General features: G+C 49.8%; 1 protein-coding gene across 8 annotated transcripts; it reads left to right on the top strand.

Moving 5' to 3' along the window:
- Positions 1-19,521: 19,521 nt before the first annotated feature.
- Positions 19,522-66,058, top strand: Crhr2 (corticotropin releasing hormone receptor 2). 8 transcript variants are annotated; one of them, XM_063240232.1, is made up of 13 exons: positions 19,524-19,765; positions 28,148-28,241; positions 35,097-35,222; positions 47,187-47,272; positions 47,974-48,083; positions 48,401-48,518; positions 50,181-50,334; positions 50,789-50,849; positions 52,208-52,280; positions 59,365-59,450; positions 59,631-59,762; positions 60,202-60,243; positions 61,370-66,058. In XM_063240232.1, exons 1-13 carry the CDS (start codon positions 19,682-19,684, stop codon positions 61,782-61,784), a joined length of 1,581 nt encoding a protein of 526 aa, XP_063096302.1. In that variant the 5' UTR covers positions 19,524-19,681; the 3' UTR covers positions 61,785-66,058. The 8 variants fall into 8 exon arrangements, with proteins under 8 accessions (XP_023420043.2, XP_023420042.2, XP_063096302.1 ...); XM_023564280.2 differs by having other exon boundaries at positions 47,977-48,083; positions 59,627-59,762; positions 61,370-61,660; XM_013150491.3 differs by having other exon boundaries at positions 19,525-19,765; positions 59,627-59,762; positions 61,370-61,660.
- Positions 66,059-70,985: the final 4,927 nt, after the last annotated feature.

Genomic DNA, 70,985 nt, shown 5'->3' with positions numbered 1-70,985 from the left:
TATGCATTTGTTATTGGTTCATTGTCTAGGGCTTGGATTGGGGGTGTGAGTGCTACACTGGCCTAGGGGTGGAGCCAGCATGTAATGTAAAGGCAGGAAGAAGGCGTGTCTCACTCTTTTTGCCTGTTTCTTCCTTGCTGTTGGCAGCCACCATGATCTGTGACCCAGCCATGCCACCCTGCCTTGGAGCCAACTGAGTATGGACTGAAACATCCAAAAAATGTAAGAAAACCTTTTCTTTCCCACTTTGTGCATCAGATATTTTGTCTCAGCAACGAGTAAAAAGTAACTAATACACAAGGGATGGGGCCAAGTGGGAGGTCCTTAGGTGACTGGGGACTTCCTAAAAGAGACTGAGGGACCTCAGCTTCTTCTCCACTCTTTTACTTCACAATCATAAGATAAGAAGTTTTGCTATACCACATGCTCCATTAGTGAACAAGGAGAGGAGACAGAAGCCTAAGGCAAATGATGGCATCCGCAAGAGGCAAGGGGGTAAAGCCGGGGGTTATTGGTTTTCCATTCCAACCTTTCTTTGACTGCAGTGTCTGACCTGAGGCTCTCTTCCTATGATAAATTTTCACTTACCTTTGGGAGAATTTTCAATGTGTGGTAAACTGTTTCCAGCCTTCATGTTCTTTCGCCAAGGATTGTTGCTATCCTCTAAGAAGAAGTGATATCTATTCTCCTTACTCTGGCACAATAACTAGCTTAGCCGAGGCCATGAGGCACAAGTAAATTCTGGGGCTTATGGTCCAGGTGTTAAAACCTAGCAGCTTCTATTTTTGCATCTCAGGAAAGTCAGCTGCCATGTAAAAAGTGTTACTTCCCTGAAATTGTCATACTATGAGGAAGCCTGAACTAAGCATCTGAGAGAGACCACAGAGATATCCATTCAGGGCTCAGTTGCTCCAACCATCCAAGCCCAGTTTTAGACTCATGAATGAACAAAGTTATTGAATGTTCCAGTTTCAGAGACAAATCCTGGAGCTGTCTCTGTGAGCCCCCCCCCACCAGATTTCAGGAATCTGAGTAAATAAGTAATTGTCATTGCTATCACCTCTGTCTTAGAGTAGTTTGCTATGCAGTCAGTGACTAAAACAAAATGCATCCAAAAGAGCTATAATCTTCCTTATGCTTATATACTGGGATCCTGAGTTCAGGCACTAATAGTCAAGATGGTGAAGGACAATAGCCCAGGATGAGATTTCACAACATGAAGTGCCTAGCCTTGGTTCTAATTATGATTCTAGCATTCCGTGCCTCAGAAATGCCTTCCTCACCTACACCCCAGTAGGTAGGTGAACATACCTTTTACCAGCTCCGTGCTGAAACCTCACAGAACAGCCTGTCCAGAGCCACACTACTCTTCTCTTTTGTCAGTAGCCTTGCAAAGCACCTAATTCATTCAACAAGTCTTCCTCTTCAAATATCCAGAAACTGTATGAAAATATACCAACTTCATGAGGAATCAAACAAATGCAAATTAGAATAAGAATCAGATTCACTATCCTGCTTGTGAGATTGGCAAAATGAAGACTGATGATCACTGCTATAGACATGGATAGAACAAGGTACCAGGAAGCAAGTGACTGGGAGGGCAGAGTAATAGTAGCTATGAATATATAAAAGTGTGTGACCTCTGATTCAGTAATACTGCTTCTAAGTTTATACCTCCAGAGAAATCCTGGCATAGGTTATATGAAGAAGTAAACAAAGCTCTGGGAATATATCACAACCCACCAACAAATGGCAGTGTTTCCTGTTGTAGCTTGGCATAACTGATACCATCTTGTGCCCTGTATTTAACTTGTGCCCTATATTGACCTAGAAGAGTGAAATATTGTACTCAGGGTACAAGTCCTCTGGCAAAAACAGAATGAGCTGCACCTATAAGAGAAAAACTTAACCTGCCCCACAAAGAAGCAGGATGTAGGTGTCAACCAAAATTAATGTAAGATTCTGGTTAAATTGTTTCCAACAGGATGTCTTGCTTTGCAGTTTTGTATTTTAAATGCCCTGTAACCCTCCAGTTTGGGGCTACTCAGTTTTGACTCTGAAACAGGGTTTTCTACCCAAGAGGTTGCTGTGCTCAGCTAATAAAATCCCAAAAAGTATCTGCTTGGACTCCTATATTGATTACGAGCCCATTTCATTTCCCTGCCCTGATGTGCAAGGCAGCTGATAACATAAGTGGTGTTTTACACTGAACTTATGCCATGACACAGATGGCCTGAGCAGATGACACATACACCTGACATGGTACACAGCTGACACAGAAAGCTAAGATGTGCTGTTAAGTGGAAAGAACATTAATACAGTATGATATTACCAAAAAATGGAAACACAAACATTCTAATGCCAATGTAAATTTTAAAGTGTGGAAATGAACTCAAGAACATGATTTTTAAAACAGGAAGATGGATGGTATAAAGAGGACTGTTGGGAGCCGCGTCTGTGATAGCTCGCCTTGCGCGGCGGACGTGCGGCCTGTGGTAAAGAGCAAAGCCTGAGGTAGATTACCCCTCCCATCGAATATGTTAGTTTCCTGCTTACCGCGTAAACAACCCACTCAACAATATAGTCTGCCTGGCAACTGATGATGTTAGCCAATCAGCTTGCCTTGCTTACTTTAACATGATTGGACACTGTACCCGTATATATACCGGTGCCACCCCTGGGTGGAAGAAGAAGCCAGGTAGAAGCCCAGAAGTAAAAGCCCAAAAGGAGCCGCGGAGAGCGGACCGGTAGAGGCTTTGGGGCAGACTGAAGCACAAAAGGAGCCGCGGGGAGCGGACCAGAGGAGGCTTCAGCTGGGAGAACCCAGGGCAGGCTGTACGGAGAAGAAAAATAAAAAGAAAAGGTTGTCCACTACCAGACTTTGTCGTGTGTCCTTCCTGCCGGCCGGGAGCGGACATCGACATTTGGTGGCCCGCCCGGGGACTGATCACCCCCGAGACGTGGAAGTGGACAACGCTCCAGTACAGAGCTGCGAGACAGGTGAGTTGGGGATAAGCCTGGGCTCTGGGTGGCGCGCACCTACAGGGCTTTTAGACTCCCCTCAGGCTCACGCGTAAGTGGCGGATTCCTTGGGCCTCACGCGGTGAGTAACATATTAAAAGATGGGAAACATGTTAGGTAGCAACACTAAGAGCGAGGGTGGTTGTGGAGAAAGCTCTCAAGAGCTTACAAAAGTACGCAGGGTATCTGAGCAGGCCCAGTCAGGGAGCTCCCGAGAGGGATCCGTCAAGGGGAACAAGGATGCTAAGGAGGAGGACGGGGCTCTAGCCTCGGAGTCGTCTGACTCCGAGGACGAGGGAAAGTTGAATGGCAAGGAGGCCAAAGAGACCAGCTGTCAGGAGCCTAAGTCGCGCAATAAGGAGTCGCAGGGTTCTTTTCCAGCGTTGCCCCGCGAATTGCGCTCTGCTCAACCTGGTCTGCGGAGGAGTAGAGAGCTCCTGAGCGCTCCCCGGCGCGAGAGGGAGGCGAAGCCTTCCGCCCCACCTTGGGGGCCGTTTCCGGAGGCGATTCCTCGCCACGAGGCGGCCGCCTGGGAGCTCTCTCCCCTTTCGCCAGAACAGGAAGTGATGCACGGGCCCCCATTTTCCGCCCAATCACGGCCGCTGTCTTATGCTCCGCCGCCGGCGGGTCGGTATTTTTACAGGCGGCTTTGGCAGGGGGGACGCTTGTCTCATGAGGTACATCCACCTGGGATAGATAGTGGCCCCTACGGGATATTTCCTGTACAAGTAGCTATGGGCCAGGGACGCAATGTATGGGAGCCTTTTGAGATAAAGCAGATTAGAGAACTTAAAAATGCAGTTACAACCTTTGGGCCGACTGCGCCTTACACCATTGCCATGCTGGAGAACCTGTCTTCTGGGCCCCTCACCCCCGCGGACTGGATTCAGCTGGCAAAGGCGTGTCTGCCCTCGGGCAGTTACCTGGATTGGCGAGCCTGGTACGCAGAGTTCTCTGCCGAGCAGGCTGAGAAAAACGCCGGTCGAGGAAATGAGGGGCTGGGGATTTAGCTCAGCGGCATAAGCGCCTGCCTTGCAAGCAGGCCGTCGTGAGTTCGATCCCTGGTACCGATAAAAACGAAAAAGACAAAAAAAAAAAAAAAAAAAAAAAAACGAAAAAGATAAAAATAAAAAATAAAAAATAAAAAACAAAAAGGGGGAGTAAGCCAAGGCCTGCCTCCAAAGGCGCGGTTATCTATGGCATGACAATGGATGGGCCCGGATCCGGTAGTCAGCTGGAACCGAGGCGCGGTTTGTGTTTTCCCACAGGAATCGGGACGAGAACCACTGTGGATACCGGAGAGACTGACACGGGCAACAAAGCCCTCGACTGAAGATCAGACCTGCCCTACTGGAGATCCATCACAGACCAACCAATAAGATGAATAGAAATAGCGGTAGCCCGAAATGGACAAGAAGATCCTCAGGCATATGCATGGCTTGCTCAATTGGCCCACGACCGAGTCTAGATATGGCGGGCATCCCTCATTCTCCTCCATAAGATGACAATACACAGCAGGGTAGGTGAGTCAATGACGGGTAAGAGCGTGCCTCCCCAGCACGACTCGACCTAAGCCAGGCCCTACCCCATCCTGCACGTAAGCCGCTGGACTGTTAGATGCTGCCCAGGTCTAAATTTCTCTCCGAGGGGATTTCTTTACGGAGAGGAAATGAGTGCAAGCTTGTGTGCATCCAGGTTCCGTCCAGTTTGTGCCTGGCCCTAGAAAAAGGACGAGGGCCTCAGGGCCTTGGCAGACCATGGCATGGCCAACCAGGGTCTAAGCCAAGGACCTACGGTGGGCCTACACATAGGGCATAAGCCTCTGCACCCAGTCCAGGAAGGGCTACGATGCGCACATTCATAAAAAATAAAATAGGGGGAGATGTTGGGAGCCGCGTCTGTGATAGCTCGCCTTGCGCGGCGGACGTGCGGCCTGTGGTAAAGAGCAAAGCCTGAGGTAGATTACCCCTCCCATCGAATATGTTAGTTTCCTGCTTACCGCGTAAACAACCCGCTCAACAATATAGTCTGCCTGGCAACTGATGATGTTAGCCAATCAGCTTGCCTTGCTTACTTTAACATGATTGGACACTGTACCCGTATATATACCGGTGCCACCCCTGGGCGGAAGAAGAAGCCAGGTAGAAGCCCAGAAGTAAAAGCCCAAAAGGAGCCGCGGAGAGCGGACCGGTAGAGGCTTTGGGGCAGACTGAAGCACAAAAGGAGCCGCGGGGAGCGGACCAGAGGAGGCTTCAGCTGGGAGAACCCAGGGCAGGCTGTACGGAGAAGAAAAATAAAAAGAAAAGGTTGTCCACTACCAGACTTTGTCGTGTGTCCTTCCTGCCGGCCGGGAGCGGACATCGACAGAGGACAAAGGGAGACGTTTGTCTGATTTTTTGAAAGATAGGATCTTGCTAAATTTCTCAAATCCATGATCTCCTGCTTCAGCCTCCTGAGAAGCTGGAATTACAGATGCATTCCCAGCTAATTTAAAAATTTTGATAATGGCAGTGTGTTTATGTATCTCTTAAGGTATTAAAAAGAATTCATAAAATAAGTATCAGTAGCTCCCAAGCTAATGGATGCAGCCGAAAGACTATAAGCTGGGTGAGAACAGAGGTTGCCCTGTAAGGCTCAGACTCAGGGGTTACATGTGGGAGCACAGGAGTGGACAAGTGACCGGAGACTGGAATGGTCAAGGAAGGCAGCCTGCAAGCCTGGTGGGACCTGGATACCTGAAGAAGAGGAGCTTCCCAGGCACAACTGGGTGCCCAGCCATGGAGGAGCTGCATAGGGAGCTCATTATGAGAGAGAGAGAGGCAGCTCTAGTGAGATAAGAGGAAGTTCCTTTCTTTCTTTTCTCTCTCTCTCTCTTTCTCTCTCTCTCTTGAGATAGGTCTCACTATGCAGTTTGGGCTGGCCTTGAGCTCACTTTGTACTCAAGGCTGGCCTCGAACTCACAATGATCCTCCTGCCTCAGCCTCCTGAGTGCTGGGATTACAGGCACACACTACCACATCTAGTTAACAGCAGGGTTCTTCAGGCTGAAGTTCAAGTGGTAAGTCTGTAGAGGGAGAGGTCAGGTGCAGGGGCAATCTGCACAGGTGGAGGGCGTGCCTGTGCTTCAGGGCAGGTGCGGGCATTCCCTGGATCCGTGCATACTGGGCTGTACCAAGAGAGGAAATAAAACCTGCTCTTGATGAATTTTTTCTAAGGTAATAGTTCTCAAACTTGAGCTGCATCAAAATGATTTTGGGGACTTTTAAAAACACTGATTACAACATCCGAGCCTCAGAGTTTCTAGTCCAGTGAATCTGCACTGGCCCAAGTGTTAGCCTGCTCACAAATTCCCAGGCAGTAGCCATGTTCCTGAGCTAGCACCCGGTAGCTTCCAGCCCTGGTTGCTCATTAGAATCACCAGGAGATCAGAGGCCCTTTGGTACCCAGGCTGCATCTTTGACCATCAGTTACATCAGACTCTCTGGAAAAAAGACCCATACAGAAGAGCTTCTCAGACTTCATCTAAGGTAAAGGACCTGTCAACTGTACATCATCATTTCAGAGAAATACATACAAGTAGATTTCTAGAAAATGAACTGAACCATAAAGACCTACACAATATATTTTTCAACTTTTCTTATTAGAGTCAGCAACCATTAAACAACCATTACTTGCCATAAAACTTTTCTAAAAGCTTATTCCTAATTTCTCTGGGCTTAAGCATCAACAGCCAGACAGAAATCGTGACGAGAACTTCAATCTGTGTTTAACTGATCACACAGCCCAGAGGCCTAATTATTAAACTGATGGCTGCTGCTCCTCCCTAACAGAAATCCAGGAGTCTCCGTGCCACAGTGCAAGTGTGAATCATAACCGACTTTCCCCAAGACAGTCTGTTGATTCCATGACCTTCAAACCAATCAGTAGATCACAGCCACACAGAGAGAAACCAACCAGGGGAAGGAACATAGTTCCTACCTAGTGGGAATTCAGCCCTCACTCTTCACCTCTCTGGGCCTCAGTTTCCACATCTAAGATGAAGGAAATTAAATGTTCTCTAAAGTCACTTGCAAAACTCTCCCTTTTATATTTTCATTTGATGATTATTTGTAGACTTGCATCACTAGAAAACATCTGTCAAAAACATATATATATGTATGTATATATATGGTCTGGGTTATCAGGAGCAGAGTAGCCAGGGTAGCCTCCTCCTTCCCTAACAACTTTCCAGTTACTTTCCCACTTAAAGGCTGTCACTGCAGTAGTCAGTCACTGAATGCATTGGTGGGCCAGGTACCAGCCTACCCAGGGGACCTGCATTAATGCCTCAGATCCTCAGAGCAGCCAACCAGTTTGACACAGAATAGCCCTATTTAGGACAGTTTTTAATTTTGTGACTTTACACTGATGCAAAAGCAACATGCATTCAGTAGACAGCATACTTTGTACTGTGAATGTGGATCCTTTCCTAGGCTAGTGAGATGCAATACTATGCTCTCTTGAATCTCTTGGTAGTGACAAGAACCATGGCCCCCAGTCAGCCAGGGGATCATGAGGGAAATAACTCACACTCTCCAGTGCATTGTGTTGCTGAGCTGCGATGCACAGCAAGCCAGGTGATTTAATGCATTTTTGAGTTATGTATGATATTTTCAACTTGGAATGGGCTTGTGAAGATGTAACCACATTATAAGTGGAGAAGCAACTGTGCTGCCATGGCTACTATCGTCAGCTCCACTCTGCAAAGCAAATTGTGACCCAGAGAGCCGAAGTCATCTGCCTACCCCCCACAACAACAATGCAATAGACAGAATTCTCATCACGCAATATGGCTTCAATCAGTTTCTGTTGAGTTCCTACTATGTTTGTATGATATAAGACAGTACACAGAATCAATATTTGAAAACATCTGTCATAGTATTTATGCCATGTGCAGAACCAATTTCCCTTTCTTCCTAAGAAGACAGGGGAAATGCAGAACCATTTTAATCTCCTTTGTCAATATTCATTATAGCTGCCAAAACAAACTTAGCAGAATGTGCAGGCAGATTCAGTTCTCCACTAAAAACCATCTATCATCCCCCAAATCAATGGTCCATCTCTCAGTTTGAGAGACTTTCTTAAGGAAAGAAAAGGCTAAATCCTTTTGCATTCCATAATATGGTGATGGGGTTTTCACATTATTGTGAGACATGCTTCCCTCCAAACTTACTACAATGCCCACATATCTGACTTGGACTTGGGGGTGGGGGGCATAGAAGAAGCTTTTGAGTGAAATTCCGGTTCTTACCGGAGCAGCCAGAGGTCAGGCGGTTGATGGGGAGGTGGGCTGAGATCACCCGGGGCTGGGTGGGAAGAGAACTGATATTCTCATTTCACAGTGAGCCCTGGGAATGTAGGAGTGGTGTTTCTAAGGGCCTGCAGATCTTGGTGGCTCTTCCTATGAAAGGACAGCATACCTTGGCAGGTAAAAGCACAGAGACTCCTCCATCTCCAGGTCCACCACCGATGAACTCTGCAGCCTGGGTTCACTACCTAATCTCTCTATGCATCAGTGTCTTCACCCTAAAACACACTCAATAATAAAGTTTTGTAAGGATTATATAAGTTCATTCAGTATAATCATATTAATATTCAGGAAAACTTGGTTCCAGGACATTGTGGATACCAAAATCTACAGATGGACAAGTGTCTTATACAAAATTAGATAGTATTTATATATAATTCATGCACATCCTAACATATATTACAAATCATATTTAATGCTATGTAAATAGTGCTTATACTATATTGTTTAGGGAATAAAAACAAGAAAATGTCTACGTATGTTCAGTGTAGAAGCAATTTTTTAAAATGTTTTTGGCCTGAGGTTAGTTGGATCCACAGATTCAGGATCTATGGACAGGTTGCCTGTTGTATGCCTAAAGGGTTTAGAATCACCCCTAGCAAGTACCAGGGCTACATATGCATTAACTGTTGTTACTACAATTTCAAGGCACTCACAAAGTTCAAAATTTCAAAATGCAGAAGTCAAGGGCATAGTAAGAGACTTAATTACCCCGCTGAATAATGGTTTCTTTTAAGAAAAGTGTGGTGAGGGCTTTCACAGGGAACAGAGGAGTGAGTAAAACATTCCTTCCCTTCACCCCCAGAACGCATTTGTATCCCTTCTTCAGGTCCCCTGGGAATCTTTGCTCACTGTTCTAGCCCTCATGACCTCTTCAGCATGCTCACAGCCCCAGGAACAGGGTCTGAATCTTCTTCCAGCCCATCTCATCCATCTTCTCTCTGCCTGTTCTGCCACTTATAATCTCCCCAAGCTGGCCCCATACTCTGAGATGACCTCTGGCTGCAGCTCATCTGCCAAGTAGTCTGCAAGGGCTCAGCTTCCTCTGACACGAGCCAGAACTCTGCAGAAGCGGATCTCCCCAGAGCCCTCTCCCATCAGCCACTGAGGCTCATATGAGGTGAAGCTAGATATCCCAGGCTTGAATCCCAGGCTCAGAATCAACTTCCTCACTTCCCCTGCATCCCTCAGCCACCAAGTTCCCCACTACAGACTGGAGGGTATGAGGGGTACAGTGAGATGGGGGATCACCCAAACTGGGACTCTTCCTGGTATCCCAGCTTACATGCCCAGTCTGACCCCTCCAACTTGGAGCCTGAGAGAAAACCCTTTTCCCCTGAGCAAGCCTTAGCTAGTCATCCTCCCCGCCACACACTAAAGGCCAACTCATATCTTTCACTTGTTCGTATCAGCTCGAGCCATCAGTGCTACATGCACGATGGTCCCATCAGGCAGCTGGTCCCACTGGTGACACAAGTGCTACAGTCATGCATGGGACAGTCATGCATGTGCCATGTTTTAAGTTGCCCAAAAATGAGACATGTGAATTACAGCCCTGTCCTGAACATGTCAAATAAGATTTTTCTTAAAATGACTTAAAAAGTATTTCATGTTCTTGTGAAAATTTGGGAAACTACTGAAAAGTGCAAAGAAAAAAACAAGAAGTCATTGGCACTTCCATGATCCATAGTTAATCACATGTACCAACGTGCTTCTGTTTTGTCATGGTAGATGAATTAGAGGTGTGGGCTTTAACTCTGCCCAGGGGAAGGAATTGGCCATTCTATTCCTGTTCCCACCTAGTTGCACCATGTGTATTTGTGTGAGCTAAGAAACTTCCAGGGTAAACACAAACCAAGCCATATTTAGGGTTCAGACACACAGTCCTATAAGATAAACTAGCATGGTCAGTGGTATGTGTCATTTTGGCAAAGCTATGGTGCCTTGTTGTTTGGCCAAACATCTGTCAAGATGATACTATCACATATTCTTAAAATATAATTAGCATTTAAGTCAGTAGTCTTTGAGTAAAGCAGAGAAACTTTCACCCTCTATATGTGGATGGACCTTGTCCAAACAGTTGAAGGCTTCAAGAGGAAAGAGAGTTTTCTGAAAGAAGAAAGCATTCACCTACAAGATTTGGGAGCCCTGCCTGTATTTCCATCTTGCATACCCTGCCCTGCAGATTTCACGCTCAAGACTGCAACATGAGCTCTGACCTGTGTCTCCAGTATGCTTCGTGGATGTAGGATTTGCCAGCTCCCATAATGATATGAGCCAGTTTCCTAAACCAAACCCTTCCACACACATACCCTCCTGGTTCTGTTTCTTTGTAGAACCCTAATTCTAATCTTGCTAGAGCCAAGATCAGGCATGGCAGGGCCAGGCACAGCCAGTGAGAAACCAAGCATGCTGGTCAAGGAGGGAGGATGGTCTCACAGCAGAGCTGCACTCCTGCTGTGTGGCAGGGGCTGAGGAATCTCCAGAGACCTGTGCAGGCCATAGCAAAGAGACACGCACAGGATAAAGAAGCCAGGATTCTGATGGAAGGCGACCATGAGAACAGGAACTCCTAGAGCTCGTAAGAGCCCAGGGAGGTCACGACCCTCCCAAGGGAAGTGGGATAGCATGCTCACAGACATTTGTGTTCCATCCCAAAAGACAGCTGTCACCACAGGCTAATAGATATGGATGAGGGAGGCAGAGGAGACACAGTAGGGACACAGTATTCTCTTTTGCATGGGCCACAGCATGGTGGCTGGAAGGCTGAGCAGATAGTGGGCACAGTGTCCTGCTTCTGACCTTCTTTGAGCTCTGAGCTGTCCCTTTTTCTACCCTAATTCTCGTCTCAGCCCATTGATAACTGCACATGTTAGGAAGCTGAAGTGGTGAGTCAGGAGATGAAAGCTATAGTCCTTACAGCATCCAAATTCCTTGTTTTGTAATTTTCAGGGCTCTTTCTTGTTATAGAAGCCACTGAGCACCATGGAGAAGATCAAAGTGAGAGCAAGTGGATTCTACCCACTGTCTGGCCAGTGGAGCAAATTAGAGCCTCCACAATCTGTGGCCACAACGATGATCAGAGTGTCTGCCTAAGAGACCATCCACCTAGCCTAGAACAGAGGTCAGAGGAAACTGGGGAAGGAGGCCAGACCCCTGAAAATACAAACTTCTGCAGCCCTGTCCATGACCCAAGAGTGATGAGAGACAGTCGGCATGGAGGTGACCCTTTGCTCCATGTGACAGACTAGAAGCTCAAGGTCCTAAGGTGAAGCCTTGTTTTCCCAGGGGCCCCAGGTGAAGAGCAATGCAGTGGGATTGGAACTCTCCTTCCCACTCCATGTTCAGCCCTCGAAAGCCGGGCAGAGGACAAGCTTCCCAGCTGCCATCATCACCGGCTCCCTAACTCAGTCCTAGCGGCCACTGGGAAACTACGCCAAAGACAATGAGCCTTCCTAGTGTGTTTTGTCCTGCTATAACAGAAAACCATAGACTGATTTAAAATGTCAGAGACAGTTCTTGCAGTAGTGGAGGTTAGGAAGTCCAAAGGCAGCAGGCTTTTGTTTGTCAGAAGGCTTCCTGCTGTGCGATAACATGCAGACGGCACATGTGGGCTCTCCTTATAAAACTAATTCCACACCCACCCTCATGACATCTTCTACTTCCAGTTATTCCCATCAGCATCTGGATTTGATACATGAACTTGGAAGGACTGATGGCTGAAGATACAGCTCAGTAGTAGGACACTTACCTAGCACATGTGAGGCCCTGGGTTTGATCCCCAGTACTAAGTAGGAAAATCAATTAATGAAACTTCGGGAGACACATTCAAACCACATCATGGTATCTGGTTTCCCTTGGTTTGTTTCTTTGTCCTTCCATGGTCCAAAGCAAGAGCAGCTGTTTGGACTTGGGTGGTTCCTTTAGAAAAGGCCACCTTCCTACCTTGCCAATCTGCTACCACCTGCTCATGGTCTTGTCCTATGTGCAGACCGGAGTGCCCCAAGTTGCCCACCCCTTGGGCCTCACTTTTGCCCATAAAGGCTGAGCTGAAGCCCCACCAGTCACACAGGTTCTTGCCTTTTACTGATCTGTTCCCTTAGGGTCCTGCTCTCTGGGAACCCCCAAGCTCGAGACCCAACAAGTCACCCCAGAGCAGGGGCATGCCAGACCACAGAGGAGGAAGGGTCCTCAGCTCAGCTCTCTGTAGGCAGGCTCTGAGGGCAGCTGTCCTGCAAACAGCTCTGGGCAGGCTCTGCGCCTCCCTGGGCCTTGATTCTCTGCTTGTACAATGGGAACATGAACTGAGTTACAGCTGAGGGCTGAGGGCCTGAGGGTCAGCTCCTGGTCTCTGGGGTGCAGGATCAAGACCAAAACACAGAGCTCCACTCCTTCCTCTGGACAGCCTCCTGACTGGCTGTTTTGCCTATGCACTCATAGCTGAACACTTGTTTTGTTTTGTTTTGTTTTGTTTTGTTTTGTTTTGTTTTGTTTTGTTTTGTTGCAGTACTGAGGACTGAACCTAGATCTTCACATTGACCTACAACCCCAGCTTTTTTATTTGCATTTGAAACAGTGTCTCAAATGAAAATAAAGTTGCTCAAGTGGGGCTCAAACTTGAAATCCTGCCTCAGCCTTTCAAGTACTGGGATTACCAGTATGAGCCAGCTCCCTGCCAAGTCTTTCCTCACTCTGCTGTTCCATAGTACCAGACTGACTAGATCCTCCCGTGACCATGGCTGCCACACCCACCCCACGCACTCCACAGCCTGAGCTCTGCCTTGCTCCGTCTCTCCGAGTGGCTCCTGTTATGGGCTGAATGTGTGTGTCTCCAAGTTTGACATACAAAAATCCAGGACCCCTACGTCATAGCACTTAGAGGTGGACCCTTCAGAGCACAGGTGGGCCATGAAGATGGAGCTCCTTTGATGGGATTTGCACCCTCGTAAGAAAAGGCTGGGAGACTTGTCCATCTTGTGAGGATGCATGGGGGAAACAGTCATCTACAAACCAGAAGGTGGGTCCCTGGATCTCCCAGAACCTCTGTCTTACACTTCCCAGTTGTCATAACTATGGGACATGCCTGTGGCATCCTGTTACCTTCGCCCCTCCCTATCATCCCTGATGGACTCCACCCTGCAAGCTGTCTTCAGGGTTATGGACCTGGGTGTTCTCCCACTTCTCCTACCCCAGGGTCCCTCTTCACCCTCACCTGCTCCTCCACTTTCCCCTGCTTCACCTGAACTCTGTTCAGTTTCCTGCCCTGCCCTCCCCAACGCCATGCCTGAATAGGATGTTGGTGATGACATGCTCACTGTACCTTGTGACCTTTGCCTGTTTACCTGTCTCCCCACATCACTGAGATCATGCTGTGTCTTCTTTTCTGAACCCTGTGCTTGCTAGTGGCTCAGTAAATAAAATACTAGGAAACCAAAGACTATTCTACCTTCTAGCATGGTGTTTTTTAGGGTTCAGGAGAGACAGACATGAAAGCACTCGGAGCCTGCCCATTGAGCAAGGGGTTCCTCCAATCCTTCTGCTTCTGACCATGCTACATCTCTTGCCTTGAGACCCTATTTATTCAATCACAACAACTATGTTCTAAGAATCTACTCTGTTATGCTACACGTGGTCAGGTGTCTGGTGAGGTCTTGCACATAAAAGATTCTTAACGTTTACTGACTTTTGTTTTGTTTGTTTACTGACTTTGAACTGAACAAAACAAAATAAAGCTACACACCAAATAAAATATTTCAGTCAAGGATGGATTACAGAGATGATGGTGGTCTGTGATACTGTGTCTGTCAACAAAGTTGTAGCCAGCTTGGTTTGTATAAGGACACTCTGATGTTCACATAACCATTTCACCTCATGATGCATTTCTCAGAATGGGTCCTCATTGTTAAGGGGCATGTGGCTGTAATGGTAGAGATGCTCCATCACATTTCTTGGCAGTGATTGTCCCCAGAGGTCTTTGCTGCATCTTTATGGTGGGCCTCCATGGGAGGTGCTCACAATTGACTTTACAGATGGGGAACACAAGGGGAGAAAGAAAAGGGACCAAAGCGTGAGTCACAGGGCCCACCAGGACTGCCAAGCAGGGGAAGTAGAAGATCTCAAAAAGAACAGACCCCAGAGGCCACCTCTCCCTGGGGCCAGCAGTGGCCTGTCCTGCCCCACCCTTCTGCCCAGCCCAGCCCAAGACACCTGCTCTGTGGAGGATCCTGCAGATAGGACAGGGAGACAGCTGTGAAACCACAGATATGACAACTGGCGCCAGACCTGAGGGCTACTGGGCACTGGAGCCTGAGCTATTCCGGAAAGTACAAACCCCACAGCTGTTCTCAGGCATGCAGTTCCCTGGTCCTCTGTGAGCAGGTAAAAGCTCCGCCAGCATTGACTTAATCTTTATCAGTCAAACACGATGACTTGTTTTTCTTTAGAGGCAGTGACAACAGAATACTACCATAAGTCATGCCTGGACCTAGCCTCTCTGAATCAGGAGCTGGGAGGGAAAAAAAATAAAAAGAGAGGCATGGATCAAAGTAATATTCCATGGAAGTTATAAAAAATAAAAAGTGAGTAAAATCAATGCCCCTTCTTTCCACAATGCTATAGAATTGTGTTCCAAAATTGCAATGGCAAATGCAGAGTCTGCAGTCCAAGGCTAAATTGGTATGACCACAGCTAAAATAAGGTTTCATTTACCTGGGGACATCACCTGACTGCAGGCCAAGAGTGGGAAAAAGTGCCTCCAGCTGCATGACTCAGGCACTTGGGGTATAGCCTCAGCCCCAGGTCAGGGTTAATATGGGGTCTCTGAGGGCAAGGATTATGGCTCAGGCAGGCCTTGTTCTTCCCAAGACTTCTCTCTGGAGTGTAAGGACCATCATATCTCTTGCCCGAGCTGCTGTACCAACCCTGTCTGCCTTCTAAACTCCATGCGCCACCTCCACCCCAAGACCACTCTGCTGCTCCAATCTACTTACTAGAAAATCAACTTTCCCAGGTCCTTCCTCTGCTAGAGACACATACAACATAAATATTCTTATACCCTCTTTAAAGTCATCCTTTCCTTTCACAGTCACAGGCAAAAACCCAACCACACATCTTCCACTAAATTTACAAAGTCTGGGCTTTCCCTAGCAGTGCTGCCTTTTAAATATGGGAATGGAGTCTCTTACATTTCCAGGCCATCTTTTACTTTGAATTCTACAACTGCTCATTTGCTGATCCTTGCTGTGTAGGTCAAATTTCTTTGGTAATGAACAACAGAAACGTACTTCACATTTGCCCCCTACAGAAAGGAAGATTTGATGGAAAATTAGGTCTAGAAGTACCAGGGGAGGGCTTTGATTGGGTGATTTCAGATCAGCTGTCCATTCCTGTACCAACCAACTATGGTCAGTGGGGTGAGCCCCACCCATTTATTCAATGCAGTCAATTGCATCTGTCAATCCCTTGCAGCCAACCACCAGTCAAATCAGATGACTGGGATGGAGTATACACTCCAGAGGAGGCAGAATTAGTTTTTAAGAGGCAGAATAATCCTAGATATTACATGACTGGCTCCCTCCAATGAACCAAGTATATAATATGTACATGATGTGTCCATAATATTAAAATAGCAATACAGAGATTCATTGAGTTCACTGTTCTGCCGGCTGGGAAGCCCCAAGAGCATGATGCTAGCATCTGGTAAGGACTTTCTTGCTACATGGTAGATGACATCACATAATGAGACAGAGCAAGTGTGCCAAAGAGAGAGCTTGCTCTTATAACAAAGCCATCCCCAAAACACCCCACCCATCCATGAAGGGATTAATTCATTTCTTCATAACCCAATCACTTCCCAAGACCCCTCCTTCACTCTCACCTTGTTGAACTCAAATGTCTAAACATTCAGTGCTGCTGCATTAGGTACCAAATTTCCAACACAAAGCATTTTTTACAGAATGATAGTTTTAAAAAAAAAAGTAAAAGAGGTACATCACTGGGCAGAGGAAGGAGGGCTTCTCGGGACAATATTGGCTAGGGACAAAAGTGTCTACCCCAGTGTCCCACTGCCTGCTGCTGCCAACCTCTCCTCACACATGGATAGCACAGCACCATGGTAGTACCCCAAACCCTGCTAATCAAGGCTTTTTCAGAAGAGGGAGACTAACAAACCTAAGTACAGCTCCATTGCTCACATGCATCCATCATTCCACATTACAAGGAAGCTCTTCTGCCCATCCCACCTTGCACTTGAACTACACTTACACTCTGTCAACTCGTTTCTAAAGCCAGGCCCAGACCCCCTAGCCCTTCTCCATCTCAGAGTGCCAAGCTCAGCCTAGTTCTTTCCAGTGCTTGACTTACACTAAGCAAGTTGGGAAAGTCCAGAGGAAGCTCAAAGGCTCCCAGGTGTTTGTTTTTATTGTTATTTATTTTTTTGTGAACACACTCCATATAGAGGAGCAGACCAGACCCTCCAAGCATGTCTGTACTCCTCAGGATGGAGTCCTCAGAGGTGAGATGAGGATTCTTCTAGAATGCTGTGTGTGACATCCTCCCAAGGGAATCTCATAAGAACCAAGAAAAGCAGGACAGACAACAGAAAGATCCAAGCAAAGTGCTAGCTTCACTGATCCCTCAGGGAGTTGAGTTGCAATTACACCACAGCTGTCCCATCTCCAGACACATAAGCACCCATCAGTGGGATGCCCTTGGGGATTTGGGAGAAGAAAAATTCCTGGGTACTTTGAGGTCTCCTCTAGGCAGAAAGTAAACCTAGTGTCTGGAAGGTGATTTTCCAAAGAAGGTTCCAAGAAGGGAGAGGGGTTCTTTTTGAGAAGATAAGGAAAGTCATGGGAAAAACACAGCTGAGAACTGTCTAGTACTCCTAAAATTCATATGTGGAGCCCTAACTCCAGTGTGAGGGTATGTGGGGGCGGGACATTAGATGTCTTGCCTTAGGTCATAAGAATAGAGCCCCAGTTGAGAAGAGACCAGGGTGCTCTCTGTCATGTGAGGACACAGTTGCTATCTGCAGACCAAAAGGGCCTTCATCAGTACCCAAACACATGAGTAGCCTGATGTCGGGTTCCCCAGCCTCCAGAACACTGAGACAAAGTCCTCCTACAAATATACCTCCTTCCAGGCTGGGCCCTACAGCCTCTATTCCAGCCAGGCCCAAGCCAAGCCATCTGTGCCTGCCCTGCTCCTTGTCACTGCCCACCTGACTCCTCCATGTACCTCTTCTCCATCAGTCTAAGTGTTCCATGGTACCCCAGGCAGTCATCTGCTTTATATGCTGAGCTCCCAGAACTTAAGCTATGACTCAGCTCCTATTATAGTAATCCACATTCCTGGGTTCCCATTCCCATCTTGCCCTGCAGGCTGTGAAGCTAGCCTTGAGAGTACAGCTTTGCTCAGTGTCCACAGTTAGGCATCCCATAGAGATGGCCACCGTGTGCCTCACAGAACTGGGCCACCTCATATCAGCCCATTGGCTTTTTTCAAGCCTGCCTACCTGTCCCAGGCCTGCTGAGCCCTGTACCTCTTACAAGAGCCCTCTCTGACAGAATACAACTGGCAGGACCAGTAAAGCCATTTCCTAGCCCAGATTTTCTACCTCATCACCTTCAGTTGAACAGGGAGATCTGGTCAGCCTCTCCCCAGCTTAGTTCTGCAGGGCCTCTGCCATCCTGTCTGTACCTTTCAGGAAAAGCACCTCACCACTTAATCACATTCCTCAAATGCTTTCCTCTCAGATCCTAACAACCCAGCTGCAGCTTAAGTTTTAAAACCCCATGCACCAGCCCCCATGTCAAGATTGGGTCTGAAGTTGGTTTGTGGCTCTAGAAGGCTCACATCTGTCCCCACCTGAGAGCACTTCTGCTCACAACCTTGGCCCTGTCCCAGTCTGTGGAACTGAAATCACTGAGCGGACCCGGGCATAGCTATATTTTCAGTCACTGCATGGGCTTTCTTTGTATTTGCTTTTTAGTGTTTTATTATGAGATACAGAAATAGGTAAAGAAAAATTGGAACATGATTCCAAATCACATCGATATACCTCCTGCCCACATTGACCAATGACTTACATTTAGTTCCACTGGATTTATTGTCCTATGTATCTGTCTCTCTGTGTGTATTTCTAAACCATTGGAAAGAATGAGACACAGTACCTCTTTAACCCTAAATGTGTATTTCCTGAAAACAACAAGAACACAGTGTTGCCCAAATCAGGAAGCGTGGCATTGATGTGGTATGATGTTGTGATGATTAATTAATGAATGGTCAACTCGAGTCGGAACACCCAGGTGAACTGAGTGAGCATGGTTCTGGGTGTGGAAGACCTACTTTAGGAGGATTGTTGTTAGAACAGGAAAAGGAGAAGAGGCAGTGAGGATTTTATGCAGACTTTCCTCACTTGTTCTGCTTGTTTTCTTTGGCTGAGCTCTGATTTTTGCCTTTGCCAAGGTTGTGCCAGGCATGAAGCACTGGTCTTCGCCTTCACCTTGATGATTGTTTCCTGATTCTCCACAGGGATTCCTCAGCTTCCAGCCCTGGTCTTTCTGCCTTCACAGACTCCCTAGCCTCCAGCACCAGCCCTTGGGCTTTCCAGCACAGATCCTTCAGTCTTCCCTCTCAAATTCCTCTGCCTCCTGATACAAACGTGCACCCTGCATGCGACATTGCCATGGGATCCAGGCCTCAGCCGGATTCTCTGGATCTCTGGCACTCAGACAGATCTCTTGCACTCTTCTACGTTTGACTCTGTGAGCAACTATTGTAAGCTACTTTTGTAAATTTCTGTGTAATTTCTGTGTAAATTACTTGTGTAATTTCTGTGTGTAAATTTCTGCATTAATCTGTTCTCTTACAAATACTAATACAGAAGGCATCTCCAGAATCACCTATACCAAGCCCCCCCAGATCATTGGATTCTGCCTGCCTGTAGCACAGGGAAGGACATTAGCAGCCCCACCATGTCCTCAGGCAGGGACCCCCCCACCTCACCTCAGGAGCTGCAGCCCACAGAAAAGACATAACCCCTGATCTGCAGGCTGGAGGGCAGTTTGACACCCTGAGTGCCAGGATGGAAGCCATTGCCCAGCACTGGTTATAAATAACCTGAAGAGGGCGGGCTATGGGCGGTGTCACCACTGCCCAGGCCTAGGCAGTGGAGATTGTCCTGGGAGCCCAGGACTTCACCTCAGCCTCCCCTCCTGGGCTGGTGGAGAGGAAAAAGCCTCAGGAAGGAGCTGGCAGAGGCGGGGCTGCTGCTCTGGGCATGGGCTCTGGTCCCTTGCTCCTAACTGTGACATGGGGAATCCCCAGGCCCACCCAGGCCTCCTTCATGTCCCACAGCTTCTCCTGTGTCTGCTCTGTCTTCTTCCATTGTTCCAAGTAAGTGTGGGGAGATGGGTCAGTGCACTAGGGATGTAGGGTAGCTGGGGGTCTGTGATGGGTGACAGGGGTGGAGAGAGGTCTCAGACAGGTGGCTGTGTTGCCCTTGGATCCCTCCCCAAGCTGATGCTGGGGTGCAGCTCTCATGCCTGGGTAAGGGGGAAGGTGGAGGGCAGGGAAAATCTGTTACCAGCTAGGAGGGGGAAGAGAGACCTCGGGGGATAAACCTATGGTCCTAGGGTGACACCCTAGTGTCCAGGACGTGTCCTTGCTCAAGACTAGAAGTTGTCTACTCCTCACTTTGTCTCTCCATCCCTCACAAGTTCCCTCACCTCCCCTGAAGTTCCCCTTCTCCACCCCCAGATCTGACCAGCAGACCAGCAGAGAGCTAGCTGTCCTCTATCCACTGCCAGGGTCCCCGCCCCTCCTGTGACATGCCACTTCCCCTCTACCAAGTGAGCCATGGGGCAGATAAGCAGGAAAGAATCCATTTCTCTGAGGGGTCCCCAAGAATCTGGACTCCCTCACCTGTACTCCACAGTCAGGGGCTACCTACACAACTAGGCGAAGGGATTGAGGGATGCGAGAAAGAAGGAGTCAAAGAGGTGGGAGAGAGGTAGGAGGAGTGATTCCCAGAATCTACCTCCAGCCTCTCCTGTTGTAGAGATGGGAAAGCTGAGGCTCTGAGAAGATCACTAACATAGGCCACACTTACTCTGATGAACAACTGACCCAGGAGCATAGAGGGGCCAGGAGTCATACAAATACAGGGGACAGAGCCAGGCTAGAAATCAGGAGACCAGCTTCGAGGACCATGTCCTAGGCCCCAGGGTCCCTAGATGGGCAAGGAGGAGTAATCTGTTCAAAGTCACTCAATACACAAGTAATGCTCATTCACTGACAGGTAAAGCAGCTTTGCTGACAGAACTCATTCAGATGCTTCCTGTGTCACTAACATGTGACCTTGGACTGCTCTGTTTTTCCAAGCCTCTCAGTTTCTTCCTTGATAAAATGAAGGTGTTACTGGTGCTTCCTGAGTAGGGTTGTCATGGGAAATAGTTGATATGATCCAAGTAAGTCAAACTCAGCAAACACTGGCTGTAGTGTTGTGCCAGCATGAAGATGCCAGGGGTATTGCCCTCCTGGTGGCCTCTCAGGGCTGGGAGGTTGGTACCATGCTGATCTTTACCGGATCCTTTGAACAAATGGCAGTGCAGACATCTCCAGGGGTGGTGGAGGTTGTAGAGTAGGCTCCTGGTCCACCTTCCACCCCCAGGCACGCTGGACTTTCCGCCTCTCTCTCTCTCTCTCTCTCTCTCTCTCTCTCTCTCTCTCTCACACACACACACACACACACACACACACACACACACATTCTAGCAAGGATCCTTCCACAAGACCTAGGGACTAGGGTAGGGGTTAACTTCTGCCCTCCCGCCCTGACCCAGGCTGGTTGGATTAGAGATCTAGTTGCTACTCCAGAGACCAGTGTGAAAAGGAAAGGTAGAAAAATGTTCAATATTCCCTGGGTTCTGGGGACATCAGAACTGGAGACCTCTGAGGCTCTGTTTCCCTCAGAGTCAGCACAGTCCTGCATGAACTCTCCTGATGACCCCAGGCTGAGACAGAAACTAGTACCTTGCCCAAAGATACCCAGCCCTTACCCAGCTGGAGAGGAACTTTCTGGCCTCTAAGCCCAGCCTTCCTCGCCCTGGGTCTTCATGGTAATTTCTGCAACCTTGGCCAACTAGTCTGAGATTTCTGCTCCCTGGGAAATGAAAACATGAGACGATGAGTTTGCAGTGGGAAGGAAGAAAGCTGGGGGGACCTGGCTTCCAGCCCTCTCCCTATTCAGCCACATTTAAATGAGGACTAGGTATGCATGGTGAGGATCAGGTGGTGGGGACTCACCCATGACTCCTGCGCTCCAGAGTTTGTGGCCCGGAAAGAGATCTGACAGGATGAATGGCAAAGAAACTGCACATGTTTACAATGTTTGGAGACTGGATCTAAGAAAAAGTGCCTTGACAGGAAGCAGGGGAGTCTGGTGGCAGGTGGCAGGTGGCAGCAAGCAGGGGATGAGATGGGACCACCCAAGACAGATCTAATCTGGATGACACTGGAAAAGTTTCAGCTGGTGGTCACCCTGACCCAATCCACACCTCCAAAGCCTGCAGGAGTCCACCAAAGTTTGACCCCTCTGAGGCCTTTAGGGAGCTGCAGGGGAGACCACACTTGCAGTTGTCCTGTGTGCCAGATGTTATGCTAAGAGCCTCACTTATTCACTGGAGAGGTGATTTACAGACAGAAAATGGAGGTTCAGAGGCTAAGCACTGCAGGTGAAATGGCCCAAAATCCAAAACTTCTTTTTGGATTTTGGAGTTTGTTAGCAGAGATGCTCAGCCAGTAAACTCTAGGCAAACATTCCAAAATCTATTAAAACTCTGTAACCTGAGACGCTTTTGGTCCCAAGCATTTCAGAGAAGGAATGGTTGGTGTGTATGTCCAAAGCCCTGGAGTCTGACCTATTAAGCACTTTGTGAGTCTCTCTGCAAAGACCCCAGGTGCTCACCAGCCTTCTTCATTGATCCAGCCCCCTCACTCTGGGACAGGGAGACTCTGCAACAGGGTCAGGACAGCACATCTGCAAACCCTGCCCATCTCCTGGCTCCTGATGGGACCATCTGCCCAGAGAAAACTCAGCAAAGAGAGATGAGGACAGGGAAGTCCTGGGACATCTCTGCCCACCCCCAAGTGCCTGGACCCTCCTGAACCTCCACAGCCCTCTTCACACCACACCCTTCCCTCCATTGCATGCACAGATCTGTAGAGCTGGGGCTCAGAGCCCATCAGCCAGAAGCCAATTCATCTAATGATTTTTCCCCAAAATTCAGCTCCCTTCTGAGTGCTTTCTAACCTAATCAGCTAATTTAGTTTTTGCCATTTTGTGAGGGTTTAAGTATTAAAAAGAAAAAAACCCTCAATTTGTCTAGGGACATCGCTCACTTAATTCAGTATTCCTCGGAAGTCTCAAATGTGCAGAGCTTTGTGAATGAAGCTGCCCCCTCTTTGTGGTCATTTTCTACTTTATCTAATTGTAAACATTTTAAGGCCCCTCAGACATTTTAGCTAAAGTCACTTTATTCAAAATTCCGATTTTTATACTGTCATTTTAAATCTGCAGGGATGAGGGAAGGCAGGTTATTCAATCTGCTTATTTTGTTTATCTTTGCTGGTCAGCTACCAGGGCACACAGTGGCTTAGCACTGGTCTAGACACTGACATACATCACCTATGCAAACCAAGGAGGAACAGTCATCCCTAGCCCCATTTTTCAGATAAGGAGACTGGAATAAGGTCCTGTGCCCAAGTTTACAGGATCGGTAAAGGGCAGGGTCAGGATTCTAAAAAAAATCCTCTTCCTTTAATAAAAAGGTAATTTTAATATGAGGCTATTTTTAGAACATTCAGACAGATGCCAAAACAAGTCAGAAGAAGGTGGCTGTTAGGCAAACTGGCATTAGGCAAGTCGGTGAGTAAGGAGGTGATTTTAGACAGAGGGACTTGTTCTAGGGTCTCATGGACCAACCTACCCTCCCTGCCCCCATCCCCTAGATGTCTCTACAGCTAAGTAAGGGGTGGGGGCAGAGCACAGAAAGGGGTTCCGGCTCTCTGGATAGAGAGGAGACAGGAGCAGGCATGCTGGAAACTTTCTCAGGGGCCATGGAGCCTGGCTTGGGACTGGAAGGAGGAGGGGACTGAAGGAAGTTAGACCTGCAGGGCCGTGGCCCGGAGCTGGGAAGGCTGCTGAAAGCCGCTAGGGCTTTCGTCTTCACTCAGTGTAATCTAATCAGGTAAATTAGGACTGAGTGTCCAAAGTCTCCCCTTCCAGGAAGCCAGCCCAGATGCTCTAGAAAATAACTGCCTATTTCTTCATGTGACTTCAGGTCTCTCACACTCTCCTTGGTTGCTGAGGGGAAGACTCTGCCTCTGTGCTTTTCCCCCTCCATGTGGCCCTCCCCATCCCTTCCTCCTTCCTCTCTCCTTTCCCCTCTCCTCTGCTCTTCCGTTCTGCACCTGCCCCCCAGTACTCTCCTGGAGCTTGGTTCATTCCATGGAAACCAGTGAATGGGAGCAGCAAGCCCTGGGCAGGAGCCCTCCCTCCCCCAGATCCTTCCCTGACCTTGGGCAGCACAGGGAGGAGGTATTCAGTCCCCACCCATCACTGGCAGCAAGGCCCACGACCTGTGGTCCAGTAAATCTCTCCAGCTGAGACTAAATTTAGATGGAAGCTTGTTGCCAGGCCTTGGAGGGAGCAGGAGGCTCGGGTCAGACTCCCTGGCTCCTATGATGTAGCACCTTAGAGGCCTGTGTGGCCTCTGGGACACAGGTTCCGTCTGGACAGGGACCAAGATGGAAGAAGAGCAGTTGGAGACTGGGCTCTGTCCTGCTGCCTCCTCCCAGCCAGGGCCTCCCTGCCCTCATATAAGGTAAAGATATCCCATTCCAAGCTCATGGTGACTAGGGCCAAGACCCAGGCCCTCACTCAAACTCACCTTGAAATGAAAACTTGGGAGACAAGAAAACCTGAAGAACAGGCAAAACTTCCAGCACTGGGGCTCCCAGTGGAGGCGAGAAGCATCTCCACCTGGCTGAGGGGACCGTGGTCTCATTTATCTAGTCGGTCAGTTGGTCTCTAGCAATCACTTGTTGAAGAGGGACCTCAGCTCACCCTGCCACACCATGGAGTAGGTTTGTCAACACTTGTCACAGAAAAGAATTTCGGGACCCACCAGTGAGAGGCACAGGCAGATCTACTAGGCAGTTGGAATAAGAGAAAACACAGATGGGACTTCAACTAGAGCATTTAAAGGGAGCACAGTTCTGATGAAGCAGATCAGAGGGGCCCATTGACAAAAGAATGGGACTGGCTCTTAGTGTACCTTTGGTGCAGCTGGGGGCAAACTCCCCACTGAGTCAGGAGTACAGCCTCTCATTTTACAGGAGTTCCCCCTTGTGTGAGCTATGGATCTGTAGCCATTCTTGCCTTTATAGATAACCTGGGACTCCCTCCTGTTATAGCACACCTGATCCTCGTAGGGGTAGAGAAAGGTGCATGTCACACATTTTTAGAAAGGGAGGGTAGAGGAAAAGGATGCATCCATCTCAGTGGGTAACAGGACATCCATTAAGGCCTGAAAATCCATGCCTTGTCTTCTACACGGGCACCTATTCTATTTTACTGCAACCCCTCTTTGGGTCCAAAAATGGGCTAGAACAGTGCACAGAGTTTTGGGAAATATTTATGATTATGTTTACTGGTCTTTTATAAAAGATATGACAAAGGACACAGGTGACAAGATGCACAGAGCAAAGTATGGGAAAGCCACAACTGCCATACCTCCTCTGGATGCCACCATCCCTGCACCTTCATGTGGTTCCCCATCTGTGAACTTCCAAATCCCATCTTTTAGGAATTTCAGAGAGGCTCCACTATATGGACATGATGGATAACTCTCTCTAGTACTGTCCCTTCCCCAGGGGCAAGGACTGAACATTCCAAGCTTGTAATCAGTTTGATCTCTCAGTGACATCCCCATCCAGGAGCTCACCAAGAGTTGCCTCATTATGAGAAAGATGCTCAGCAAATTACGAAGGTTTCAGAAGCCCTGTGTCAGGAAATGGAGACTCAAGTCAATATACACCTTCTTATATCCTAATAGCACAATGGGGTTACAGACTGAATGTCTCATCTTGCAGTCCAGCTGGCTGGATCTGACCCCTGTAACCTAGCTATCTGCCTGTGAGCTCCCTACCCCCACTCCACTCTCACCCCTGCTCCTCTATGGCTGGAGAAGGGCTCCTTGCTATTGTGGCTTCATAAGCAACACAGCTACTCATTTGGAGTGCTGGTCCTGTGTTAGTCAGCTTTCCATCACTGTGATAAAATACCTGACACTGACACAAAACTTTTGAGGAAAAAATATTTATTTTGGCTCATGGTTTCAGAGGTTTCAATCCATTGCCTATAGTGAAGCAGAAACATCACCACGGAAACATGTGGTAGAGAAAACTGAGAGGCAGGAGAGACAAAAAGGAGCCCAGTGACTTCTTCAACTACACACCCACAGTGACTCAACTTCCTCCACTAGACCTCCACCTCCTAAAGTTTCCACACACCCCCAGTAGCAGCGTAAGGGGAGAACAAAGCTTTTGACATGTGGACCCTTGGGGGACATTTAGCCAAACCGTAGCAGACTGCTCCAACCACTTCCCCTCCCCACCCAGGACCAGCTCTTCCAGTCTGTATGAGATCAGATCATACCTACCTGACTGTATGAATATGAATTCTGCCTTGGCCTCTTACCTGCTATGCGGCCTTGAGAGGTGATTTCAGTCTTCTGAGCCTCAGCTAACTCATCTGTAAACTGGAGTTATTAATAGTAACTTCCCAGGCTGCAGTGAGGAATAAATGAACTATTTCATGTAAAGCACTTGAAGCCAGGTATCCCACATAATAACCCTTGATTCCACATAACAGAGGCGTCTCCTTCCTGCTCACTGTTCCCTTAACAGTACCCAAAGCCAGATACGCTGTCTCCACATAGGCCTTGTGCCCTCTTGGCTCCAGCCTCTGCTCACCTAGCTCTGCCTTGGGGTGACTCTCTCCACCTTACCACCATCCCATTCATGGACTCAGCTCCAAGACCCAACTGAGAGCCCTCGGGTTCCTCCACAAGTGTTCACGGCACACGGCATGAGCTGAGCTCGGACAGGTGGAGGCTGTGTCCTCAGAGTTCCAGTGTCCACAGGAGGAGCAGAGGGCTGAGGCGGTCCACACTGCAGGACAATTGGTGAACCAGAAGGCTTTTCCAAAGACGAGGTTGGGCCTTCAGTTGCCCCATCTCTGGGTCCTCCAGTGAGATCCCCCTGAAGTCCCTGACAAGCGCCTTCATTTGGCTTGTGATGTCTGCATGAGGTTCCTGACACAGTCATTAAATACACACCAAATTCTACAATGGTGGCACTATCCCTGTTTTAAAGATGAGGAAACTAAAGCCCAGAGAAGTGAAGTTGCTTTGCCAAGCCAAAAAAGCTAAGTAGCAGCATCTCCAGAACCTGAGCACAGGGATGTCTGCACATGACCCCCTCTGAAAGCTCAATTCACAGGCCCCAGAGTGAGACTATTCCAGTCCGGCCACCTTTTCTCCCTGCTCATCCAACTCCACTCCACCAGGGGCTCTACCCAAAATAGGCACTTGCAGGTGTGAGCCAAATCTATGCACATTCCCCTGAAGAGAATGAAGATCTCTGACTGTGCCCTCTTTTTTGGGTTGGTAGAAGGAGAAGTTACGGCAGCCAGAGCCAGGATCTGAGAAGTGTTCCCAAATCCACCTCCGATGCACTTGTCTGTGTCTCCCAGTGCATCCAGCACACATAAGATGCTTAGCCTGGTGACCTTGTGCCACCCCCATCAAGACCACCTGGCTATAGTCTCTGTGGTGAGGACAGTCCCATATCACCTGAGTTCTAGGGAAGGTGTCCTCTCCCAGAGCGCGTGATAAGCAGAAGATCACCTGGACAGTGGGGCCACAAACATGGTAGCTGGCTTTAGAAAAAGTTCTGGCATCAGAGATGCAAAGTCAGCCCAGCACCGACCCTCCCCAACCCAGTCTAACTCATCCCAGCAAGTGGCAGACTGACACCCAAGAAGCCTACACTGAGAAACTCCCAGTAGACCCTGTGACAAGTACATTAACCATCCCTTTCCACTATCCATCCTTCTGGTGGCTCCCAAAGTGCCCTCTCTTCCAGGAAGCCTTCCCTGCCTTCCCAGGTCCTGTAAAGTGTCTCCTGTGTTGTAACAGCCTATTTACCTGCATGACAGGAAAATTAATTGAAATTACATGCTTTTCTCCTGCCTTCTGCTCCTGCTAATTCTAAGGAGTCTACCTGGCCTGGGACACCCTGAGGGCACTTACAGCTCCACCAGCCAGATCCTGAATACAGTTGCATTCCAAAAACATTTTCCAGGGGATGAACCGCTAGTAGACACCACCACCTTGCTCTGCTGGCAGGACAGGGGCACTATCCCAGGGACATATTGCATCCCGTGGAGGAAAAGTCAGCTCTGGGGGTGAGGTACAGACACACAGAGGCCTGCCTGAGAGGTGCTGCTGCATGACATTATGTGACCTCCTCAGACTAAACCAGACTGCTACTATGCCATGTGGCCTTGCTTCAGTTTTCCATTGGTCAGAAGACGTGAGAGGACTGAAGGTTAAGTGACACAACAAGGCTCAGGCAGTATCAGGATCATCAGGATCACACACTGATGGCCAGTAAACCTGGCCTCTGACCCCCAACCCCTGCTCTTCCTAGGTGGCCAGGCCAACCCAGGTGCGCAGAGAACAGCCCCTGTGGCCCCTGCTGGAACAGTACTGCCACATCATGGTGTCCCTGGCTGACCCCTCAGGTATGCACAAGTCCACTTGAGGCACACCCTGGGAGTGAGGGGTACACAGCCTGGGGAGGAGAGCTGATGGGGTGATGTGTGAAGCCCTTGCTGCCAGTCCTAGGCTGGGTTCCCCTTGTTAGGGTCTCCTTGGGAACCTGGAGCTCTTCACTGGTGACAGAGGGTCTGGCAGAGAGCCTCTCTTAGTGCTCCCACTCTCCCATGCATACCCCAGGAAGGTACTTGGATAGGCATTTGGGAGAAGCAACCCCTCTACTCTCAAACTTGGGTGGCAGGTGAGGACCAGCAGAAGGTATGAAACCATCTCCAGTTGCTGTGGTTATAGATGGCACCCAGTATCTTATTTTTCTTGTTGCTGAGACAAAATACCCCATGACCAAAGTTAAAGAGGAAGAGTTTATTTAGCTTACAGCTTGTAAAAATCCATTATCAGCTGGCTCCAAGGCAGGGTAGTATGGCAGAGGGGATCAGAGAGGAAAAATAGTTCATGGCAGGCAGAAGTTAGCAAAGCAAGCAACAGTCCTTAGTAGCTTTTTCTTCCCCTTTTATTGTTTATTTAGGCTACTGGGATTAGGGTAGTGCCAAACCAATCAGTGGACTAGTTTAATAATCACCCACACTTAGTCATACCACCCTTAATCCTCGCATTGCAGTGAATCAATCACATACTCTAGATTCAGCCACCTCTGGAAAAACCCCACTTATGACTACACGAGGCTTTCAGGGGACATCTAGACACAAACCATAACACCCTGCTAAGGACACATGAAGCAACAGTTAGACCTCAGTTCTGAAGCCTCTGAGTTTTCAAATGGTTGCTCTTCAGAGTCAGGGCAGCTCTGCAGGCTGAGGAGGGAGCTGGGCCTGTGGCTCTGGGGAGATTTCATTAGGGTTCAGGAGGAGGTGTTGGTAGGGAGAGGTTGGGAGTGTCATGGATGTTCCTGGATCTTGGAGCATCTATCAGGACTCAGGGAGACAAAAAATAGCAGCCCTGCCTGGGGCCGGGCATGCAAAGGCAGCCTGAGGCAGGGATCCAGGAGGAGCATCTTACTGCCTGGGCTCCACACGGTGAACCAGCCAACAGTTCAGGTGTCTCTGCCATCAGTCTGATCCTAGCTCCCTTGTGACCCTGGATAGGTCCCCTGTATTGGTTTCCCAGGGCTTATGTGACAAAGTACCTGATCAACAGGAATGTATCTTCTCACAATCCAGGAGCTAAGTCCAAGACCAGGGTGTTGGTGGTATTGGTCCCCTCTGAGCCTTAGCTCCCTGGTTTGCAGATGGCCATCTTCTCTGGGTGCTTCACATGGTGTTCTGTCTGTGCCTGTCTGTTCCCAGTCTTCCCTTCTTATAATGACACCACTCGCATTGGCCTGAGACCCACCAAGACCACATCCTGAGCAACTTCACCATGTGAATTTGGAGGGACCTGGAACATGACCTGAGTTTTAATTTCCTTACTTTGTTAGAAGTCAGGTCCAAGTCCATCTTAGAGACATAATGTAATGGTCAAATGACAGACCGTGGAGATACCAAGCATGGCTCGGTCCAGCAGCAACTAGACAGGAAATAGAAGCCCCTCACCTTGGGGAGGCCCCAAGATTCCCTTACCAAACTCTGCCCTCAGGCAATGCTAGTCCAGGCAGACCTAAGCCTTCTCCCTACCTGGCCCTCCCCTCAAGCAGGTGGCCCAGGCCCTGGCCTCTCCAACCCAAGGCCTTCTCTGCTTAACTTCTAACACCCTTGTTTATTGATGAAAGGCATGCATATTATTTACATAAAAACTATGAGAAGTCCACTAAATCACAGAAATCAATAAATCTCATTATCTCACAGCCCAGAATTTTTATCATGTCTTGTATCGGCCAATAGTTTATGAATCCAAACACCCTCATGTTGGTTCCCCCACCCAATCTGGGTCTTCACACTAAGCTACATGCCCACCCTTTTTTATTTTGAGACAGGGTCTCACTAAGTCTCTAAGCTGTCCAGGATGGCCTTGAAATTTCAGTCCTCCTGCCTCAGTCTTTCAGAGATCTGTGATTATAAATGTTGGCCACTACAGACTGAATTCAAATTGCCTTTTCTTTGGTTTTGGTTTTTATTTGTATTTTTAATAAAGTCAGGATAAGGCAGTGTCCCTAGATTTATCATGTATCTCTAATAACTCAGAGTGAACATTTCCCCACATCAGTAAATATTCATCGATCGCTAGTGAAGCTAGTGACACTGCCCACAGCCACTGTGGAGACACGGTCATCCTTCATCAGCCATTGGCCTTGAGGTGGATGTGTGAGCTTCTAGGATGCCTGTCAGGCTTTAGAAATCTTCTCAAGTCCCCACATGACAGTGGTCTCCTAGCAGACTCTGATTGAGAGAAAGCATAATGACTAGCATCAAGTTCAAAGGCAAATGACTCACTCCACTGCAAAGACAGGCATATCTGTGAGGAATCCGGGGAAAACAGGAGCAAGAATACAAGGCAACATACAAGAAAATGTTCCCTCTGGGGAAGAAATGTATTGATACATATGTAAGTGATTGGTAAAGATCAAGTTCCAGATTGGGTGGTTGGCTCATTACAATTATGGCTTCATACAAATGTTCATAAAAGAAATGGCGAAAATAAATTTAGACCATGTGTGGGCTAATGATGACAAGGGTACATGAATCAAAGACTATGACCAATCCTGCTATATGTCCCTGAGGTCCAAATAAGTGAAAAATGCATATAACCACAAGGGTGAGTAGGACTTCAGGCAGAGTTTTACTGGATGAGTTCTAATTTATTCACCAAGGATTCCTTGAAATAATTCCCTGGGCTGGGGATGTAGCTCAGTAGTAGAACACCTACCTGGCATGTATGAGGCCCTGGGTTCCATCCCCAGCATGGCAAAACAAAGCAAAGAGGAAAGAAAGCAGTAACTGCTGAGTCTCACACACACACACACACACACACACACACACACACACACACACACACACAAGGGGAGACTGCCCTCACAGGAAGAATGCAGGTTCTGCACTCACCCAGCTCTGAGCCCAAGGCATTTGCTCTTTTTGTATGATCACTGAGCCTGGCCCTGGAGTACTTGGATGGATGCTGGGGCTGATTACAGAACAGGACTGGCCCTGCCCTTCAAGAGACACACATCATCAAGAAGATCATGGAAAATCCAGCAACTATTGTGACACGGGCCAGCTGGAGGCCCCAGGGCAGGCCACCTAACCCAGACAGGACAGAGGTGGTGAGTGCATGACTGATGGATGTGTAGGAGAGGGCTGGACTAACTGCAGTGTGAAGCTGGGAGGTCGCTAAAGCCAAGCGCACTGCACTGCAAAGGCACAGAGGTGCAATATGGCCCCAGGGAAGGACAAGACACTCAGAAGGGCACCTCAAATTTAGCAGGAGGTTGAGGATGGGGGAATCTTCTTTGCAGTGCCAATGACATCAGCTCTGTCCTGAGAGCAATAGAGAGCCACTCTTGTAGGAAGAGTGGCACAATCATAATTGTAAAAAGTCTCTTTACCTGTCATGTGGGAGAGGGAGGGAGCCCACGTGGGCTACTGTAGAAATATCAGAGTCCTTCTAGGGTAGGAGAGGAAATTCCTTTCCCGTGATATCCTACTGCCCATCTGTAAACTGAAAACATGGAATTTGATGGCCACTGAAGTCCTTCCATGATATGGCCCCATGACTGAACATGAAGACACCATGCCACCTCCTCTGTCCCAAGATATAGTGGGAGCGTCTGGCCTGGAGCATGGCCCTCAGTGCACAGCAAAGAGTGGGCACCTTAAGGTCCCTCCTGAGTTGCTGTTCCCATTGCCACTCTCAAGAAACCCATGACTGTGTCCCAGCTGTGCCTGAACAGAATGCTGTCCGTGTGGTCTCTCAGAAGACAGCCCCACAGACACCCAAAGGTACTTGGTGTCCTCTTGAATTTTGTTTTCCACCTGACACTTGCATGGTGGGAGATGAACGTGGTCAGGCTGCAGGACAGTGATGCTGTGTGTGATTCTGTTGTGTCTTCTTGCAATGAGTACTTGATGCTGTGTAATAGGATGTGCAGTCAGCTGGCTGACAGCTGCCTATAGTCTCTGAACCTGGCAGCAGAGGTGGGCCGAGAGGGACAGAAGCCACCAGAGGCAGCTGCTTCATCCCAGGCTGCTGACAACACTTAGGGCTCCTCTTGCTATGCTCCCCTGAACTTATTTGTCTTGTCCTTGTCCCCACCTACCTGAGGGTTCATGGGTTTCCCAAAAACTCCTCAGCCCACGCCTGACTGTGCCCCCAGAATCTTCCTCCACTCCAGGGGCCTCCTACCCACCTCTGCTTCCTTAATAGGCAAAACACTCCTGTTCTTGTCTCTTTGTAGTTGGATTTAATCTGAGAAAAATGTTGTCTCTTTTCAATTTTTCCTCATTTTTTTATTTGCAAACACTAAAATGGACTGAAAAATTAATTTGTTCCCAAACTGCTACCTTTTCCAATTTCCTCTCTGCATTATCTAGAATACAAATCACCAAGGCTTGGCTTGGTGCCCTCCTTGCCCATGCTATGACATGGCATGTCAAAGACCTTCCTGTGTACACAGAGGAGACTTGCCCAGTGACAGGAATGGAAGCAGTGGCACGCTGGTCTCTGTGAAGCCCTGAATGGTTCAGACTGGGACCGGAAACAGGATTCTGCCTAGCTAAGGTCAGGATCAGGTCTCAGACTGGGGTTAGGACCCAACTTAGCCCCTTGCTCTTGGCACTGCTTCCTGCAGACATCAAGGGACTTTTGCCTGCCCAGAGTTGAGCCAGGCCCCTAACTATCCATTCAGGAGGCAGAGGACAGACCTGGCTGACTGCTCGGCACCTCATCCCTGCCAGTTGGCAGGCCCTGGAGAGATTCCAGGGCTCAGGCGTGGCCCCACAGCTGACTCCCTCTCTCCCTCTCTTCTCTGCCTGGGCAATGACAACAGCATTAATATGGAGGTTGGTGAGATGAACACACAGAGGCAGGTCAGCCTGCTTCCATGTCTCCCTGCTCTGGGGCCCAGCTGGTTTGGGGTGGTTTCACCCTTCTGCAGCACCTTTGGTTCCCAGTGAAGAAGGGGGTGAGGGACAGCAGGGCCGGTTCCTGGGGCCTCCAGTCCAGCTGGAACTGGACCCCAACTCTCCTGCCCTTAAAAATAGAAACATGTACACATGTACACACATCTGCACATTATAGAGAAAGAGAGAGACAGAACAGAGAGAGACTTCGCTGAAGCAGAGAGAGCCTCAGAGAACATTCCACTGAGAAGAAAAGCCTCTAGAAGACACAGTAAGACCCCTGCCTAAGGCATCATGTCAGGAAAAGTCAGGCTAGCGCCAAAGGGAGTGCCCAGCGTTCTCTCACTGGGCAGACCCTACTCTGGTCATCTCTCTAGACTGAGTCCATTTGGTAGGCATGGTTGACAGCACCCTGCTCCCAGCACTCTGAGGGTGCTGGTGGAACGAAGTACAAGTACCAAGCAAGCATCTGAGAAGCTGGGGCAAATTCCTTATAAAAGATATTAACTTCCCCAACCTGCAGAGGGACTTGGGGTCTTCCTCTGCCCTGGTACAGAAGCCAGCCAGCTTCCCAAGCTAAGAGGAAGACAGACAGACACATCTTCACTTCTGACTTGATCTCTCTGTTCTCCAGGCATGAAGATAGGGCATTCGAAGTCTTTCAATTAATCACAGCCAAATCCTCCCGGTAGAGTACCCCATCTCATTAAATGGCAACACTGATTCCTCAGTCACCTGAATGGAAGACTCAGTGTTGTCTCTGGCTCTACAGGAAGCCACTCACCCACTGGGCTCTCCAGTCCGTCTTCCCCGCATTAAGTGCCAGCTGGGAAGTGTGATCCAGCCCAGTTCCACGGTCTCTGCATATCTTCACCTCTCAGGGCCACTTGACCTCACTAGACTCTTGGGCGGCTTTCCTACTTCCCTGGAGGGCCCGATCCATTTCCTTTCCAGAGCTGACAAAGTCTCTTCCAGGGTACAAATCTGCACCTCCACTGTCCGGCCCCTCCCCTTTCCCATGCCTTAGTTCCTGGGAAAGAAACTTAGGCACCCGGACGCCCAACTTTGGCTGGTAGCTGTCCTCGGTGCAGGGGGCTGCAGGAGAGTAGGACCTCTTTGCCGGCCTTGCCAATCCTGGGCCTTTGAGCCTCGATCCTTGGACGGGGCACTCCCGGCATAACCCGTACTTTGCTGGTGGAAGTGAGCAGGGACCTAGGTGAGCGAACGCTGGGCAGTCCCGGAGGGGCTGGGGGCTGCTGGCTGAGTCTTGGGGCAGAGCCGCCCGGCCCCGCCTCCTGGCGCAGCCATTGGCCGCGGCAGAGCGGGTGGACTCCGCGCTCCTAGAGCTGGCTCTGCAGCTGCTCTCCGGAAAGGTCGGGGTTGCCAGCTCCAGGCGGTGGGGGTGAGGCGCCCCAAGGCTGCCCAGAAGATCGGGACAAGGCGAGCAGAAGCCAGGACCCGGCGCTCTCTGGGCTGCTCCCCGTCGCGCTCCCTTCCTCGCAGCCTGGCCGGCGCGCATTCCCACAGCCTCTGCGCGCTCAGCCCCGGAGCGCGATGGACGCGGCACTGTTCCACAGCCTGCTGGAGGCCAACTGCAGCTTGGTGCTGGCCGAAGAGCTGCTCTTGGACGGCTGGGGACCACCCCTGGACCCCGAGGGTAGGCGCGAGGCGAGTGGAACCAGGCATCCCGGGGCTGCTTCCTTGGCGCGCTCAGAGCGCACAAGATCCCGCGCTCCCCGCGCCCGGAGCCCTGAGTGGTGAGAAATCCCTGGCCACTCTTCGGAGCTCCGCTCTACTCTCTCCCGTCGCCAGGTCCCTACTCCTACTGCAATACGACCTTGGACCAGATCGGGACATGCTGGCCCCAGAGCGTGGCGGGAGCCCTCGTGGAGAGGCCGTGCCCGGAATACTTCAATGGCATCAAGTACAACACGACCCGTGAGTGCCCCTTGATCCTCGCCTATGGACTGTATGCCGGCCCCCAGGAAGGCTGTTTGGGGGTTGGGGTGGGTTAGACCCCGTGTCGGAGACCGCTCAGGGCTGCAGTTCCCGTATTTGAGGACTCCTTAAGTGTTGGGACCTCAGAAATGGAGGATTTGCCCACAATTCCTGTGCTCCGTGTGGAGACAGCCAAGAAAAAGAAAACACTTCTTCCTTTTAGGGACCATCTTCTCCCCTCTAATGTTGCTCCTGTGCCCCAAGCTCCCCCGTTAGGGCACCATCTCTGTTCAGACAATGCTTCCCCTCCCTAGAGCGCCTCCTCAACCCCGCACCCCCGGGGTGAGGGCCATGATCAGATTCTTTATTACTGAAGAGGAAAGAAGAAAGCCTAGAAGAGATGGGGTGAACATGCCAGTGATAGGTGCGCGGCGTGCTGGGAGCCAGAGGTTGTGAGATGTCATGTTTCCTAATCGAATATCCAAGACTGGCCCTATGGGTGATGGGTCAGGAGAGCGGGCAGCTCCAGGTGATGTGTGGGGTCTGAATTGAGACCACCCACTAGCACCAAAGCCTGCATCCTCCTTCCTCCTGGCAAACTTCATGCTGGCTTGACCATGGGGAAGTCAGCAGATGCTCCTGGAGGTACCCAGCCTCCAGCCAGGGTGTTCAGTTGGAGCTGGTTGGGGAGGAGGGGAGAATGTGTGTGTGTGTGTGTGTGTGTGTGTGTGTGTGTGTGTGCGTGTGGTCTATTCCTCCTGGAAGATCTGAGGGAAGCTAGGCATGAGGTCGATGTGATGCTTTGGATCAGCCATTACTGGCCCACCCAAACATCACCCTTCCCATATGTAGCCCTACCCCACAGCAGAGCGCCCCTGAGACTATATGCCTAGCTGTTCCAAAGCCCTCATCCCTGTGAGCCCTCTTGTAGCATCTCTGTCATCGCTCATACATATGTGCATGCCCATGTACCTGTCGGTGCTGTCCAAGGTTGTGGCCTGGCCTTGGTGCTGAGGGACTGGTAGAAGGCAAGGCAGCAGTGCCTGCTTCCCTGCCGGGCTGCAATCCCCTGGCCATGCCAGTGGAGGGCTCTGGCAGTCCAGGGAGCAGTGTGCTCTGAGGAATCCAGGACAAGGTGCTCCTAACAGAAGGGTCTGGCAGAAGGGGAGAGATTGCCCAGGAAGGTTTTTGCATCAACTAGAACATGCTTCCTGTCCATGACTAACAACAGATCTCCCTGGAGGGAATCTAGGTCTGCCACCTGGGGGAACGCAAGCAGAAGAGGAGACTTCCCTGCTCTTCCCAAATCCCAGCATTATAAAACTACATTTTTGTGATCTATGAGCTTTGTGGAGTGGGGCAGTGGAAATCAGATTAGGCCCAGACAGTAAGGGCTGTCAGGGCAAGATTACGTAACAGACTTTCTTAATTCATATTCTGGAGTCTAAGGGAGCTCTGCCTCAGCTATAGCCCAGGCTAGAGAAGGGAGTCCCTCCTTCCCTACCCCTGTCAAGAGTAGGGCCTGTATCTCTTCTTCAGAGCAGAGCCAAGCACACTATTATTCAGGTAATTTATTGAACACCTACTATGTGCTAGCTTCAGCATTCCATTGTTCTGAGGCCCTTGCAGTTGCAGCAGACAAAATGAATACAGCCATAAATGACCTGATGGCAGAGAGTAAGGGGACTATGAGAATGGGGAGGGCAAGGATGACACATACCAGACCACTCACATCAGATCAGTGGTTGAGGTGGTAGCAATCAGCCCCTGGTGTCTAAGGAAAAATTTGCTTCATTGGAGCTGAAGTGCTGCTTGCACTTTAACTCCTGAAGATAGGAGGAGCTTTGCTATTATCAGCATGCAAAGTGGGGCAGAGAGGGTTCAGCCAGCCCAGGTAGAAAGATGCAGCTAAGGGCATGGAAATGCATGATTGAGTTTCCTCCTACCTCCAGCCAGCCAGCTGCTGCTGCTTCCTCCTCCATTTGTGTTTTCAGTGGAATCCTTCAGAAAGAAGGCCACAGAGAGGAAAGCACTTCTGTGAGAAGCCTGGGGAAGGGTCCAGGTTCCTCTTCCTGCCCCAATCTTGTTACGCTGCAGGTAACTCTCCCTGAAACCTCAATCCTTAGAGGACAAGAATTGCCCAGTAGGGAGAACAATGTATGCAGTGGTCCTTGTGGTCACTCAGCTCAGCTGAGCATGGAGAACACACCACAGAACAAGCAAGCATTGATTATTGTCCAGTTTGCAAGCTCTACCATGCTCCTAGACACATTGCTGTTATGCCTACACTGAAGACACGAATGAGGAAGATCAGAGTCAGGAAGTAATTTGCTTGAGGTTTTAACCAGCTCCCATTAACCAGCACAGCCAAGGGACCCACAGTCCTCACTCTTACCATGGGGCAGCACCACCTCCAGGAATGATGCATTCGTCTTGGGAGCAGACTAGAGGGGGATAGCAAGGGGAGGATGAGATGGAGGCCTTTGAGCTGCACCTCTGAGGCAGGTTGGATTCAGCTAAAGAGTGTGTAAGATATTGAAATGAGACCAGAGAGGAACATGGAGGGCTACGATGTGTAGCACCACAGAGGCCTTCACTGTGAGTGCAGGAGAGAGCCTGGGTGAGCTTATGGGCAGAGGAGCTCAGCTTGTGGCATCTAGTCCTGCTGAGGGAGAGGGCTGATAAGGAGGTGACCAAAGCTTCCCTAAGGTGGAGCAGAGCTGTGGGTGCAGAAGAGGGCACCACTGCCAGCGACCTTGGGCACTGCAATGACAAGGAGGTGAGGAGCAGGGGCAACACTAGTGCACAGGGAGATGCTGAACACAGTGTAGGCTGCACTGATTTTTAGGAGCTGGGGGGACACCTAGGTGGGGGTGCCCAGGAAGCCATACTGGGTGGGAAAGCCCATGGGTGAAAGGGAGACACCTAGCAGATCTCAGGCCTCAAGTCATTGGGAGCAAGCTTTGGAGGGCAGGTCAGTACTTCCATTGCTCTCCACCAGGGATGATTTTCAGGCGTAGCAACAGCCAGGGGAAAGGAAGGGACTTGTGCAAGGATGCATTCACTTGCCATGCAGAGGCAAGTGGCTATGTGTCCCCTCGAGTGCTGCCTGCATCTCCCTAGGCCTCCATGTGTCTGTACTGTCGTGCAACTCATTAATCCTTACACCCACCCAATAATAGATACTTAGTACAGTAAGCCCCTGATGGTCAAAGTCCATTCCAAAACATGCATAAGTCAGATTCACTAAGTACCTGACAAGGAGAGTCTTATAACCCCTTGACACAGTGTATTGTGTAAAGCATAAGAAAACCAAAACTCCACATCAACACTGCTTCCCTCTTGCTTCTGGGCATCCTGGACTCTGAATGAGCACTGCACTTACTGCACACTATCGCACTGCACAGTAGGCACACAGCAGCACCACTCTGACAATGTCCTGTAGACCCATGAGCTACTTTTGTGATTTTTTTTCACATCTACATAATACTAGGTCCATTTGCATCTGTGAAAGTTCACCACACAAATGTTCATAATTCAGAAACCTACTATGGTCCTCATATTACACATGGGAAAACTGACACACTGGGAAGTTAAGTGACTTCTCTCATAACTGACAAGGATTCAAATTCAGGCTCTGCAGCCTGTCAGGAAGCAGCTCTGCCAGTTACCAGAAAAGGGCTTTGGCAGAAGAATATTTACTGGGGAGCTTATGGAACCACCGATCGCAATGAAGAGCCACACCTGAGGTCCTCAGCCAAGAACAGGGCAAAGCTGGCCCATGAGGGAACCCTTGCCTTCCCTGAGTACCCTTCCAATGCCATCAACTCTGACCGCCAGCTGGCCCACAGTCCTGCTGCCACCTCTGCCCTGGGGTCTGAAGGACCTGCAGGGCTTTCCTCCTCTCTGTTTTGTGGACACCAGTTCACACTTCCCTCTGGCAGTGCATCCCATTCGGGGCATCACTGGGCGTGGTGGCGAGTCACACACACCAGTTTCACAAGGCAACCTAGGGTGCAAGGTCTGGCATCCTACATCTGTGGTGGGAGTTGGCCTTTGCCTCTTCCCAGGGTTTCCAGAGCACAGATTTAAATCCTGGGAATTCGAAATGTCCTTACAAAGTATAACTCAGGGCAAGTCCTATCCCTTTCCTGGTCTCAGTTGCCTATCTGCAGGGAGTAGAGAAGTGAGTTAGGTCAGCAGAGGATTGCTGAGCTGGGAGAAGGCATTCAAGTCCCATCTCCCTGCCATCTCCCCCATTCCATAATGCTCCAAGCTACTTCTGTGTACCTCCTGTCTTCCTGTCTCGCTGTATGTGTGGTCTGTGTCTCTTTCCTGTTTCTGTTTCTGAATGGACCTCTTCTATCTCTTTCTGTGTGTCTGTCTTTCTCTTTTTCTTTCTGTGTCTCTATGTCTTTCTCTGTCTTTATTTCCTTCGCCCTCTTCTTCTCCATCATCTGTCTCCCATTCTCTCCCTACTTTTTTCCTGGACCTCATCCCTCCTCTCATCCCTCTCCCTTTCCCAGTCTACTATCTCTCCCTGCCCCATCTTTGTTCTTTCTGCCCTATTTGCAACTCCTCTTGCCTGTGCCCATGGTTTATTGTGGCTGCAGAAGAGGGTCCTGCTCCCTCCCTCCAGGACATGGCCCATTTTCCTCCTGCAGAATCATGCAGCACACCTTGGCCCAGCCTTGCCTTTGTGACCTCAGACTCTCACTATGACCTACTGGAATCAGCTGTGCCCATCTGCACTGAGCATCTGCCAGGACAAGGGAAGAGAAGACACCCCGCCTAGCCTCACCCCATCCCAGAGCATGCCAAAGCTTTGCTTTGTTAAAATAGAAACCCATATGCTGAGTAGTCTTCAGCCAGAAGGGCCTCCCATTGAGTCTGCCTGCTTAGGTGGGACTCTACTTTTGAACTCCAAGGGGGCAAAGATGGCAAGAAAGTTTGGACTCTGCCCTCAGGGAGTCCCAGGGTACTTAACGATCAGGACTTGCACAACCCACAGTCAGAGATTCGAAAGAGAGCTTGGCAGACACTGGGGCATTGTTGGGAGGCTTCCTATGGGGTTGGGGTGGACCTTGAAGGTTCTGGAGCAGTGAATGCCAGGCAAGGCATGGGTCTAGATCCTGCTAGCTGAGAGAGCAGGCCACTTGTCCGTAGCTGCTGGATATAGAACCAGAATGCTCTAGAAGGATCATTCTTAATTTTTAGAATGTAGCATCTAAACCTGAATCCAAGGCTCTCTGAGACCTTCCCTGCCCCTCCCCTCCTTCCCTGGTAGGTCAGAGTGTACAGCAGCATCCCTGGTCCTTTCCCTCACCCACCACCAACCACAGCAGAATCCAGAACCCTAAATTTTTCCTACAGGAGCTCTACCCCCAGGGACCACTAGGACCTCCCCCAAAGAGCTTATTATTCCTAGGTTATTTGGGCCCCAAGTGCAGTCATCTGAGCACGCACCTCAAACCAGATGCCCTAGACTCAGGCCTGAGGTGGAGATGGAAGGAGCCCATGCCAGTCTGGAGGGTTTGGTCTAATCCCAGCTTTGCCACAACTCACCAAGTGACAGGTGCTCTTCAGTGTCGTGTCTTAGTTTTCTTTCATATGTAAAAGGTAGAGAGAATATTATACTGACCTCATGGGCCAAGGCAAGTTGGAGAGATAACACTGCTTGGGGGTTCCCTGTATGGAGCTGTGGGATGGGAGCTGATTCTAATGCTGCTCATGTTGCTGGCTATCTCACCTCTGGGCAGATTTTCCTCCTTTTTTGGGCCTCGATTGCTCTATGCTAAATGGTCTCCCACACACACCCGGACATTGCTCTTTCCAGGGCAGCCTCTGCCTCAAGGGTCCCCTGCTCCCCTTCTTCTCTGTAGGCTGGTGTCATGGCGACAGGCCCATTGAGTGTTGCTAAGGGCGGCCTGAAAGAATGAGCTCCAGCAGAGGCTGCAGTATGGGGTGGAGCCTCCTCCTACCGCTCCTCTCCTGGGGTAGCAGTGACCTCACACTGAGCTGGATTGCATTCACTCCCTCCCCTTGTCCATGCACCCAGAAAGGTCTCTATTACATGACTTAGTGCATCTGTGACTCATCTTCCACCATCTCCTGTGAGTATGGACTCTTACCTCTCCATGCCTCCTGCAGTTGGCAGGGTATTGAGAGTAAAAGCCAAGCACTTCTGAGGACCCAGAGTGTCCAGCTGAAACCCAAAAGCCAGTGTCCACATAACACAGCAGAAATGAAACAGAATTTCTCTGACCCTGCATGTCACAGGCAGATGGCTCCCAAGAGGCATTTACCACTCACTGTCTGGGTTGGCGATGGTAGATTACCAGTCTCTCAGCACAAGACAGGCGAGGACTGGGTGAATGTGCCCATACATCTGACCCTTACCACCAAGGCCCTGCAGCCCAATCAAGCAGAAATGTACAAGGTGGGCCCAGACACACCCAATCACAAGTATCCTGTAGCACATCAATGCCAAGGAGAAATGTCACCTCAGGGAGACGCACCTCATCTGAAAAGTCCACGAGTTGTCACCATGATTATGCCTCTGATCACCCCAGCTTGGCCACAGTTCCCCAGTGGCTGTTATGTGGGAGTGAAAGAAGTTAGTCATGCCCCGTAGCCCAGCCCAAGCAATGGTGGGCAGCCTGGGAGAAGAGATTGGCTAGGAGATTTTTCCCATGAATAAAAGTGACTCAGAATCAAGGTCAAAGATTTCCAAGCAAAGCCTCAAGCCAGATGAGGAGGACAAGGCTGTATCTGAGGAAGTCCAGCTCCAGGCAGTGAGGGGGCTGATGGTAACGCTTTCTTTCCTAGCTACCTGGACTCTAAATGGCCAGGACCCTGCTGAAGTGCTCAAGTGGCTGCATCTGCCAGAATGCAGTACAGGGAGAGACTTCTCCCTTCCAGAGACACTGACTCCAGGTTGTCCCAGGGGAAAGTGTGTCCCAGGAGACAGAGCTCTTGTTCTAACCCCAAGTATGTGTTTCTTTCCCTCTTTGGGCCCCACCAGATCAAATGAGGGAGAGGCTACTGCTCCCCTGTTAAATTCATAAATAAATGCCCACTGATTCCATTTCCAGTGTGCTCCCCCCACAAACACACACTTTTAAAAGAATAGCCAAGATTTCTGTGCCTGGAATCTGTGGAGTTGCTTTGTTTTTGAGTCAAGGATACACTATGTAGTTTAAGCTGGACTTACACTATGTAGCCCAGGCTGTTCTTAACTCATAACAGTCCCCCTGCCTTGGCCTTCCAAGTGAATGCTGCCCTCAGATTTGCTATTCAAGACTGACCTTCTCCTCAGTATGGGTTGGACTGCAGTGGCTGAGGTTTTGGCAGCAGGATTAGCTCAGCAGTAGTGTGTGAGAGAGACCTAGATGCCTCCTTGCATATGTGTGACTGTTTTGTCTTTGCCATTCAGCCTGGTGGAGCCAGGCATCCTAGGTGGCAGACTGTCCTCTTGAGTAAGCGAGGACATCAGCCCCCTCATTGCCTGGAGCTGGACTGCCTGGAGCATTCTAGTCTCATTGTCTTCCCCAGGACGTAATAAGCAACAGCTTCAACCTTGGCCCACCTTGAGGGCCATGCATGGCAAATTCTATGCATCCTTAAGAAAGAATCAGTAAAAGCAACCTTTAGGAAATCTCAGCCTGGTAGTACAGAAAAAGAGTAAATTCATACTCCTGGGAGCCTCTGGGCTGGGTGGGAAAGCATGAATTCTTTACAGGGGTCATCAAGAGAACAATCCCATCCCAGTCTGAGCCAGGGAGAAATGAGTAGGTGGACCCCTTAAGGGGAGTGGCGCCATCATGGGAGCCACACATTGAACTGTGGCTGATACGAGTCTTAAGAGAGACATGAGTTAGCTTGATTTCTTTGAATTGGGCACAGGGCAGCAATGTGAGTACAAGGTGGAAGAGCAAATTCTAAGGAGCTCTCCAAGGTAATAGTACTCTCTATAGAGGCTCTCTACAGAGGTGAAGGACAGGGAGTGGTAGAGTTTTTGCTGTCCGTGGTGCTGAAATTCTGAGCCTGGACATTGACCTCATTCCTTCAGTAAATACTGCTGTTTCCACCTCCTGCCATCCTCTTCTTGTCATTTTCTTTCCAGATATCAGAAAGCCACATTGCTGCCCCACAACCACCAAAGCCTCGCTTACCCTTTCATAACGATAACCAGAAAAGGTCCTTCACAGTCTTCGTTTCCCATGGTCAATGCCTTGCCAGTAAGATTATCAGAAACAGAGGGGCTAGTGAGCGGAGCATTTGAAAGTAATATAGTGGTGTTTGGAGTTGTCACAATGGTTTGAGATTTATTGGTTTTTAGTAAATTGGGAGTAAAATTGAGTCTCCTGAGATGCCAGTAGCTCCATCAAGAACCAACTTACCTATGATTACCTAGCCACAGACAAAATCATGGCTAGATTACAGGCTCCTGTCTCCCAGCCAGTGCTTGAACCACTCCAAGTGATTCCCTGAACCAGTAACATTGGTGTCTGAATGGAAAACAATCATGCTTCAGGTTAGGGCCACTCTGAGGACAGGAACCAGGCCTTCCAAACCACAGAGCCTTGCAAAAGAAGACCCTGCCTGCATCAAACAGACCTAATGCCCCCAGCAGGCCACTCTGCACACTTTTGATATCGATCCTCCCCAGGGGCTCCTGTGTTGCTGTGGTAACAGGCACCTACCTTGCTGCATCTAGCCCCACAATTCTGGCCTGGCCACTTGCCCTCAGCCTTTCCATGCCCATTCTTCTATGTTTCTGGGGGCAAGGTGTGGAACCTCGTCTAATTCTGTCCAAAGCTGTGCCTGATATCTTGGCATCCTCATTAGCAGCTGCCTGGAGGACAGACAGTTCTGTCTTTGAGTTCTCCAGTGTCTCATCCTAAGATAGATCTGGGGCCCCAGAGGGACACTCTCCCCATCCCCACATCCCACACCATACACCCTGCCACCCGGATCTCAGCAGACCTGAGTTTGGTATATCCCACATGGACTCACTGGCTAGCTTTGGAGGAGGGATCCAATGATCCCATATAGTCTCTGCCTACTTCTCTGTCCCCAGGGGCTCAAGTCCAATAGCAAAGAATTAGGTTCAAAGAAAGTCCATACTGAATTACAGCAAACACTCTAACATGCATTTTTGCATTTCAGACTATGAATTGTGGGACAACAGTGGACTGTGAAATCAATTTAGTGGGTCATGACCAGCATTTGTATATGAAGTGAATAGAATATGTTAGAACAGAAAAGAGAGGAATACATTATAGCTAAGATAATTTTTTTCTTATGAAACTGGAATCAAATGTAGGGAGTGTGTGAATTGTGATACAAAAAAGTATGTTACTGTACTTCAAGATCAATGAAGTGTGAAGGCCTATGCACTAAAAGATAGGACTATAGAAGAAGGAAGTACTTAAAAGGAAAGGATTGCTTCAGTTCTGCATGCTGGGCAAGAGACCATAAAGGAGGTGGGATTTGAGTTGGGTATAAAAGGTAGAAGTTATCTGTAAGCAGTGAGTGAGTGTGAGGAAGATGCTTCAAGGATGGATCAGTACAGAGCCAGGTATGTGCCAGGCCTGTGAGTGCAAATCTCAGCTGGATGTGCACTTGGTAGACATGGGGCCAGGCATGCAGGCTTTTGGTGTCAAGCTGAGGAAGTTGGACTTTATTCTCGAGAACAGTAAAGAAGCTCTGATCACATTTAAGCAGGAAAAAGCATGGTTGAGGAATCAGAATAGTAGGGAAGCAAGAGAGGAGGATGTTGTGCCAATCCAGGCAAGAGGACCAGAGAGAGAACTGTGGGGTGGGCAGAGGAGGCAGATTCCAGTGAAAGGAAAGGAAGAGATAAAGTGCACAGAACTTGAGACCTCTGAGGTGTGGGTGTAAGGACAGAAAAGGCCCCATAGCAGCATCTCCATCCAGGCCACTCTCTCACAAATTCTCCCTGTGGACAGAAACACCATGACTTCTCGCACTTTGGAAGTGAGTGTGCTGCACTCTGACCTCAGGGATCTCCCCATCTTATCGGCGGGAGCAGACAGCCACATAGACCACTCAGAGCTTGCGTTAGGCAAGGGCTAGAAAGCAGAGTTCCAGCCCTCAGGACTAGGGATGCTCAGGAAATAAGAAAGTAGTGGAATGGAAACAATCAGAGAGGTTACCTACTACTGAACTTGAGGCAACTGGATAACATCTATGATTACTTTCCAAGGAGGTAATGTTTTCTGCCCTTTGAGCTACAACCAGGAGGGGTGTCTATCTCACATAATATAGACCTGTTCATAGGGACTTTAAGGCCTCATCAGAAAGACTGCATTTTGCAAAAAGATCTGCCCCTGAAGACACCTTCAATGCCTTACTCAGTGATGTCATTGGCCTCACGTGTCAAGGTAGCCCCTCCCTCAGGTGCTCCAGTGTCACTGAGGAAGACAGTCCCAGGCTTCAGATGCTCAAAGCCAACCTGGGAAGTCAGGTGGATGGGCAGAAAAAATAAACAGGTCTGTTTTTTGAGGTTCAGAATCAGTGTGAGACTATGCAGTCCCCAGCAGACTTGTTGGACCCAGCTAGATGCCATGCCTTGTCTTGCCACGCCCTGGAGGCCAGATCAGGCCACTACCACTACCCTGAACTTGAAAAATCTATGTGCTCAGAGCACCAGATTAAAGAATAATTAAGCTAATAGAATCTTTCCCATTGTTTTTGCTCTTCGCCAAGTGTTTCTGAATGATTCCATTGCTTTTAACTCATCGTCAGCTCAACGGAAGTGGATTTTTAAATAACTTAATTATTTTAGAACTCACTGCTTCCAAAAACAATCTGAGGTCCCCCTGTTCCAGCTCTACAACTCTGTGCTGTGAGTGATTTGTTTTAATTAGCTTTATATTGTATATCTAACATAAGCCAAAAAGCTCCATAGCAGCGGCCCATTAGCTAGAGGGCAGAACCTTGGCCCAAAGCACCCCAACAATGGATCACTCTGAATCTATAATCAAGTTGGGGAAGTGGAAGACATGCAGCCCTTCACTCCCTTCTCCACAGCAGGAGGCTCCCAGTGGAGGCTGGGAGTGGGCTACCTGCAGGGGTTGGCTTCACAGTGAGAGCTGGATGGAGAAAAAGGCAAGCACGCCCAGCCATCAGCTTCCCACACACCCCTTTGATAAAACCTGTACTTAGGCACTGCAGCCACTGCTGCTCCAAAATGCCTTCTCACCTGTCACATTCCAGCTTTGATATAGATACCAGCTCTCAAATACCTAAAGACATCACATGGTCTCCCTGGCAGCGGGAGCTCTAAGGCAAGAAAGGAGTCCTGCGTCCCCAAGTTTCCCTGGTTGCCATTTGCCACCACTTGATGATAGCTGAAATGTCAGGAACACAAGAGCAGGAGCCAGACCTGCTGTCATCCTCATACCCTCAGCAAGTAGCTTCACTTTTTTCTTAAAGTTTTGCCTCCTCTGTAAGATGAATTTATCCCCTATCAGCAGCCACTTTGCAAGGACTGCATGCAGGAAGACCTTGCTCATGGAAACACATGATACAGATGGTAGTTATAAAAATGCAGTTGTGACATGGGTGGAAAGCGCAGAGCTCATAACTGTAAAAGGATTAAGGCAAGAACAGCAATTCTTTGTTGTGCTAAAAAGCAGTGAATCTTCAGCCACAGTGCTCACAAGTGGGTTCAGTTTTGAAGCAAAACACTAAGTGTACAAAGAGCTAATCAAAGATAGCATCTAAAATAGTTATTAGCATATTCTTCATAAGTAAGGTAAGCCTTTTGTGCAACTTTCACATAAATTACTTTCATGTAAACTTTCAGACATGCATTGTGTTTCTGGGCCCAGAGAAGCTAAGAAATGTGGACCTTATCCTGCAGGCACCAGGGAACCAGAGAGGGTTCTTGAGGAGGGGAGTGACCTGACTCTTGGTGGTTGGCATCTTCTATAGGAAACGCCTACCGAGAATGTTTAGAGAACGGGACATGGACCTCAAAGATCAACTACTCACAATGTGAGCCCATTTTGGATGACAAGGTGAGTAGCCCCCCTGCCCCAACCCTGGTCCTCATACCTGCGTTGGGACTGGGATTGAGCAGAGAGGATCCCAAAGTTGACAGAGCCCATCCTTAGGTCGCCCAGTCGTTCTTTTTGCATTTCCTGCCCTGCCTCTCTGCCCCGTCCTGTGCTCCGTGACACTGTGGTTGGGAGTCAGGAAAGGGGCACATGCAGTCCTGCCAGCAGGACAGCTATGGCTGATGGAGGACATAGCCAAGGTGGCACGGGACGGAAAAGAGAATAACCATGGGATCAGTGCTCTCCCATACCTAATGGCTATGTGCTGCTGAGCCTCGGTTTCCCCATCTGGCTTGCTGATTCTGATTCTACTTAGAAACAAGTGCAGTCTCAAGCTGCACTTGGGAAGCTGGGGCCTGTGCCAGCTTTCTCTGCAACTGGAGTCTTTTGTTACTTTGTTTAGATTCAGTGGCACTTAGCTATAATAAAAAGTGACCTACGTAGTTGGAGTAGCATTCCCCAGTGCTGTGCAGACATGCTTATTTATAGAGTCACCTGGGCCCACTAGAACAAGTTCTAAGAGCCAGTCGTGGGGGCAGAGGGACACACATAAGGTCTCTTTTGGTCCCTGAAATTAGGACACATAGGATTGGCCATGGCTAGAGTGCCCAGCTCCATGCTACATACCCATGCTCCATCTGCCATGTTTGTTATCTATCCAGCAGAGGAAGTATGACCTGCACTACCGCATTGCCCTTGTGGTCAACTACCTGGGCCACTGTATTTCCATGGTGGCCCTGGTGGCCGCCTTCCTGCTTTTCCTGGCCTTGCGGTGAGTCTACTCCTTCCCTGTACTCTCCTAGTCCCCATTTCTCCCAGGCATTCTCCCCTCCTCCAAGGGCCCAGGGACCGTGGATGGAGAGGGTTGGGCCAGGTGCCCAGACACTGGTCATCAGTAGGCACAGGGGTGCAAAGCAAGCCCAACCATAACAACCATGGGAGTGGAGGCCTTGGCTCCCATGCAGTGCCCCCTCCACCCTAGGCTGAGTTTCTGCTTGACCTCTACCCCCCATGGTCCCTAAACCCAGCTACTTAGAAGCTCTGACCCCAAGGGACCTCTCCCGGCTGACTTGGGCTGCCCTCCCTCAGGAGCATCCGCTGCCTGCGGAACGTGATCCACTGGAACCTTGTCACCACCTTCATCCTGCGAAATGTCACGTGGTTCCTGCTGCAGCTCATTGACCATGAAGTGCATGAGAGCAATGAGGTCACTGTTTGGGGATGTTGGGCTGGGCTAGGGGCTCTGGACTCTGGCAGGGGCTCTCTACCTGACACTCAGGTGCAAACCAAGCTTGAGCTTGCCTCCACCCCAGATATTGTTCCCTGAGAGCCAGGCAGAGTAAGGCCCAGCTGCTTGCACCTGAGGGCAAGCAGGTTCTTCCCATGCCTCTCCCCGTCTTGTGGGGTCAGGTCCCTTAAGAAAAAGGTGCTGACACTAACTTCTATTGAGCTTATCTCACTTCATGCCAATGAGACAGGTTGGGACTCTTGTCCCCATTACATAGATATGAAAACTAAGGCTTGGGGAGCTTAAGTGACTCTCCAAGGTCACATGCTATAATAATGCCCCCACATCAAGGACTTCCCACATATTAGACATCCACCTAGATTTTGTCATATTGTGCTATGGCCAAGTCATTTTCAAAGTGTAGACTAGGACAGAGTCAATGCAGGTCTTTGGCACACCACTTTCTTGGAGAATTCTCAATCCATTTTCTTTGCTTGGCCTGAACCTGAGCAGACACCCAGCCTGGTTTGACCCTTACACTGGCCTTGCAGAACAGTCAGACATTGGATGTCTTCCAAGCCCAATACTGGCTTATATTAATAAGACATGGCATAGCTTAGAGAACAGGCAAAGTTGGGAAGAGGGACCTTTAGCCTCCCATCTCAGCAGAACTTTCCAGAACCAAGGAAGCAAATAGCCACATGGACCCAGAATCTGGGCTCGGGCTATGGGGGAAAGCCACAGAGCAGCTAGCAGCTCATCACAGGAGGATTACCCAACAGGTCAGGGCATCAGAGCTGGTCAGGAAAGAAGTGGGTATCCCAGGGTTCCCCAGATGCCCAGCTGGCTCACATGGTAGGCAGCTTCCTCCCCACCATCACAAGACTCTGAGGTCCCTGGAGACAAATCCTGAGGATGGTTAGAAAGCTCAGGCCTAGCCTCTGGCTGGACCGTGGCTCTGCATGGCTCTGATCAGACTCCTCTGTTTCCCACATTCCAAGACAGGTGCTCAGGGGTCCACCTTGCTCGGGGGGGGGCAGGGACACATCCTTCTGTGCTGGGGAGGCAGACCTACAGCAGCCCTGAGCACAGCACTGCACTCATGTGGTTCCTGTCTGTGGCATCTTTCCCTTCCTTTCACTGCCCACCAACCTCCCAGAGGCCCCAGGCAAGTGAGTCCCACCCCCCAGAGCCAGTGCTGCCTACTCCATACCTGCAGGCTTGAGGACCTCATCCTCATGTGACCATTTCATTCCCTTGTTGCGGTCAAGTCCGGGTGAAAGCTTATTTTCCATCCCCGTGGAAAGCAGTCTGACTTGGTAGATGACTCTAGACATGACACTGAGAACACCCAATGCTGTTCAGTCCCAGCCTCTGCCTGCTGAAAGCTCAGAATCAGCCTCCCCACTCTTAAAAAGGAAATTCTGAAGTGCTCTTGAGAAGTTAAAGGGCAATAGGACCTGGGGAGAATGGTGCCTTAACACCATCGCAGAGTGCAGGGGCTGGGGCAGGATGAACCTCTCTGAGTGGGAGACCACGTCCACAAGCCCTATTTGGGAGGCCCTCGGCCTGGACACCCTGCCTGGGGGCCTGGCCTGCCCATGCTCCAAGGAGCTCCTGACACCCCTGCCCTGTGTGCAGGTCTGGTGTCGCTGCATCACCACCGTCTTCAACTACTTCGTGGTCACCAACTTCTTCTGGATGTTCGTAGAGGGCTGCTACCTGCACACAGCCATCGTCATGACCTACTCCACTGAGCGCCTACGCAAGTGGATCTTCCTCTTCATTGGATGGTGTGAGGATCCCAGGGGCCTTGTGGGGGATGGGTATGACTGAAGGTCATCTCCCCTCATCTTGGGTCCCAGACATAGCCTTTGCTGCCTCCTCCAGAACAGCCCCAGGATGCAGCCATTTCCTCCATGCTGGTAAGGAAGGAGCTGAGAATCCCTCCAGAGGATTTCCCACAGATAGTCCTCTGCTGCCTGAGCAACTGAGCCAAAGATGCATGCTTTGGTGTCCAAAGAGAAAACGGCTGACTCTGCTTATGTCCCGAAACCTCAGCAATCACGCCACCATGCCCTGCATGTTAAAGACAATTGAGAGTAGAGCCAGGAGCCTGGGGACAGAACACCCTTGGTGCACAGATAGGCTGCAGCTAGAAGAGCAGAAACACGATCCAGGACTCCCTGTAGTCCCCTCCTCTGAGTCCGACAAGAGGGTCCCTTTCCCATTGTCTGTCCCTCTTTCAGGTGTCCCCTGCCCCATCATCATCGCCTGGGCCATCGGCAAACTCTACTATGAAGATAAACAGTAAGTGGAGTGGCTGCACAGGGCAGTGGGATTTAGACAGGTCAGCCTCGGGCTCTGGCTCTGCCATGGGGTGAGAGCTTAGCCATGCCTGGATGGGCTTCTGTTCCTAGTGTTCTTAGATGGACAGGAGTATCCCCCCACACACAAGTACTCACGTGGTAAGTCTTAAGGCAGCTTTGTCTGTTGAATTCAATTCGAAATTGTGGTTTAAGTGCTCCATGGTAGAACCCTGTTGGCCTTTGGAATGTGGTCCTTCTTGGAGTTGGGTGTCAGGTATGGCCAAAGGTTCATGGAAGGGATTGAGGTCTCAGGCTTTCTATCCAGATGGCAGTCAAGGCTGGAACCCAGCTAGAGCTTGTTTTTGGAGATCTGCCTGGAGCAGAGTGCTCCCTGAACCAAAGTCTGGTATATTGATCCAGACCAGCCTAGGAGCAAACAAAAAGTCAGGTCCTAGAGGTGAGAGAAAGGATGCTGATGAACCCAAGTCTCTGTGTAAGGATTTTCAAGGGGTTGCAAGAGCTGAAAAGACCAGCTTGGATTTAAGGGATGAGGGCAAGAATAGAGCCCTAATGTTGGAATGCCTAAAATGAGGAAGACTGCAGAAGGATCGGTAGTGGGCTTCATGTCAAAGGAGGTGTTCAAGGAGAGACCAGAAACTTGGATTCTAGGAGGCAGTAGGACAGATTTCTGCTGGTGTGCACTGGCTATGCAGGATACAGTTTCCAAACTTGATAGTCCTTCCCCAAGGTCCGGGCATTTCTGGCACAGCCAGACTGAAACTTGCCCTTCCTCTATAGACAGTAAAGCATCTTCCCAGCTGCCATCCCTGTAGAATAAACCAAGCCTCTGTCTGCCAGTGAGGTCAGCCAGGCAGCAGGCCCCCTTCACTAGCTGCATATGGCTCAGCTCAAAGACTAGAAGACAGGGCCCGGGGTGCAAGAAGGCTTCACTCCACATCTTCTCCCTTGTGTAGCCCGGTGCCCAGCACACAGAGCAGCAGGTTCCAGCAGTGTGGGAACAGGCGGCAGTTTGGCCCTGGGCCAGCACAAGGGAACCCAGCTCTCCTTTCCTCCCTGTGTCTCCTCTATGCCCAGCCCTGCCCTGCAGGGCGGCAGGGAGCTGAGGAGCCGCCCCCAAGCCTGCCCTCAGTCTTGCTGGGAAACTAGGTGGAGGGAAGCACAGTCCAAGGCCCAGCCAGGGCAGCCAGTGGGACCGGGGCTGCCCACTATAGCATTCTGGGCAGGCAGCCCTGGAGATGGGACTCAGAAAGGGACAAGCCAGAGAGCACTAGTGCCACTTACCGGGTAATCCCCCAAGCACAGCTCAGCAGGCCATCCACAGCCACCCTGTCTTTGCAGGTGCTGGTTCGGCAAGGAGCCTGGTGACCTGATGGACTACATCTACCAAGGCCCCATCATCTTCGTGCTCCTGGTAGGTCCTCTGCAGGGACTGGGATGGTGCTGGAACACCAGGAGGACAATAGAGACCCACCTAGGCAGAGGCACTGGAAAGATGTGGTCTGGGCAGACCCCCATACCCACTCTGGGTGTTGCCCCCATGTCCTACATATGCTGCCTCTCTCCCCAACATCCCCTCCTTAGTCTCTTGTACCCTGTACTTCTCTGGACATCAGGTTCTTTCTCTGGATGGAGAAAGGGCTGACAGGTGGGTTTCTAGTGCCTTCCCTAGTCTGATGTGTGCCAGGCACCCTTGCCAGATAGAGTGCTGAGGCAGTCAGGTGAGCAAGCAGCTGGAGAAGAGAGGAGGATGTGTGGGCTTCCGCTCAGGCCAGACTCCTGCTCCTCTGTGCCCAGCAACCCCCCCGAGCCCCACCCCCCACCCCCAGCCCAGAGCAGCAGATTCCTGCAGCAGCATAATGAGCAATTGTTCCCTGTCCAGCTCCCCGCCCTTTGCAGAGTGTTTTCTCATCTAAGGTATAACTGCTACCGTGTTTTTAAACCACAGCGAGCTTTAATTAAGATAGAACTTAAATGGAGGCCACATTCTGCAAAAAGAACCCATTATATATCATACATTTAAAAAACACACAAAAAAGACCCATAAAGAAATTGGCATTTACGTAAGACTTATTTCAGGCTTGGTAATTTCAGGCTCCGGTATGTACCAGCTTCCTTAAAGGGCCACGACACCCTCTGGGAGACTTGGAGAGAGCCACGTCCTCCTGTGCACACAGCAGGTGCCTAGTGAGGCTGGCTTTTGTCTACCATAGAGACAATTACAGTTTATCTCTTCTGTTTCCTTGCTGTCCTCCTTTCTGTGACCTCTGTGATTCTGGGTCCTATCTTGGGAGTGTCCTTGGTCCATGTGAGTGGATGGTGGCTGGGAAGGATTCTCACCACCGCCTGAGGTTCACGGTCAGGGCTTTGCTCCCTTCCGAAGCAGAAGCGGTCCTTGTCGGCAGTGAGTGGGGGAGGACTGTCCCTAAACGCCCAGCTGCTGTGAGTCACAGGCCCTCAGTGTGAATGGAAACCCCGTAGGATCCATTCCCTCCCTGCCAGCTGCCAGAGCCTATGCTAGAAGGATAGGGATTTTGCTGAGCTTGGGACCCAGCCAAGAAAGGGTGGTCTGAATGCAGACTGATAAGGCACAAGTGTTCCCTGCTGTAAAGACGTGGGGACAGGAGCAGGGGATGTTGAGGGTCCCAACTCCCTACTTCCTCACAGGCACCCCACTCTCTAGCTCCATGGCCATCTCCCCTTTGAACCCAGCTATTGGCCCAACTGGGGCTTCCAATCTGAGCCCTTTTACAGCCCTCTCTACTTTCCTTCCACACCTCTGTCTTTGAGGCACAAAAGAAGTAGGAATTACTGGTGAAGAAACAGGTAACCACTCACAGCTGGTGGCTCGGAGCTCAGAACAGACCTCTTGCCTTGTCACTGCCTTCTGCCTGCTGTCCTCTTGTTGGAGATGTGGTTGGCACAACGTTCCCCCCCCCCCCCCGTCCCCAGCTGTTCCTGCTGCTAAGAGATGCTCACTTACTTCTGGGTTCTGGGAAGCCAGTCGAGAGACAAGAGTTTGCAGGAAATCTGGCTTCTCACTGGTCACTGTCATGGGAAAAGGACATGGCATCACTAGGCCAGACTGAGGCTTAGAGCCTCCGTGACCATGTAACCATGTGCCGATCCTCAAGGCAAGCTCTGTACTCCTTCTCACTGGACAGATGAGAAAGCAGAGATCAGGGAGGTTAAGTAAATTACCTAAAGTGAAGCCAGTGCATATTGATGCAGTCAGAATTAGAACCAAGAGACCAAGCCAGGCATTTGGGTTTTTGTGGTTTTTTTTTTTTTAGTTTTATTTAAAAGGAAAGAGAAAAAACAAAACAAAACAGTGTAAGGGTACAAGTAATACAGAACTACAATTTAAAAAACCCAGCAAGATATCACCAGTTAATAGATTACACATTATCATCAGAGATAGTTGCTCAAGTCACAGGATCAAAGCATACAAAGTGGACATTCAAACAGTGAGACTGAAAACAGTTGTGTTCAATGATCCAACCAAAAACATTAATATGGTCAGCTATTTAACACACCTAAACACACTTGCAGTTGTATCCTTTAGAGCACTTTTTTTTCCTCTTACTACAAAATTTATACATTTTGGGTTTTATTATTCCCATAGTTCTTATTACTTTTTTTTTGGAAGAGAATAAAACCAAATATGGCAAAACAAAGCTGTCAGTCAAAACCAAGGATAGACATAGTACATGATGTAAAAGCAGAGTACAAGGTTATCAACAATGGTTACCATAATGCCTCTTGCTTCCTTAAAAAGAATTGTCTATATCATTAAGTATTATAAAGTTGAACAAAATAATAAAGAACAAGACCAATAAAACCTAAACATTGTAAACATTATAGGACTTCAAAAGAAGATAATAGTCAAACCAGAATGGAGCCAGGCATTTGTTAGCAAGATAACCTAGAACACAGAGCAAGGGATTGAAGAGAAGACAGAAAAGGGAAGAAACCTAGATGGGGAGGCAGTAAGTAGGCTGCACCAGGACATCCAGGCTCCATCTCATCCACCTCCCTGAGGAAACCTGTGCACAGGTCTTAGAACTGTCCCTGTGAAGCCAAGGAAGCTGGCTTGCTCCTTTCCTTCACCCCACCGTGCCTCCTCAGTGGGGCCCTGCATTCCATCTGTCCTGTTCTCATTCTGAGCTAGCTCCTGCCACACTAGAAAGAGCCTCCGACTGGACACTGTCCCCTGCATGTGAACATAGACTCAGGGGAGCAAGGCTGGACATCTATTATAGGGTGTGGCACATTCTGGTCTATCTGGAGAAAGCCTGGACTCTGCATTCCAGGGATGCTGGCTGCTCACTCAGTGTGTCTCTCAGTAACATCTAAGCTCCCTCCATTCCAAAAGCAGATCTAGGGACCCAGCCTGACGTTGGGGACCTGCACTTGTCACCAGCATCCAGACGCCTTGCTGCGCACACTCTAGGTCCTGAGCATAGTGAGCTGCAGTGGAGAGCTATGTTGTCTGGCTTTCTCGTGGCCCACTAAGGGCCACTAAGGGCTTAGGATTTGGGCCTTTGAGGCTTCACCTCCCCAGAAAATGCCAATAGAAGGGAAAATATGAGGTAGCCAGTGAGGACCAGTCTTCCACAGGCTGGGAGGCAGACTGGTAACCAGGCTTCAGGATACCCCCATTTCATCTGAGGGGCCCCCCAGCAGTGAGTCAGCAGACTCACCTATCTGTGTAGGGTAGGTGGGCATACTGGCCATGAGTCCTGGATTGAATTCACATCCTGGTGTAGGGAGCTGTGAGCGAGGCCAGGTGGGGAGGAGAGTTGAGACAGCAGAGCCTCAGGAACCCAGCTCCGGGCCAGGACATGGCAGAGCAGCGGACATGCTCAGGACTAGGATCTGGGCTTCAAGATAGTGGGAAGCCACATAGGGAGAGATGAGCAAGAAACTTGGTCTGCCTGCCTTTCTTTTTCTTTGCTTTCTTCCTTCTTTTCTTCCTTCTTTTCTTCCTTCCTTCTTTCCTTCCTTCCTTCCTTCCTTCCTTCCTTCCTTCCTTCCTTCCTTCCTTCCTTCCTTCCTTCCTTATTTCTTCCTTCCCTTCCTGCCTCTGCATACCCATAAACAGTGAAGAAACATTTGGAGCGCAGTGTCCCCTGTGTGCACTGTGATTTAGCAAGTGTCCCACCCTCCAGCAGGTCTCAGGTGGCTCAAGCACAGGACAGTAAGAACCTGGAGCTGGGCTTGGATGACTTGGGGCAAGGCGTGCTCCATGGGTCATCACAGAACAAGCGATGGGCAGTGCTTCTTGTAGTCTGTGGTATGATCCTGAGGGAACTCCTTGCCCTGTTGGTGCCTTAATTTCCTACCTGTACCATAGGGATGTCACCCCTGCCTCATAGCATCACGTGATGACCAGTGGGCTGGGGTCACTTGCTGCTTGCTATGGGCACAGGATCACATGCTGATGGCTTCCAGGGTTTCCTGAGCTCAGACCTCAGTTGGGAGCTGCTGAAAACTGCCCACTCCAGAGCCTGACAGGACCAGCTCCTTCTGTCTGGCCTGTGTTTCCTCACCCCTGCAGAAACAGCTTCAATATGGGGGTTAGAAGAAAGCTGCTGGTGGCCAGCTGCCTCAGTGACAGTCCTCACATCATCCCTTGCTAACTTGGCAATATAGGCAGGTCACATGGTTTCTGATCCTCAGTTTGTACATTGGTGAAATAGAATTAATGATCATACCTGCTTGTAAAAGTGGTATGTGTGAGTGGTTCTGGAGTAGTGTAAGCATTGAGTCTTGCAGGTAAGCAAGAGGCCTCCACAAGCCCATCCAGATGCAGGAGGTAGGGTCTGAAATCTCCAGACTCCCAGTCACAAGACCATATAGTGGCCCCATGCTCTGGCTAGGCCCACCACCCACCCTTACAGAACCTCATGGGGACAAAGCTGTTTTCCCCAGGGAATCAAAGTGTCACTGGGGTGAGACACCAAGGTCAGTGTCAGGACAGATGGCAGCTAATACAAGGCAGTACATTTCAGAGAACGTTTCCTCAGGGCTCTGGCCTCATCTACACTGTAGTAGCTGTCCCGGGTAGCAGTCCCAGAGCCCATGCAAAGAGCCCACCTAGGTGGGATGGAGGGCATGTCACAGCAGGAGGTGGATTTTCCTGGTTTTGTTCCTGGATGGTTTCACCTCTCTCCCTAGGCTTGCTCCTTCCTCTTCCTCCGCAGCATCACCAAAGCCACACTGGTCACCACACAGGACCTGGGATCCTCCCACATCAGGATGGTTTCTTGACTGCCTACAGCGTACTCCCCACCATCACCTGCTAGCATGACCTCATCTTCAGTATGCACCTTCTGTGTCTCTCCCCAAGGCCTTCCTGGGGTGCTAAGGAACTTACCATTCCTCCTCCCCACACCTGTCCTTCCCCAGCTAAGCCACAAACCCTCCACAAGTGCGACCCATATCTGCCTGTCCACATCCTCATCTGTGATGCTCAGAGCAGAGCCTGGCAGAGTACAGTTGATTCCATTGAATGAAAGAATAATTAAGTAAAGCTAGAATTCAAGTGAAACCAAGTCAGGATACAAGTGCTCCCCTAAGAACTGGGCCGGTTTTGTTTTGGGGAAAAGGGAGGGGGAGTCTAAGAATGGAGAACTAAGGGCTTGGCATGAGCAGAGGACCTCCTGGAGAGAGAGGGAGGTGTCTGTGATGAGCCAGTGCAGATACTGTAAAGAGGGAAGCCGGGACACAGACTCCAAGGGGAGAAAGCCTTTCAGGCTTCCCAGACCAGGCAGAGCTGGACCTCGAGCAGCTCCACTAAATGCCCACCTGGTGTGAGAAGAGGGGTGATGTGTTGACCCCCAAATGCTCCACTCTAGATGCTGCCCCCAGTCCTGCTCAGCATAAGGATACGAACCAACATCAAAGGGGTGCTTAAGGACCGCCTGTTGATGGATGGATGGATGGATGGATGGATGGATGGATGGATGGATGGAATATTTGATGAATAATTGAACTAATTGGTGGGTGGAAGAATAGATGGATGAGAGTGGGTGGCTAACTCAGTGAACTGGCTAGCGTGTTGAATAATATTTGATGCATATTTGGGTATGTGACAAAGATGAAAGTATATTTTGATTCTAACAGCCTTGCAAGGGTCAGAAAAGACCAGGTACTAATTATTACATAGGATTGATCTATGTAATAGGTTATGGGGACTTATCAGGAATATGCCAGAAACCCAGAGGTTAGATGTTAGGTGACCCTCATGAGAAAGCAGCCTCATCAAAGGCTTCCCCAACCCCAAAACTCCTTCCCCTGTCCTCACCAGGCCACGATCTGTGATGTTAGAGCTCTTGTCCCTAAGCCCACCCTCCAGCCTGGGGCTGACATGGGACAGGGTTGATGTCCTATGATGTCTGTTATGTCCCCCACTCCCAACCTGGGATTTGGAACTCAGGGAAGGCCCTAGACCAACATTAGAAGAAATGGATTTTCTAGACAGAAACTTGGAGGTGTGTGTGTGTGTGTGCACGCGTGCACGCACGTGTGTTTGGGTATGATCCTTCAGACATCCCTGGGCTAATGTGGGTCTCTGTCTTGCCTGTGAGCACTTTGAGAAGGATTCCCCTTGTGAAGTCAGGCCAGTAGAGAACCCCATTCTAGTCCGCCTGCACATGAAAGCCAGTGAAGAGAGACACAGGCCCATCCATGTACCAGACTGACACATGGGCACACAGAGCAGGCCCACAGCAGAGTGTGCAGTAGGGCAGCACACAGCCACAGGGACCAGCCAACAGACTAACAGACCCTCCAGGCCCACAGAGGCCTGCATGAGTCAGGAAGCTGACTAAAGAATTAACTGGTGGGCTAAGGCTGGAGGCTGGGGGGAGGCTCAGAATGAAGACAAAGAGGTCCTTCCAGGAGCCTCGAGCCTCGGGCTGCCCATTCATCTTCCTACCCAGGAGTGTCTGCAGAGGCTGTGAAGCTCTTGGGTGTGGGGTGGGTGGTGGTTAATCACTCCATCTGGCCAGTGCTTTCCTGAGGCAGGGCTAAGAAGTCCTCAGTCCGACTTGTGTAAGTGAGAGTGAGAGACCCCAGTGTGCATTTTTAAGACCCTGGTGCCCTGGCTGGGTCCCAGCATGGTCCAGGGTCCCCAGGCTCTCCAAGCTGCAAATTAGGACCTCAGTGCAGTATCTACCTTGGGTTTCTGTGACCTCCTGCTACCTCTCTGGTTCAGACCTGGCAAAAAGGAGACACAGGGATGGAGCATTGATCATTGTTCTCACCACCTTCAGAGGCTGCCTTTTCTCCTTTGGAGCTGAGGGTAGAGGAAAGACCTAGACACAAGGGTCGTCTCCCTGTCCTGGCTAGGGAGAGACAGAGTTGGGGGGACTGGGCGGGGTGCTGGGTGACAGGTATGTGCCTGGGATGTGGCCTCAGGGAATGGGGCTTCCTCTCATCTCCTTCTCTACTCAAGGTCTTTGCTTTTCTCCTCTTTGTCTTCTTCCTTCCAGATCAATTTTGTGTTTCTATTCAACATTGTCAGGATCCTCATGACAAAACTTCGAGCATCCACCACATCTGAGACAATCCAGTACAGGTTCGTGAACCTTGGATGCCTTAGTCCTTGCAAGAGAGCAATGAGGGATCATTTGGGCCACACACCCCCCTTCACTCAGGCTCCCCGAGGAAGTACACTGGAGACCCCTCTTCCCACCCTACGGTGGGCTCTGCCTGCGGGGGGCTCAGATCTGTCATCACCCTCTCACCCCCCAGGAAGGCGGTCAAGGCCACCCTGGTCCTCCTGCCCCTGCTGGGCATCACCTACATGCTCTTCTTCGTCAACCCCGGTGAAGATGAGCTGTCACAGATCGTGTTCATCTATTTCAACTCCTTCCTGCAGTCTTTCCAGGTGGGACTCATGCAGAGAGCATCCCTGACCCCAAGGCTCAGGCGCCCCTCAGTGTGTGGGGTTCGGTGAGATACAAGAGCACATTCATGCTCACTCAGAACCCGGCCTGGCCCCAGGTGTAGCCCTGTTACCTGAACCCCAGCACTTCTGAGGAGTCAAGGTGGCTGTAACCCTACTTACTGCCCTGGACAGGCCATAAAACGTAGAGTAGGCTGAGCTCCCATCTTTAGGATGATGGTAGGTGAGGACCAGGTTGCCCTCGCTCAGAGGATCTTGGTATGACTGCACCCTGTGGGCGACGGCCATGGCTCCTGAACTCTATCCAGCTCTGATGCAGGGGTTATGGGTCAATGTGGGCCTCACCATTCTGTCTCCAACCCCACCCTCAAGATATAGAGGCTCCTCCACAGGCCCCTGATGACTCCCTCCTTCTTCCTAGGGTTTCTTTGTGTCTGTCTTCTACTGCTTCTTCAATGGAGAGGTACGAGGCCGGGTGTTTGGGGGTGACCTGGGCTCTAGGCATTTGGGGAAGCTTGATCCTTGGCTGGGCTCAAGTGTGCTCTGGAAGATGTAAGGGCAGCCTGAAAAACTGCCCTGCCTTAGGGGAGCAGAACTCCTCCAGCAGGGCCTAGAGGCCAACGGAAGGTCCACCACAAAGTCAGAACTAACAGGCCAGTGCCCCTTGCATACCTGGGAGAGGAGGTGAGCAGGGTGCCCAGATTGCAGGCACTGGGGCAGAGAGAAGTTGGAACAGAGGTGGTGACAGGAGGAAGCCTCCAGGGACAGGTGAGGTGTTGCCATGCAGGTCGTTATGGACTCAGTTCAGCACATTCCCCCACCACAGAAAAGAACACCCAGCTGGGGTGCTCCAGAAGCAAAACCTGTCAACTAAGGGGCCCCAGGATCCTGGCATAGAGATTACAGGGAGATATACTGTCAGCCAATAGTGGGCAAGGACCTCGGTGGGCTTTGCAGCAAAAAGACACAGCCTGGGGCCTGAGAGCTTCTAGGAACCCCAAAGGAACACGGTGTCCCCAGAGCTATTTAGCTGGCAACTGCACAGGGCAGCAATAGGCATCTACACAGGTGTGGGCGAGGTCCCTGAATGCTGGCTGGAGGTCCCTGGCTCTGCTGGCTGGAGGGTAGGGATGGAAGGAGCCTCTGAAGTCAACAACGAGTGTTTTGGGAGCATTAATGGCTAGGATGCAGAAATAGACTCACTTTACAGAATTGTTCCCTTACAAGAAGTGAACAGAGCCATTAGCTTTGCCCCTCGGGAAGTGCATGCTGTGGGAGGAGGGGGGAAAGGTCCTCCCAGAGGAGGACCACCCTTTCACCATGGGGGGAGCAGGGCCCCAATAAGGATAAGAAAACTGACAGCGAGCCCAGAGGAAACTGACAAATCCACAAAGACAATGTGAAGCAGTTTGGGGGGGCGGGGGATTAGACTTTGGCAGAGGGATGGGAAAGAGAGCCCCCAAGAGAAACTGCAAGGGGGGTCCCAGGCTCAGGGGAAGGCCTCAGTGTGAGAACTGCCCCTGGGCTCCCTGAACAGTCTCCCAGGGGAGAAGGCAGCCCTTGGTGACAGAGCCTCCCCGTCCTTGCAGGTGCGCTCAGCCGTCAGGAAGAGGTGGCATCGCTGGCAGGACCATTACTCCCTCAGAGTGCCCGTGGCCCGGGCCATGTCCATCCCCACGTCACCCACGAGGATCAGCTTTCACAGCATCAAACAGACAGCTGCCGTGTGACCCCCACTCCACCGCAGAGGCAGCCCCCCACTGCCCTCCTTCTGCTCCCTCCTTATTGCAAGACCCCAGGGACGCAGCAGGGAGAGGAGAGACCGGCCCTCCAGCCTGGCAGGAAAGAAGTGGTGCTGGGCAGAAGGGGACTCGGGGATACAGGGCCTGCTGCGGCCTGGCCTGTGAGTCTCTGCACAGCAAGGAGCAGAGGAGGGTGGCCAGGGGAACTCCCAAGCAGAGCAGGGCAGATGCCTTTATCCCTTGCCCATCCATGCGTCTCTAGATGGATCTTCACCATAGCCCCACCATGAAGAAGCTGAGGCCCCGGGAAAAGGCCTGTCCTAGTTATGTGGCTCACTACCCCAATCCCAGCACCCATGGCCCCAGGATAGTTTAGCTCTGCTCCCACTTTCTGCCTCCACACTCAGAGGCACCCCCTGTAGCTGGGAACTCAAGGGTTATCCACCTGGCTGCTCTGAGAAGCCTCCCTCACACCCTACTCCTGACTGGCTATCTCTCCCCTCTCCCCAGCCATCCAGCTCCTGGGGCTTCAGCCAGGGTGCTGCTTCCTCCATGGGGGTCTTGTCAGTCCAGGACTCAGATTGGAGGCTTGGAAGGGGAAGGTCAGGGAGGAGAGGCATCCAGCAGAGCCTCACCCTCAGGCCAACCAGATGCACAGCACAGAACAGATAGGGAGTAGAGGTGTGCTAGTGGGAGCGAAGAGTGGAGTAGGGACAGTGCATTTGGTGATGAAAACTACTCCCCAGGCCCTCACTGGCCTGGGTCTCAGCCTCTCCTCCACTATCTGTGAAATAAACCACACCTCCGGAATTGGCCTCCCCACAGGTCATGTGACCAGGATTTGAGGGTGGTGCGGGCCCAAGATGGGGGCTGCATCTGCAGGACACAACCATGTGCCCCCTCTTTAGGGAACACGGGCCCTGGCTGGGGTGGACCTTCCTCTCTAACTGTGGTATGTTTGGAGTCATCCCCAGAGCATCTGCAGGTCCCTTGTTGCTCCTCAGGCTGAAACCTGTCCCCCAACCTCAACCCCAACCAAAGGCAGTGACTAAGTCAGCATGGAGGAAGGATGCAGCTCAGCCCTCAGAGCAGGCCTGCCCCAGACTCTGCAGGGACAGAGACCTCCCAGGCTGTTTCTGATTTACCTTCTATCCCAGTCCCCCTCAAGGCTGGTAGCTGGGACCCAGAAAGAAGCCACCAGGCCATTGGTCTGAACAAGGGCTTTTGCTCTAGGGACCCCCACAAAAACAAACTTTGAAAAATTATGTACCCCATCCTGCACATTCTTAACTTGGCATTTCAAGATGTTTTAAAAGTACAAAGGATGTGATATGTAGCATTTGATAAATATTTACATTTTAAAATAAAACTGCCACAATATTTTATAATATGTCATGTGGAATCTAAACACTGCAGTTATTTAATACCCAGCCTCATCTGTCTAAAAAGCACATGAACCGGTCCTTTGTTAATAAGTGAAAGCATTACAGGTGTCCTTTCCTCTAACTTGTCTCTGCATTCCACTGCCCCTAAAGAATTTTAGAGTGATACAATATTTTTTTGATGGAGTCTTTTGTGGCTCACCCTATCATACTTCTCTGCCACAAAATGTATTTGTGGGCTGAAATTAAAATGTTTAATTTTCTAAGAGGAAGAATTTGACTTTTTAAAAAGACTTCTACATTGAGGTTACAATTTTTGTTATAAATGTAGTAAACAATTGATTAGATATTAAATTTTTTAAATAATTATTAAACCCAAAAAGACAAACTCAGTTGAAAACACACTTTGTGAAATGGATAGGAGTTTAATTGTTCATGAATCTAAGGATGAATTTTACTGCAAGAATGAATCCGGACTAAGAATCAATGTTTTTCTTTCATTTTTTTATAGTGCTATATGCGGAGAGGGCTTTTCAAATAAATAAGTAGAAGCTATAGGAATGTCCAGTGCAACTCTATGTGACTTCTGAGATGTGTTTTAAACTGCATGGCAATCTATCATCAAAAATGCTCTGTCAGCCAACTACTTAAGCCCTCTTTGCATTTGACTGGAAAAAATGAAGAGAAAACAATCAGACTTGCAACAGGGTTTGCTACCCGTCACGGCATATCCACTGTCTCACCACCAGCCCCTCTGTATCAGACTGTCGGTGTGGGCTAGGCGTTCAAAGCTCCACAGAGCACCAGAGTGTGATGTGGGCTGTGGCTTCTCCTGTTGCATGGAAGGAGCTGCCTGAGTGCTGGTAGGACAGAATTCATACAAGACCTCCTGCCTACACAGAGCACGATGCTTTTGTAAAGCAAAGAGGTGCAAATTGCTCAGTCTAAAAGACTACTCAGAGAGAAGTCTGGGGCCAGAAAAGATTGAGTAGGGGCTCAGCACTCATCTGAGCGGACTCTGCAGAATCTCAGTGTAATCCCTGCCATTCACCAGTGCCCCTCACACGCAGCCCTCAGCTCACTCTCGCTCCTGTGCTCTGTGGCCTGCAGGAATCAGGGTCCCGTGGTCCTTGCAGGCATCCAGGCCTGCCGAGGCCATCACTGTGAACAGCACCAAGCTGCAGACCTGACTGAGCAGTTTCTAATCCATTGTACCTGCAGTTGAGGAGACCCGCTCCAGTCCTGTAAGCCCCTCATTACCTGGACTCATGGTCGTGGGCCCGTAGATCTCTGCCTTTGAAATGCCACTGGCCATCTCTGTGGGTCCCCACTGCTAACCTCATTATGCACCTGCTCTTTGCAGCCCAGCCGGTCCTCATTAGCCTCTGAAGCAGCACTGGCAGGCCCTTGTTAAGTGGCCTTCCTGGAAAGCAGCTTCATTGAGAGACCCTCCTCTGTGATAGCAGGAACTTCCAGCACCCAGACCTTGCGTGCTGGGCCCTCAGTTTCTTCTGTTTAAGCCTCCTACCCACCCTGGTTTATAAAGTTCACAAGGATTCCTCACCATGGCAGCTTGGTCCCACTTTCAGTGAGATACCACACAGAGCCCTGCCCTGGCCCATCAGCAAGGTGGGTTAGGACATGACAAACACGGAGGCAGGTGTGGCAGGAAATGGAACACGGGGCAGGAAGTGAAAGGCAAGGATGGCACTTTTCCCTCAGGAAGCAGCTGAAACCTCAAAGCCCAGCCATCCTGTGGGGGATAACTAACTAGCAGTGGAGAGGATGGAGGTAAGGTGGACCTCCTGTGCTTGCACAAAGTGATCCCAACGTGCACAGTTACATGGAGATGGAAACACATGGCTCCCATTATGCAGGCAATCACTGCAGCCACAGATGGAAGCCCAGGTAGATGAGAGCTACAGACATGGTAAGTGGAGGTTCCCAGAGCACATGAGGAGACCGAGATGGAGACATACACACCTATCCATCACTCGTTCCCCGTCCATTTGGCGCCACTGTGGCCAGAAATGAAAATAACAAGAATAGCACAGGACCCTGATTCAAGATACTCAACAGCTCCTTGAGAAAAAACAGCTCTAAAAACAGCACAAAGTGAAGGCAGGAAAGTGATTTGTGCCTGTTCCCGCCTGTGCAGGTCTCTCAGCATCTACTTCTGTGTATCGTCTTGAGGAGCAGGCAAATCAGCCTTTGCAGCCTCTACTTGCCCTTATTTGACCCCCTGCTTTGTACACATCACTAGCTCTACGCCCATAGTGAACCCAAGCTAGGTGAGACTCCTGACCAAGACCCCCACCTCCTTTCCACTTCCCACCATGCAGCTCCAGGCACTCGCCACAGCCAGAGACAGCAGAGAAGACAAGGCCTGCAGTGCGCCTCTCTGCCCTGCTGAGCACCTGCAGAGCCCTCAGTAGGTGGGGAACAGGTGCAGTGAGGCCCTGGGTGGGGGAGGGGCTGTCCCAGAGGGGATACTCAGAGCAAGCTGTGCCCTGCACATGTCACGGGGTTCCTGAGGCTCAAGGGAAGTACTTTGTTAGCATGGCAATGTTGGTCAGTAAACATTTTAGGGGGCCTAAGAGACAAGGTGGGGTGTCCAAAATAGCATACTTTGCCAGTTATAATTAGAAAAACAACAGATTTTAACTTACAATACATTTATAGTCATTTGTTAGGTCTCAGGTGCAAAGCAATTCCACAGAGCATGAGGACATTTTAAGGTTACACTGTGCACGTTCTCGCTGACACATCTGACAGCAGACAGCATTCCTGGCTGCCACAGTCTACAGCCCAACGATATCAGGAAAGAAAACATTCTTTAAAGATCTTCCTGTCTAAACTGGGACCTGGTTTAAATTAAGAATTTATCTTTGTAGAAGTTTCTTACAAAATCAAAACCCCTGAGGAAACACTGGCCATGTAAAAAGAACAGGAAGACATTTTGCAATTCCAAAGTAACTTGCAAGTCAAATATCTATAAACCTCATAATCACTAAACCCCAGGAATAATTTCTGTGTACATAAGATATCCAAACTCTCACTTGGGACAGATGCATTCATGGTACTGCTCACTTTCCCGCATGAAGGTGTAAGTCTCTCTGTATCTACTTCACAATAAACTCTACCTAGACTTCTATATGGCCTCTATGTCATGAATTATTTCATCAAGGGCAGATAAGCACCAAGAGTCAAGGAAGTGATGGGTCAGCTCCTAGGTGTGTCAGGGCCTGGCTTCCCAGTGACACTTCAGTGAGGATCAGGAGGGGTTTATGTAAATAGTTGTCTCTTGGTAGCTTGTTGGCAAGAGAGGTTTCAAAGAGGAGACATTCCAGCTGGGAGCCTTGTTGGGACTTTCCCCTTAGCCAACAGGGTTGCCCCTGGCAGCAGGCTTTGGAAGCTACTCTTTCCAGGCTCAGTGGGATCTAGAAATTGCACACAGTCTGACTGTGGACTGTGTATGAGCCAGCAGTCAAGGACCCTCCTTTCTTTCCACTACACTTGCATCCACTCATGCTTGTGTACTGCAGAAAGAGAAGGTAGGGACCTGTTTTTCTAGAAATCTGTATGGGAGGCAGCTATAGTGGGAAAGGAGGAGGGAAATATAAAACATGAAAATTTATTCATCAATATGCCCAGTATGGTTTCTAGGCTTCGCCCCTAATGTACCAAGAATTCTCCTGAGGGAGCTGAGCTACTTAAAGGTGTTAATTAGTACGAGCAAGGGGCAGGAGGTGCTGACATCACCGCCCTTTGTGGACTGAGCTGTTTCCAGGTTTCCCAAGACTGTCCCACACCACACAGGACTATGGTGTGTGTCTCCAATCCCAGCTTCATCATGATGGCCTTGACCTCCAAACTTCAAATCCTGCCCAATAGCCCTTTCTAGGAAGACTTCTTGTCAGCCTGTCACACAAAACCCTTTTGGGGTCTCCTAGAGCTGTCCCCACAAGGTTCTCTGCTAGACTTGGAATGCGTGGGGCCATGTGCCAAAGCTCTGCACCCATAAGAGCGCTAGAAACATTCATTGAGCAAATGGGCCTCTATTTGTTCCACCCAAAGCTGGTCTACCAACAGGCCTGTGTTCTGTGCTAGCCAGACATAATAAAGGCACAAAGCAATTGACATGCTTTGCACAGAGGAAAAATCCATTCGCTGGTTCCACACACTACCACCAGAGCCTAGGACCAGTTCTTGACTGAAGGCACCCCCTCCCCATTCCATAGGTAATGACAGAAAGTCTCCTCCAGGTCCTGCAGACTCCTGGCATGACCCCCAAATAACCTCATCCAGGGTCCCCAGGTCGAGTGCCTCCTCACTTTCCACTGCAGAGGATGTGGCCTCTCTCTTCACTTCCTACAAGTGGAACCAGACAGTTGGTGCCATTCTCATAAGTATCCTGGTTTATCTGGGTATACAGTAGGAGCCACAAATGCTACTTGAATAAATGAATGGTGAAAGCTAGGTTGACAGACAGTTCCAAGTGTTAACTACTGCACTTGGGAAAGATCAAGTAAAAGGGACCTTCTGAGGCTGAGTCCTGAGTCCCAAATCAATAGCTGCTGGTTGGACAAATGAATAAGCACAGGCAGGTAGGAGTACCGGTTCTCCACCCAAAGAAATGTTGCTCAGCCTCTGCCATGAACACAACAGAATAATTAATAGTGCTAGCTTTGCAGGGTACTGAGGAAGGTCCCCTCTACTTCCCTGAGGCCTAATTTCCATTTTCCACAAACCACCATCATGGGTCTCCTTGTAGTCTTCCTTGGTCTTCGGCCAGGAAGGCAGAGAAATGTGAAAATCATCAGTTCTTCCTTCCAACCCAAGTTCTGGTCACTAGGTTCTCTGGCCTTCTCTTTCTTCCTGATCAGCCCAAATACCTTCAGTTTACGAGACTCTTTGCTCATCTCCATTTGCCCTTTTAGTGATCTCCACTGTGCTCTATGGGAGACTGTGCCTCTCATCCCTAAGCAAATGAGCACCCTCATCCAAATTCATCTCATCCCTCAGCTTGAAACAGACCCAGGGTGTCCCTGCTCCTCCACCACAGAACTGAATCTCAAGGTCTTTACAACTGAAAGGATGAGGTACCAGCACCAGCAGAATTTGCATAAAGAGTCGGGTCTAAAGAAAGGGGTCCTGAACTGCAGCCAGAGCTGGACTTCATTCAGCTGTGGGCCCCACAGAAACCCTTGAAGGAACCATGGACCTGTTTAAAAGATCTTGGCCTCAAGAAAGAGAGCTAAATGCTTTTAGTAAGTATGAATTCCCTAAGTTGGTGGTACTCAGGTCTGGCAACATATCAGAAGGAGCAGGGTACATTAAGCAGGGTTCTGAGCCCCAAAGTAGACCTTAAAAATGTCTCAGGTGTGTTCCCTACTCTATGAAAGGCCACAAGCTGTACTCAAGGCCTCTCCCGTTTCCCACTGTATACCTCTAGTGGGAGACCTCATCTTCCCCAGCCAGGCCAAGCACTCCTCAGCAGCCGGATTTGCTGTCTGGGAAGTTTATGTCTCCACCATCAGGGTATGAAAGGCCTCATCTGGTCCACTCTGAACCGTCAGCTCCAGAAAACAGGAATCAGGTTCTTTGAGGGTACTTCACCGACCCCCAACACTCCTGTCCTCAAAAGACCTTGAGGTCTTAAGGTTGCTTTGCCTGGAACCACTTCTCAGTACATGTTTTAGAGTTTCACATTTACTACTTTCATGTTTAGGATCTTTATAGATTATAATTGATGCATTTATTCCAAGGGAATTTGAAATTTTGTCTCCTTTAAAAAGGGTACCACAATGGCATGGTGGTGTATGCTGTAATCCAGCTACTTAGCTGAGGCAAGAGGATGGAAAGTTCAAGGCCACCCTCGACAGCACAGTGAGACTATGTCTCAAAGGGAAGGGGAGGTAGAGTGGGACTGAGTGTCACTCAGTGCTTCCTGAGGTTCAATCTGCTGTATTGCTTCCCCCTGCCTCCCGTATCACTTTGCTAACTACGAGAATTTGCTTTGGGGTCTCTAACTAACCATTTCACGACTAAATGAATTCTTGTTTTGAGAAAAGGGTTGAACTGGATATGTAGCCATTTTGAAGTAAGCCAATTTTAAAATTAAAATGCAGAGGGGCTGGGGATTTAGCTCAGCGGCATAAGCACCCGCCTTGCAAGCAGGCGGTCATGAGTTCGATTCTGGTACCAATAAAAAGTTAAAAAAAAAAATTAAAATGCAGAATGTGGGAGCCAGGTGCGGTGAAATACGCCTATAATCTCAGCTACTGGGATACCAGGGCATGGAGGTAGCTTGTTTGAGGCCAGCCTGGGCAACTTAGTTAGACCTTGTCTCAAAATTTTACAAAAAGGGTTCAGTAGCCCTAGGTTCAATCCCTAGTACGGGAAGGATAAAAAAATGAGAATGTGGAAGTTACATTCATTCAGATATTTACTGAGTGCCACTTCTAGGGGGCTTGTCCTGGGCAATGAGAATACAGCCATGAATAAAAAAGACCCAAGTCCCTGTCCTAATGGGAGTGTACACTCCAGTGCAGTCACTGACAAACGGCTGAGAAGTATGGCAGGTTATTAAATGTTAAGTGTTGAAGAAAAGGCAAGCTGGGAAGGAGACAGAAAGCCATGTGTCAATGGCGCCATGCTGAAACGTAAGATCAAACCTGGGGAGACAGGGAATCCAGGAATAACTGAGGCTATGGTGACAGGGAGCTACCCGCCCTGTCAGTGTCCTGGCCTGGGTTGCCAGGGCCACAGGAGAGGAACCGCAGCAACACGGTGGGGGGGGGTGGGGGATAGAACACACAGTTGTCGTTCTAGAGGAAAATGCAAATCCATCACTTTGGGAAAGAACAGGATTGCCTTGCTGCTGGGTGGAAGACAAATCATGGAGAGGCAAAGGTACCACCAGGAGTTCAGACAACCCCTGCACAGAAAACTGGGTGACAGCCCAGAGTGGTGGTCGAGAAGGTGGTAAGAAGGGGCCCAATGCTGGACATAAAGTGCAGATGGAGTTGATGGCCTGGATGTGGCACAGGACAGAGTTGCTCCTAAGGCAGAGGACAGGCTGATGGCATATATCACTTCACAAGGTTGTTTCACAATTCCTTTCCAAAACACTGGGAAGTCTGGACTCCCCCTCCCCACCCATTTTAAAATTGTCAGTCATGACTTTTTTTTTTCTTCTTTCCCATAATTTCATTCTACTTAATCTGTCAACTAACTCACACTCAGATGTAAAACAGTGAATTCTGATAAGCCAAAAAAAGTTTTAATTAGCCTAAACTGTTTTAGTTAGCATAACTGCTTTTTGGCTAATTGCTGGTGATTGGTTTTAAGACTGAGCAACTGCAGTGCTGGCTGTGGAACCTCCATAGCAAACCTTCATACCAGCTCCCTTTGGCACTGGTCCTGCTTTGCTTCCCAGTAACAGAAGGATCCTCTTCCCTGGCCCTGGTTGAAGGCATGGAGAACAGAGCAGCTCTCTCAGCCAGACACTGGAAAAGCCAGGGCTAGAATCCAGTGAACTTCCAGCCCAGAGATCGGAGCAGCCCTCTGCTCTGCAGCCCTGCCACATCCATCCTGCAAGAATGTGGCTGCAGGTTACCCAAGGAAACGCAAGTCCGGATGCTCAACCCCCACACACATCTGCTTTACTAATGGTCTCACCAGAAGGTTCTTAAAATTTGTGGGCTCAAGGAAGACTTCAAGAAAGCAGCCAGCCCATTGTTTTCCACGCCAACAAAGTTACCCCAAGTGTAATAGTAGTAATGGCTCTCTTAAAGGACTTTCAGAAAAATATATTGATGTTTAGAACTCCTAGAGAAACTCATTACATTTGGTGAAGATGGGGCCCACACATGAGAATTTTTCAAAGTTTAAAAGATTCTAGGGGCTGGGGATTTAGCTCAGCAGCATAAGCGCCTGCCTTGCAAGCAGGCAGTCGTGAGTTCAATCCCTGGTACCGATAAAAACGAAAAAGACAAAAAAAAAAAAAAAAAGATTCTAATACCCAGCCAGCCAGCATGGAAAACAACAGCCCTAACATCATTTACTGGATCAACAGG

Source organism: Cavia porcellus, unplaced genomic scaffold, assembly GCF_034190915.1.
Source record: "Cavia porcellus strain 051 isolate PalLab524CR breed Dunkin Hartley unplaced genomic scaffold, mCavPor4.1 scaffold_2, whole genome shotgun sequence".
Lineage (NCBI taxonomy): Eukaryota > Metazoa > Chordata > Mammalia > Rodentia > Caviidae > Cavia > Cavia porcellus.
Note: the sequence above shows the minus strand (reverse complement) of the source record. Positions and strands in the feature narration are given on the sequence as shown.

What these genes read in the sequence shown, in the direction of transcription:
- Crhr2 (XM_023564274.2), top strand. Translation starts at nt 19,682, where the DNA reads ATGGGGAATCCCCAGGCCCACCCAGGCCTCCTTCATGTCCCACAGCTT. An exon ending in CTGCTTTTCCTGGCCTTGCG is followed by an intron (nt 48,084 to 48,400) that starts GTGAGTCTACTC and finishes GCCCTCCCTCAG; the next exon opens with GAGCATCCGCTGCCTGCGGA. An exon ending in CCATCATCTTCGTGCTCCTG is followed by an intron (nt 52,281 to 59,364) that starts GTAGGTCCTCTG and finishes TCTTCCTTCCAG; the next exon opens with ATCAATTTTGTGTTTCTATT.